General features: G+C 40.1%; 3 protein-coding genes across 4 annotated transcripts; all 3 read left to right on the plus strand.

Annotated features, from left to right (window-relative positions):
* Positions 1-1,012: 1,012 nt before the first annotated feature.
* Positions 1,013-35,274, plus strand: LOC146364316 (collagen alpha-1(XX) chain-like). 2 transcript variants are annotated; one of them, XM_084916644.1, is made up of 42 exons: positions 1,013-1,168; positions 5,700-5,808; positions 7,329-7,433; positions 10,365-10,508; positions 13,123-13,302; positions 14,584-14,769; positions 15,194-15,361; positions 17,232-17,351; positions 17,425-17,589; positions 17,733-17,891; positions 18,004-18,176; positions 19,116-19,245; positions 19,788-19,933; positions 20,211-20,340; positions 20,587-20,726; positions 21,370-21,496; positions 22,071-22,210; positions 22,304-22,436; positions 23,145-23,290; positions 23,436-23,565; positions 23,964-24,080; positions 24,758-24,904; positions 25,042-25,098; positions 25,986-26,024; positions 26,132-26,270; positions 26,541-26,683; positions 26,899-27,008; positions 27,262-27,420; positions 27,553-27,630; positions 27,802-27,888; positions 27,971-28,024; positions 28,663-28,758; positions 29,243-29,296; positions 29,384-29,437; positions 29,522-29,575; positions 30,763-30,834; positions 30,925-30,960; positions 31,112-31,178; positions 31,300-31,488; positions 31,586-31,663; positions 32,803-32,964; positions 33,484-35,274. In XM_084916644.1, the coding sequence occupies exons 1-42, from the start codon at positions 1,109-1,111 to the stop codon at positions 33,510-33,512; spliced, it is 4,812 nt and encodes a 1,603-aa protein (XP_084772770.1). In that variant the 5' UTR covers positions 1,013-1,108; the 3' UTR covers positions 33,513-35,274. The 2 variants fall into 2 exon arrangements, with proteins under 2 accessions (XP_084772770.1, XP_084772771.1); XM_084916645.1 differs by having other exon boundaries at positions 33,487-35,274.
* Positions 35,275-42,559: 7,285 nt separating this feature from the next.
* On the plus strand, positions 42,560-51,570 carry dpm1 (dolichyl-phosphate mannosyltransferase subunit 1, catalytic). Its single transcript, XM_084917867.1, has 9 exons — positions 42,560-42,744; positions 42,963-43,062; positions 43,251-43,284; positions 43,372-43,448; positions 45,739-45,764; positions 46,905-47,000; positions 47,116-47,184; positions 47,336-47,450; positions 50,375-51,570. Exons 1-9 carry the CDS (start codon positions 42,614-42,616, stop codon positions 50,477-50,479), a joined length of 753 nt encoding a protein of 250 aa, XP_084773993.1. The 5' UTR covers positions 42,560-42,613; the 3' UTR covers positions 50,480-51,570.
* Positions 51,571-52,904: 1,334 nt separating this feature from the next.
* adnpb (activity-dependent neuroprotector homeobox b) lies at positions 52,905-62,074 on the plus strand. The gene is made up of 4 exons (XM_084917567.1): positions 52,905-53,368; positions 56,455-56,571; positions 57,826-57,918; positions 58,098-62,074. Exons 2-4 carry the CDS (start codon positions 56,464-56,466, stop codon positions 61,071-61,073), a joined length of 3,177 nt encoding a protein of 1,058 aa, XP_084773693.1. The 5' UTR covers positions 52,905-53,368; positions 56,455-56,463; the 3' UTR covers positions 61,074-62,074.
* Positions 62,075-64,862: the final 2,788 nt, after the last annotated feature.

Here is a 64,862-nt window from a genome sequence, read left to right on the forward strand (position 1 = left end):
CCTAAATCCAAGGAGATGGGACAAAATTAGTGAATTGGTGCTATTTCAGAGGCAGTTAGTGCACAATCACAAACTCTATGTCAGTACTTACTATGGACCTAATTGTACACTCACAAGTTACGAGTCTATGTTCATTGCAGTGCATCTGAATCTACACTTCACTGGTTCTGGAGTGTTGGTCGAATCTGAAAGTTAAAAAAACCACTGAAATCTAATATTTTTTCCTCTGTACTGCAAATGTATCATTTTGTGTGTGTGGGGGGGGGGCTCAGTTTTGGAGATCTTCTGTTGAATATAATGGAACCAGATTCCACTTGTGCTGCTCAAAGCCATAAGAATACATTTGAAAACTCCAGCAGTGATGTCTCTTCCCAGAAATCATAAACCACTTTCTGTTTCTGTATGCTATCTACCTTTGCTAAGCAAAACAAGTGTGCAGCTATCATTTATCACAGGTCATTTATATAAAGGTCGTTTATATACAGTTTATATTGTATGTCAGCTGAGGTCACAAGTGTTGCCATTACATTCAAGTTCAAGATGTTTATTGTTGATTCTTATTGAAAATCCATTTTTATAATTATTGAAATGATACAGTGTTACTATAGATTTCGAAATCTAAATTGTGTCCGTTGCGCTGCGCTGTAGTGAAACGACACAAGTAAACTCTTTGACTTCCAACCTGGGCGCTGGATACCGGACTAGACTCAAGAATAAAGTCGTGTTCCAACACATCTGTTGGAAATTATTAATGCACTAATTATTCATTGCACTAAGGGATGGGGATATAAGAGTGTACTCGCCGTTGATTAAGCGCACTGTGTGTTTAACTTTGCAATATGGCAGTCACAGTAGAGCACATGGTATTATATAGCAGAACTGTATGCGGCTCAAGCGGGGTAATATTTCACTGTACGTTACATAGGATAGCTCAAACGTATGGTTGTAGAAGTGTCTCCCACTGTGTGGAGGATTTTATAGCATTCTTCTGAGTGCCACGCCCATGCCGGAGCAGCAGGAGGGCCTTGCTTCTCAGATTTCACCCTGAAACGTTCAGATACGACCTGTTGAGAGGAAGCAGGCTTCAGAGTGGAGCAGAAACCTGCGCATGTTGACATCCCGCCTCTGGAATGCAGTGCGGAATAAACTGGACTCACCGAACCGCCAGGTAAGAGCTCACCTGGCCGCTCTGAGAGCGACCGTGTTAGAAAACGGCCAAGTGCGTTTGTGTCGGTGTTCTTTTTATTCATTCCGAGGTGTTAGATGAATGACCTACTGTAGCCTGTACTTACGATGCAGTGCATTGTTTCAAGCTGCTGTGAAAAAAACAAACACCTGGACCTGCGAGACACCTACCACACAAAAAGCAAACTTGTGCTACTTTTGTGGTGCTTGACACCAGTTAACGTGTTGCACTGTGCGAGTTATGTGTACATTAAAAACAAGTATCAGTATTTAATTATCAGTCATTTAAACACGAAATACACCTTTATTTTAGATATATCTACGCAGTTATTGGCGTGCTATATTGCGTCAAAACAGCTTCCTCCAGCAGCTAATTTCTTAACAACTTTAAAGAATTCACTTATTTAACATTTTTGTAAAACGTGTGTACATTAAAATAGTTGTCAGTATTTAATTCGATGTAAGTTAAATATATATTAAGCGTTTATTTTAATTATATTCAACAAGCTACAGTTTTATATCCGGTGGTTATTAGCGTGTTCTACTAAGTGCGTCAAAAGCATGTTCCATAATTTAAATTGCTGACTTGTTGTTTCCAGGTGTATTTACCTCATAGCTCTTACCAGCTGTCTTAAAACCTTCTACCTAAGAGGAACCATGACACTGAAATTTGATATCCAGGGTCAAGTGTTGCCACCTGGGTACCTAACAGTTAGCCGGAGTTCAAGCTATTTCGTGATGGTGTCATTTTTTCCTGGTGAGGTCACTCCAAGGGCAATAAAGGCATCCAGAAATGAGTGACTGTATACCCTGTATAAATCCAGTCTTTTAGATTGGATATTTCCTTTTATGTCTTTAACACCAGTGCAATGATTTCTTGTCTTATTATTAAGTAAAAATAATTTGTAGAATAAGCCTGTGGCTTTGGATTCATTCAAGAAAAATGAGTTCAAAGCAAAACTAAAGGACTTCCACAGGAACTGCATAACATTACTACTCCTTTGCTCTCTGTCTGACAGGCACATCAATAAGTGCACAATGTGCCACTCAAGCACTGACTTTGCAACATTCAGGCAAGCAGGCACATGTGAAACATGAGAAAACTATACAAAAACCCCCAATGTAGTTCCATCACATACTTCACACGATTACATCGGGTAGGCATGTTGGAAATGTCTTTTAACCCTCATCGTACTGTCAGGGGCCCGTGCAGACCCCAGAGGTAAAATTTTTTTTTCATATATCAAATGTATTTTCTTTCTTTGTCAGCCAATTAGTTCTTAGTAAAGTGGCATGGACATAGTCATGCCACACATTAAAAGCAGAGCTCATACCGCTGCATGACAATCCCCAGTCTGAGTGGCAACTAAATTAACTTTAGTTATCTCTAGTCATTTGTGCTTCCTGTACAATCATAGTAATTTGTTTCTTTGCACCGCCTGCAGAAAGTCAGGCCGAGCAGACAGGACTGCCCTTTATCACTGATTCATTTCATAATATTTATGCACAGATTTTCTAGGCACAGCCAAGGTAAGGGGGGCGTGGAGGGTTCAGTGGTCTCAGGATATCATCTCGGTTTTCTACGGCTTGGTGCACTGCTACTGGTACACTGGTCTTTATAGTTCAATCTACGTCCCAACCATCACCTGTGGTCGCGAGCTCTGGATAGTGACGGAAAAATGAAATAAAAGCAGAAATGGGTTCCCTCTGAGTCATGTCTAGGCTCTCCCTCAGAGGCAGGATGACGAGCTGAGTCATTAGGGAGGTACAGCCGCTATGCCTCCACATCCAAAGAAGGCCGTTGACGTGAGTTCAGGGATCCTAACCACCTCTTAGGTGAGGACTTTTCTAGAAGGCAGACCCAGGGCTGACCCAGGACATGGTAGAGATTGTTTCTCTGGGTTGGCTGGTTGTGTGTTTATCTGAAGCCTGATTGGTTTCATCATATAAATACAACAGAAATAATGTTTATTTAAAATGATTGAAAACTAAGTGATTCCACACTCAAAAGATCATAAATAAGCTTTTAAGTAACATGAATTACATTTTGGATAAAAGATGCAAGTTGTTTTAAAGAAAAGTACAGATTCTTGTTTTATATAAAATATGCATATTCATTTTTAATTAATTTGAATTAATAATTCTTTTAGATGACAATAACTATATAACTAATCCATGCATGTTAAATATGTCGGTAGGATGAGGGTTAAACTCTCTTCTAATGGTTGCCTGTTGTGCTTGAGACAGGCAAGAAAGTTCAGACAGGAATCCATTAAAATAAGTCTAAAATGCTAACAATGAGTGTTCAGCGCTGTGAAGAAGTATTTGCCACCAGCTTTCCATCCCATGCATCAGATGTAAAACTAACATAACATTTCATAAAAGGTACATTACACCAGCAGTCAAACATGGTGGTGGTAGTTTGATGATCTGGGGTTTAAAGTATGAAAAATGCAACAACAAAAAAAAGGAATCAGGGGGTGGGCAAATACTTTTTCACAGTATTGTATGTCAAATTATTGTTAATATAAATTATTACGGTGAAATCAGTATCTTTGGGTCTCTGTATGTGTGTTGATATTTCTCCTTATCTCTACTTGTGTTTCCATGTCACACTTTAGCCGTGGATAAGCCGAGCTGGAAGGTCTGTGAACTCCAGCTGTGTTAACTGTGTCTTTGTTCAGCCTGTGTTTGTTGAACAGTGTTCTTATTCACAAAGAACAAATGACATTCCTTTCGTCCTTGTTTTCTAAAGATCATCTTCCTACAGTTTTACAGGGTTTTTCAAAATTACAAATTCTAGTAAGATTTTTGGGGAACAAAAAAAGCAGACGCTGAAATTCCTAAAGTCTTTGCAGTTTGATCCTGAGCAATATTCTTAAACCTCCCCTTTACATATAAAAGACTCCCTGAGAGGGCTTTTTAGAGCAAATCATGCATGTGACATGCTGCTGGTTGCCTAGCTGGTTGTAAATGTTCTCTCAGTTTTAGTTTAGTTGTTTTGTTTTCTGTTGCCACCCCACCACATTTTTTAAATGTGCTGCTGGCACCAAATTGAAATGAGGACAGATTTTTTAAAAATCAAAAAAACTGAAAAGTACCAATTTAACATTTTTAATCAAAACTAATTTGGCTATTTTTGATTAAAGGCTTTAAACTTTTTAAATTCTTTGTGATTTACATGGTGTCTGAACTTTTCTTTTTTTATGGAAGTGGGATTTAAAAAAATGAGTTTGGTCTTTTAGCTTTGAGCAATAAATTATTGTTCTTAGAAGATTCCAAGACTCCAAATAATGTTCCTTCTTTGGAGTGTAAAAAACACAACATTTGATATATATAAAATAAGTTCAGTCCTGGGATCTAGAATTAGTTGAAGGTGTTTAATGGATGTTGTGTAAAGTGTTAATGGGTCTCAGACAGAAGCATGGTAGGTTTACGGCCTCTTCAAGGGCTGCACGTTTGTTAATATTATAGCCTGGTGTATCATTAGCTGTGTTGAGGTCTGTAATTGGACAAAATCAGGCACATCTGTAGTCTGAGTCAGACATAAAAATTTCCATGGGAAAACTACCTGTTTTTTAATAGCTTTTTTTCCCCATTATGTTGATATGAAAGGTATTCCAAAGTAGAAATATATATTTTAAATGAGCAATACAAATGTAGAATAAGATTTATGACTGGTTCATTTGTTTGATTTATAAATTCTAATCTGATCCACAAATCTTATATTGTGAAATAGAAAATTAAAAAACAAAATCTGAAAAGCTGAAATAATTGAACTCAAAAACACACCATCATGAAAAATTCATTGTTTGTTTATTTTTTTTACATGTTCAGAAGGTCGAGCAGGTCATCTAATAATCAGGAGTTTGGTGGTTTGGTCCCTGGCTGTTCCAGACTGCATACAGACTGTCCCTTGGGCAAGATACTGAACAAGCTGCTGTCTGATGTGTTTATCGGTGTATGAATGTGTGTGACTGTGGGAATGAAGGAAGTTGCATAAAGTGCTTTGAGTGCTCAAAGAGCATAGAAGAGCTCTATATAAGAACAGTCCATTTATCATAGATTATCTAGTGCTGTGTGAATTCCTCTTACCTGTTCTTAGCTGAAGCAGAAACTGTGTGTGGTCTTCTGCTGCTGTAGAACATCTGCTTCAAGGTTCGATATGTACATTTAGGGATGCTCTTCTGCATGCCCTTGTTGTAAAAATCGACTTTATGAGTTACTGTTGCCTTTTTTACCCAAAGAACTGCTGCTCACTGGTTATTTTCTCTTTTCAAACCATTCTCTGTAAACCCAACAACTGTGCCATGGTTAAAGTCACTTAAATCACCTTTCTTTATCATTCTGATGCCTGGTTTGCTGCCAGCTTATTGGGCAGGTTAGATATTTCCGTCAAAAGTCAGTCGAACATGTGTACCTAATGACATGTGTGTGTTTGTGTGTGTGTATGTAAAAATAAGAGCATACATAAATGAAATAATACTGACAGCGTTATTTTTTTATATTTCTAGACTCCACTCATGTCTCCTCACCTCCTTGCTACATCATTGTCATCTTCCTGGTTAATGCCATTTTTCCTGCTCAGTGTCCTGCTGCTGTCTTCTGCTGTCCATGGCCAAGGTATACACAAATATCTAATAATCATTTGACTCTTACCAAGCAAGCTAATAGTGAAGTCGCATTAATATCTTGATGATCTGCTGTGTAGCTTTTGCACATAAATGTCTTGTACCCACAAACTTTGGCATAATGTATCTACTTTGTGTTCTGTAGCATTTACCCACATTTATACAAACAGTTATTCCGACGTTCTATGCATTTGATGTCAGTGCTTTTGAGGCTTTCTGTGTGTCACTGTCATTGTGTATCCACACAGTGACAAGAAAAATCAGGTTGGCACGGATGGCAGAACCTTTTTTAATTGGTACTGTCAGCATACAAATTATCGGGTCAATGATTTTATTTGAATTCAAGCATCAAAACATATTTGCTATGAAGAGAATGATAGCTAGGTCTTTTTCTCTGGAAAAGCAGTCACTCCCAAAACCAAATGAACTGAACTAATGTAACCATATTAGTCATAATCATCCAAAGACTGTGTTTCTCTATAGCACAGTTTTTATTATGCTGAATGTATGTATTTAGTTTGATAATGAACAACTCACCATGTCAAAATGAACATATAAGGACAAACCAATTACTTTGAGGTATTTTTGAGACTTTGCTAGTTTCCGTATTTACTTCATCGTTACTTAATACTACATCCCATAAAAGAAACAATCTGCAAGTCTCAAGGAACTTATTATATTTTGAGTGTTGAACTGGAAATGGTGGGCAAATCCAGCTGTTCTTAGCCCACAAATCTTAGAGCACAATACAGATACTGTATTTGGCTGCATAACTGCCTGTCTGTCTGGAAAAGTTGTTGTTCTTAGTGGATCTGTTAGACCGTGACCCTGTCTCTCTAAATTCCCGTCAGTCCCTATGTGATTCCCTGCCAGACACACATGTAGATGAAGACCCCCCAGTGGCCCCTGGGCCCAGTACACAGTCGCAGACAGAGGCCTTTACATGGATGCTTGCTAGTCAGGAAAGGATCTGTTGAGTGCTGAGGGTCATGTGTTCACACAAGTTATAAAGTTCTGTAATTCATGCTGTTCACGTCTTCTTTACTTCCGTTTTGCATCCCCTCCCCTCCTTCCCCATCTTCCTCTCCATCTATAACCCCACTGCGTAGTAAATACAAAACCCTGTCACAGTGTAACTTTGTGACGTTCCTCTGACACGACCTTTGAACCTGCAGTCTCCAACTGGCGTCCTGTTCCTGTTTCTATGCTAGATGGGAGGACAGGGCATGCTTTGATGGATGCATGATGGAAACATGAAAGACACTGCTTGTTGGGGAAAACTCTGCTGGAAATTATGTAGATGAAGTCAGAACAAGAGATGAATTTGATGTGTTGAGAAGGAAGTGAGAGAATGGGAAGAATGAAGAAAGTTTCACTGCTTGTGTCTTTGATCTTTGAAAAGTCTGCAAATGTCATGTCAACTTTTTCCCTTGACCCAAGTCTTTAACCAGAAAAATGCGCTAAACATTTTAAAGCCAGATATTTTTTATTCTTCTCTTTGTCTCTGTGAAGGTCGTCTTAAGCTGACGGTCCTGTCTGAAGACAGACTGCAGATGAAGTGGAAGGAGGCTGATGGGCCTGTTCAGGGTTACAAGGTCAGAGTGAGACCGATTTCAGGTGAGAGTTCTCCAGCTGTGAAGAAAGTCCTCTGACAGCAGAGTTAGGAGCTCCTCCAATTTGATATACCTACAAAGTCTATCTAAAAGCCTTGCAATGAAATTGAAAGTATGAATCAGGTCTTAGGCTGAAATCACATGTTGTCATCAGAGTAGGAAAAATAAGAAAAACAACAACCTTGGTAGCGTTCACAGGTGGTACCCACTGGTCATCAAGGTTTGGGAGGATTAAGAATCCTCCCAAACCTTGATAGGATTTTCTAAAAGAAGAGAACAAACACCAAAATAGCACTTTTAAGACCAATACCAATATTTGGTGATTTAAAATTATATTGTGAGATTTTTTTTTTTCAGCCACACAAAACGTAAACAGATTTCCCTAACTCATGTAAGTACTCACTAAGATAACAGTACAGTTACAAATACGGTTCTTTTACTCCTACAACTCGTGGATTGTTCATTTACGTTTTGGTTGTGTTGGCAACGCGTGTTGCCAACAGGAAGTTGCAGAGTATCCTCTGGTAGACAAACGGTACAACATCAAAACTCGTAACATGGCTGAATGGTGTTTCTTCTGTCCTTTCTTTGATTTTTATTTATCAGCCACTGTAAATGGTGATTCATCATATTGGCCGATATGTTGGTTGGGCTCTACTGTCAACGAACAGGCACTGCCACTTGATTGATTTAACCCTTTAAAGCCGGTCGGAGCGGGCACGCTCCGTTTTGCATAACTATTTTTAAATCCAGGTAGCACTGCAACCACGTAAGCTAGCGCAATAATTTTTTTTGCATATGAAACCGGAGGAGTTGTACTTACATCTTATGCCATCAGCTTGTCCTAGGTCACAGTTTCCTTCCACATATAGCTTTGCAAAAATTGCATAAAAAGCACTTGCAGCAACAAAAACATAATATTCCAGAAACACGCTTTGCCGTTCCGATCAGCTGTTCATAACACTTCCTACTCCATCAGCGCGAACTATTGCATGTCCGCCATGACCTGCCCGAAACCGGAAGTGACGTCATTTGGCGGAAATGTAGTTTTTTTTACCATCAGGGCCTTATGAGCCTATACTGGTGTTTTTAAAAGTTATGTTTGACTTTATGACTTTCTGTGTCGTTTCTGGGATGCTTAGGACTCAAATTGCACTGCTGGAAATAGTTTATTTTGATGCATATGCTGTTTTTTTTGCAAATTTGCATTATAATATTTATTTTCATTTTTCCTGCAGTATATATAAATTGGTGTATTTCAAAAATAAAACTATGAAGACACTCAAAATAAATTTCCTGTGGTGGGAAACTATTTTGTGCAACTTGTTTGTATTTACAGTTTTCAGGTATAAGCCTCTTAAATTTCTCTAACTAGAAATATATGTTAAAAAAAACAAAAACAATTTTCAATTTTTTGGTAGTTTATTGCACTTTTTTGCAATTTATTTAATTACTATGCACTTAATACATACATATTATTAAAATTTGGGCTGTAATGGTTGTATTGATGTATATCAACTTGAAATGCTCCCAAAAATGGCACTACAACATGTAAAAATATAATATAAGCTTTGGCGGACTTGGTTCTATGATAGGTCTTAGAGGGTTAATAAGAGATTTGTCCTGTATTATTGTGCAGAGGTATTTTAGTATAATGATGCACATCTGGTGTGTGAAGTTTTTGCTTCTCTGATAAATGTTCCAACACCGTTTTGCACATCAAGTAAGGTTGTGTTTGGGAAGCAACAGGAACACACTCAATCCTGAAAATGCTATGTAACATTTTCCTATGGTTTCCAGCAGTACACTCGCTCCCAAGTGTCTCAAATGTATAATAATTATAAGTTTTTAATGACATAATAAACATCATGAAGTTTATTCATAAGCTTTTATTATACCACACATCCCGTCTAGTTTGAAACTGCTTAAAAATGGGTTTGTAAAGTATTCTTTTGCCATCCAGACTGCCAGCTCTCTTGCTTTGCAGGTCATAATTTGGATAAAAATACAGCCCATTCTCCTCCCCTCTATCTCCACATCTGTGATTTTTCCTAACCATTGTTTTCTCTTTGTTGGCATTTTAGCTCCCATTCCACACAGCGCAGCTAAGTCTAGGCAGGTCTAAGAGAGAGACAGAGATGAACTTAAAAGAAGAAGTTAATGCAGCACTTTTGTAGTGTGTTTAAAGTTGTAGGATGCCAGTAAGAGAATGAAAAGGTGGTGCTGACAGGATTAAAGAGGTAAGGCTGTCCAATTCTGGCAAAGTCATTACAAAGAAGTGCCCAGACGTTCAACAGGTATCTGGAATTTGAAGGATCAGATGAAAATGCACCGTGTGTAAAAGTTAGTTTTTTAGATCAGATGAAGAAAAAGTAGGAACTGTTGGTTGTTCAAAAGACCCTTGAAGATTTAGTCCTGGTCTTTTTTGGTTTTTGTTCCAGAAAAATATGGCAGTGGTATGAAGTTTTGTTCACTGATTTATTGCTTACTTAATAACTTCAGCAATAACAATATACTGCCTAGTTTTGCATGATCCAGTAAATTATATTATATAAAATATAATATAGAAGTAAAAATGTTGACCTCGTATGTGAGAAGAAGTCAAAGTTTTGACTTACGAAGGCAAACAAAGGAGTAATGTCAAAATTGCAGAGCTGGTAAGTTTTTGAGCTCACATGTTTCTAAAATTTGAAATCAGTAATTTGTATATGAACTTTCTAAGTTAATACATCACAATTTTAATTCATTAATGACTATTTATCTCCAGAAACATGCTTCACAAATAGTTGCCGGTTTCTATTATGTTTCCTGTTGAATTCAAGCATAATTCAAGTTATGCAAACTCTGTCTTCAATGTCACACAGTGATGTGTTTTTATATAATTCGCTTTGCATATATAGAAAGATTAGTCACCCCAAATGCTTGTTTTTTCCAGAGGTGCCACAGCCAGAGCTCATGTTGACTACCACCCGGGGCCGGGCAACAGTGGCAGGTCTGGACTCCAGTCAGGAATATTACCTCCAGGTCCTTGTGCTCAATGGGACGACAGAGAAACTTCTTGCAAAGAGACGATTCACAAGTAAGAAAGACAGCAGGGTTGATCGGAGAAATGGAGACAATTTAAAATCGTCTGTCTGTTGTGAGACTACATATTTATATACTCGTTTTATATATAAACTAAGTTTCCTACTTACAGTGTAAGTAAGAAGCTTTTTGTATGTTGAACAGAGATAGTAGTAGGAGATAATAAATATATTTGAGTTGTTGAGAGTAATCAAGAGGTTCATGTAGATTGTATACATGTATATATGTTTAAATGAGTGACAACTGTCATCTTATATAATATTCTGAAGATCTTTTTTTTTTACACATGCAAGCCCATAACCTCACACTCACACTGGCTGAGTACTAATATTACCAGTTGGATTACATGCTTGGATTGAGTGTTTCTCCAGGATTGTAAATTCGCCTTCTGACACAAACTTACTGGTAACGTTACAGTCGATGATGGCTTTCTGGGCCAAAGAGCCTCACACAGTCACCCACACTGCGTGACTGTGTTTAAGCAGGAGCAGCTTGCAGGGAGGAGAGCAGATTTAATTTAGTTTAATTCCTAATGACAGAAATAGCAGGATTCATTTTAATGAAGGGTCACTTGTGTTTGGAGGCTTAGACTCGGGCATTGTAGCCCGTTGGGTTGTTTTCCTCCCCAGTTTGTGAGTCCCTTTCACAGTCGACATATTGTAAAGTTGTAAATGATTCTCTCATGTGATTGTGTTATATTTTCATGTAGCCTCTGGCTGCTTGCAAAGGATGAAAGAAGTATTAGATTACTGTGTCGAGGTAAGCGTGTCCAGGCAGGCCAGAAAATGCCTCAACTTGGAAATTCGGAACGCCGGCTGCCATGTTGGAATGATGGCAGTCTGGGAATTCTTTCCTGATGTGTCTTCATCTTATTTTAACTCCCTCAGGGTCCCTTACTTATTTAATACTGTTACTGTGTCAAGGCAATTCTTACTTTTCATCCTCATTTGCAGCTCTTAATAACCCATTTTGTATTCACAATATAACATAGAAAACATAATAAATGTTTAACTGAGAATTTTTGTCCCTTAATTCCAGACAAAGATATGCTAAAAAGACTTTTGGAGATCTTACAGTTTTTTCTCCTTTTGTGTTTGCATATGAATTAAAGCAACTTTTAGCACAGTGAATAACCTGAGACACAAGTGACTACAGTGGGCTCATAAAGGTTCTTTGACCTTTAACCATGAGTCTAGTCTAGAGTAGTTTGAGTTGTAGTCACATGTGTAATCCATTGTACCACTAACTGCATGTGCTGCAAAATCCACACAAGATCTATTGGTGATTCCTGAATGGTGTGTGCTAAAGTTTACTCAACTTTCAAGGATGTGTTATTGACCAGTGCTGTGTATGCTCTTCAGTGATAGACGTCATAAAGGTTAAGAACTGTGTCGGGGTGGTTACTCAAAAAACTTGTCTATTACACATTACTTGTTACTTTTCTTAAAAATAATGCAGTACCTTACTTGATTACTTGCCTGAAAAAAGTAATTTGTTCCACTACTTATTAATTAGTTTAAAAATGACCTAAAACACTGTCACATAGTTACCATTAACAATAGAAACCTTAAAGTCCCAAACACCAACACAAATCCCTATCCTAATGAAGACACACATACAATCTGACTTTCATGTGTGAACACAAAGCTGACAGCACAAAACAAAGCTGAAAACCAGCTGACACTTCAAAGTGATTGTCATGGTGATTCTACTTTAGAAGCATGAACAGGCAGAAGTGCAGGCTGCAGGTTGACTGCTCATCAGTCTGTTGAAGTTTGGGGTCTGGCTGCTGGGCTGGGATCAGCATACACTAACCTTTATCTTCACTCTGGATTCTTGGCTATCTTTGTGTTAGCATGTTTTCTGTGCAGATGCTGCCAAAAAGCTGATGTTGTGTTTGCAGCATGACGTGGTTGTTTCTGTCCTGGACGTTGTTACTGCTTTACTATCATGTTCCTGTGAATTTATGCAATAATATTCAAATTAATTTTCATATTGACAATAAAAACATGTAAACTCCTTTGTGACTTGCTCGTGCTGGAAACTAACAGCAAATAATGAGATTGGGCATGTTTTGGCAAAGTGACTGTTGTTCTTTTAGAGATATTTGTAAAGGTTTTTAGAGCTAACTAGGAGTTGAACCTAGAATCTCCTCATCTGTAGTCAGGCACATTATCCAGTGCACTTCTAGGTCCATGCGTTATAAAAGCCACTTAAGATCTTTTGGGATTTTCTGATGTATGTCAAAATGTTATGACTAACACACTAGTTATGTTATTTGCACTAGGGTTGTTAGGGCCACCATGCCGAATACTAACATTTATATAATCATAGAAACTTGTTTTCCTCAGCAGGCTGTTGTTTTGATGTTTGAGCTTTAAATATTAAACTTGTCACATTATCTGTAAGACTATTGTGGATTTACTCTTTTTTGTGTTCTGTGTACATCAATTTTTAAAAGCCATTTCTGCCAGTAGAAATATAACTGACCTTCATATAAACTGACAAATTAGTTCAATTAAATTATATATATATATATATATATATATATATATATATATATATATATATATATATCTATACAGATGATCAACATTTCTCTCTTCTAGTGCAGACTCTGCGGGAGGAGGAGATGATCCGCAGTGGCACCAGAGAGCACAGGAAGAAGTTGTTGCCAGGTGGGTCAGGATTAGGAGAACTGGAAGATGCAACAGAGGCTCTGCTGGATGTACCAACAGTTCTGTATCCAGAACCTACGACCACCACTCCTGCCTCTGCCAGTACTACAGGTAGTTTATGGTGTTAGATAGCATTAAATATGAAATACAATATTATTGTTGACAATTTTAGACTCTCATGTTTTCCCTTGATGCTAACCTTTTAAGCAGCAACATATTATAAAATGGGTTGCTATGGTCACAAGGGATAGTAGTGACCACTATATCACAGCCACTAGTTTATTGAATATTGTGCTTGCTCCAGTGTAATCCTTTATTAGTTTCCTAAATAATGGCGTGTGAAGCAACTTAGGTTCCATGGATATTTATCTAGCTCTGTACACCATGTACAGAGAGGGCGCCAACTATGAAAAGAGGCCCCTGCTCCAAAACTGACACCTTGAGCATTGACTGAGATTTGTAGCTTCCCATATGGACAACTCAAATGCCCTCTAGAAAAAGGTTTTACTGTCAAAAACTTTGAAAAAATCTCGAAAATCCCAAATAAATTCTAACTTGTGCACTCAGTAATTAAAGTAATGAATTCATTCATTAGTTAATTCATTTAATTGATTAATTATTATTTTAGTAATTGAGGATGGGAAGAAAAATTAACCCCAAATTGACATTCATGCCCATGATGAGTGTATATAAGCTTGTGACCATAACTCTATATTAAAAAAATAGTGAGTCCTGTATTTAAACGTTTTTTGGGGGGTTAAGGTGTTTTCTGACAGCTCTTAGTGACAAAGCCACACAAAACAAAAACATAGAGCACACAACATGTTCTTGCCACGATTGGTTAGTTTGAGACATGTTATTATTCATCAGAATAATAGATCTCTGAATACTACGTGCTTTGCTGATGATATTAGTGTTTTGGGTAAAAGTTACCACAAAACAACACAAAGCAGAATAAGGACACAGCCAGTGGCGTGATCAGATAGGACACATACATTTTGTCTCTTTCATGGATAATGCTTACAAAGCTGACTTGAGTTAGCAACAAGCTCACATAATCTGAGCCATAGTCATACATATTTTCTTTTGCACTACATTGGCTGCTGGCAACTATTCACTCCCACACAGTTTCATAAACAAGTCAAAATACTTACTGGGGAAAACTGTGGACTTTTTTCTGACTTTATCAAATGTTTATCATGAAATGAAAATGTTTATTTGTTAACAGCTAAAGAAGGTTTTCTCTCACTTTCCCTTTGATGCTTACGAGCTCAGACTAATCTAAAGTCATCAGATTTCTTGTCATGCACAGCCTCATCTGGTCCCCTAAACAATTTTGGCTTATCTTACTGTAACCCCACCCAAGTGGTTACTATTACCTCTCTTCTCCAGAGCCTCCAGCTACAGATACCCCCTCTGAACTCCCAGATAAGACCCCTGAGAAAAGTGGCAAAGAGAAGAGGAAGAAGAAGAAAGAGCGGGATCGTTCCAAGATGGAGAACAAGGAGGAGCAGGGAACAACACAGGGTAAACCAGCTCAGGAGAAACCCCGAAAGAGCCCATTTCCCACCCAGCCAGGTACCGATAAACAGTGCTCTCCAGTGTTACATAAACCTGACAGAATCTCCAATCACAATAGCAGTGATCACCCATTTTAAACTAAAGTAATGTCTGGCCTCCACCAGCTTCCTTTTCTTGTAACTTAACAGTAAGTGTTTGAAATGTGATGACAGTGTTTACAGGGGGGAGGGACAGCTAAGCGATAATGACAGACCATTCTGTTTGGCTACAGGACATTTGTTTCGCCTCTCTCCTTTATAATCGAAGGAAAGAAACAGACGTTCACATGCATGAAAGCTCACTCCTGCATCTGTGCACCATGTCGACACATGTACACAATAGTTAGACGCCTTCACGTTAAAAACAGTTTTGGTGCCATCTGTTTCCTCATTTAAAGTACGTGTGATCTTTACATCCTTTGCTTCTTGTGTTATTTATTAAGGCATGTCTTCAAGGAAACCATTTGAATGTGCGAGCGATGCAGCTGCAGACATCGTGTTGTTGGTGGACGGCTCCTGGAGCATCGGACGCATTAACTTCAGACGTGTCCGAGACTTCTTGGAGGGCCTAGTGACACCTTTCCACATTGGACCGAATCACGTTCAGATCGGTGAGAAACAGAGCGTGGAGTATGGTGATGAAAACATTTCTTATCACTAACATTGTGAAAGTCATAGTAGATTTCAAATAGAAGTATTGCCACACTGTAGATGTCCTGACATCATCATTCACACTTTTGCAGGAGTATTGACATGACTCTGTTTCTCTTTTTGCTTTGCTCATTACATTTCTGGCCTTCTGGTTGTTATTGTAGGTTATTGCAATACTCACAGATTTACTACTGTCACTGTTGCTCACAGATAATTTACTACTACATAATTTTATAATTCATGTTTATACTTTGTAAAAAATATAAATTATACACAGTCAAATGTAATCTATTGCAGTTAAGAGAGATAAAAATTGTAATCTGTTGTCATCAGCACACATAACATTTTATATACTTTATGATGTATTTTCCAGCTACTTTTGTTATTTGATTGGTTTCATTACTGATCCCTGATCCTGAACCTGTTCACAGTCTCAGGGCAACAAATACACACAAATGTTTGTATTCTTTAGCGTGGGCCTACAGCTTTCTCATTTAATCCAAAGCGCCTGTTTTCCTAAATGAATTAGATTTGGTACGTATACTTAACCAAACAGCTCGCAAAAGTTAACAAGTCAAAGAACGATTCATAGACTAGGTTCATAGTGTTTCCTTTAACATAGTTATTTTAAGCATATATTACAATGTGAGCCATGAATAATAAATAGCTGTTACAGTAACTGCTATTGAGCCATCATGTGACATTTATTGCTGCACTGCACAGTCTTTATTAAAGTTTTATAGTTATATGTTGAAATGTTACTGTAGCCATCCAGGTATTGTTTACATTGTTTACAAATCAGCTATTAACCATTTTATAAAGGTTATTAGTCAGTATTTCATAGATTATTAATAGTAATAAACTATTAACTAACAGTGACTTGAATACGAATTAACTGTTTATTATTAATGGTCTATATAAAGTTTCCATCCTACATTTCTCAAAGTCCGTTTGCGATATTTTATATCTGACCATCATGTGGGAAGAGGCTGACCAGGAGAACGGGGTTATATAATGTGCCCACATGGCAGCCAAGGCTCGCTGCTCCTCCCTGTTAGTGGTTAGTGTATGGGCTGCTATGTGTCATGTTACTAGTTTATTTTCATCCTTTGTGAACATTTATGAATTCAATTTTTTGGTCCAGAAATCACCCAACTAATGTTACATGTGTTTATTTGTTTAGATAAAATAAGTTCTACCATGTTTCATACAAACGAAATATCCATCTATCCATTCATCTTCTTCACCTGCTAATAGTCAAGGTCACAGATATAATACAGATACTTTCTTTTAGTCGTGTGAAGGGAACCCGCAAAGTAAGAATTTCATTGCTCTGCATAACCATTTGTGTTTTGCGGTGTACATGACAATAAACATCTTGAATAAGTCCTGCTGTGATAGGATGAGAGACTGGGGACACTGTGAACAGGCTGCTAGGCTATCACAGGGCTCAAACAGAGACAAGTCAAATCAATATTTGGCTTGTTCCCATTTGTGCATTAAGTTATTAAAATATCGACTTTTACTTACCATGCCAAGGTTTCATGTCATCATCCCCTGATGTTTGCAACACTTTATCATATTGAGCTGCCTTCATATAAGGTGCAACAACACTGTTTACACCCATTATTTCCATAAAAAATGCTGTAAAACCAGCATCATAAACAACCTTTTGTTGTTTATGAGGTGACAACAAAAGGTAAGGACAATTAAAGCACAGACATATTGAAATGGATCACTCAGAGAAGAACTTAACGGTCTTTTTGATTCTGTCTGTTATGAACTAACATAGATGATAAAATCATGTATAATTTAGAATCTTTGTCTTAGGACTGACACAGTACAGTGGAGACCCACGCACAGAATGGCACCTTAACAACTTCACCTCTAAAGAGCAGCTGTTGGAGGCAGTGAGGAACTTCAGATATAAGGGAGGAAACACATTTACAGGTACACACTCAGCTGATGCTGTTTGATACTGCATGTGTACCGTGCATTTGTCAGTGTCTAACCATGTCTCCAGGTCAGGCACTACTCCACGTCATGGAGGAGAACATGAGGTCCAATGCGGGTGCAAGATCTGACACTCCGTTTTTTCTGGTGTTGTTGACTGATGGGAAATCTCAGGATGATGCCATTGCTGCAGCCAACCGGCTGAAAAATGCAGGCATTGAAATCATCGCTGTCGGTAAGATGGGCAAGTAGAGCAGGTCAAGTGATTTCCTTTTTTCAATTTAGCCTTTAGACTAGATTCAGAGGGGGTTCCACTACTTATTTTAACATGTTATGTCCTTAGCTGGTTAAACTATCGCACAACTTGGTGTTATTCAGGTGTAAAGAACGCTGATGAAGCGGAGTTGAGACAAGTGGCCTCGGAGCCAGTGGATCTGAATGTCTACAATGTTAATGACTTCCCTCTGCTCAGCAAGCTGGTGGCACGCCTGGTCCACATATTGTGCGGGAGGATAGAGGAGCGCGGCATCACAAAGCGTATGCCACCCATCTTTGTAGCTATCTGTGTTTTCCTGCCTGAAACTGAGTTGTTTTTAATGGCATCAGATGTTTCCTGGAGATTTAATGCTCTGTGTTTCTGTGTGTCCAGGAATGGAGCCTGGTTCCACAGCAGATCCGGCCCTCTCCTACCCCAGTCCTACTGATCTCCGGTTTTCAGAACTTGGTTCCAGAGAGGTGAAGCTTCACTGGACCAATCCTGTGAAGCCGGTCCAACAGTACAGAGTTGTGTACCACAGTGCTGAGAGTCAGAGTCCACAGGAGGTTAGCATCTTGCCTCTTTTCACATGCTGTAAATAAAAATGGGTTTAGGCACCACTCTACATCAAGTTTAGCATTTTCGCTTTTGGTATCTTTGTGATTGTTTTAATATGGATGTGATCGTATCTGGATGAGAAGGTTGAGCTGAGGCATAAATGTTAATGCTGGTAGGGGCTAGCTAAATGTTGAACATAGCAAAAGAGCAACCACCTGTCTTTAAAAGTATCCTATTAACTCCTTATTAAAAAGCATTGCTTACTGTCTGATACATAAAACATTTCAGCCTCTGGCTTATTTCCTGTTATGAATGTGAATTTTTACCGCACTGATTTAAATTGTAATGTGGTTTAAAGTTCTACATTACTTGACTGAGAGAGAAAAGGCGGTTTTAACCTGTAACTGTTTGCTAGGCCTCTCCTGAGCTGTGGATGATATCATGGTCTGTTCATTTTTGATATACAAGGTTTTTTCCCCTGTTTTGAAGCCTGTCTCATGTTGCTATTTGGACTTCAGTTCTGGGGTTGGAGCATTCACTTTCACTTTCTAGCCACAGAGGCTGCCGCTTGGTTCACAGGCGCTGTTGCCATATGGGTTTAAAGCACAAGGATGGTTATGTAAACAAATCTCAACTGTCAATGTGAAGATTTTACAATTTCCAGGTCCAGAAATGAACTTCACTGCTATTACAAAAATTCCTAGATGTATAGATGTATATTCCTAGATGATTCATAAGGTATAAAAAACCCCAGAATGTGTAGAACATGTAACATGTGCTATGTCTGTCCAGCAACAATAAGATCCTTGTTTAGAGGAACAGCAAATACTATCCAGTGCTGCTACATATTCTTTGGGTTCAGTTGTCGGATCGATCATGATATGTATGTTACGTTTTATGTATGATATGTTTTCAGAATATTAGTCTAAGCAGTGCTTTGTTTCCAGGTGGTGTTACCCGGCTCAGAATCTGTTGTGCTGCTGGAAGGCCTCTCCTCTCAAACTCTGTACCACGTCTCTATCTTTCCCGTGTATGAGGACAACGTAGGCTTAGCGCTCAGAGGGACTGTCACAACATGTAAGACTAGCATCACTGTTAAAGGTGTTCAAGATTGATAGGTATAGAAAGTTAGCACAAATGTAGAGTAATTCCAGCTCCATCCTTTATGAAATGTGGTAATTTTGTCATAGGTTCTACAGTATCAGTAAGTATGAAGTTGCTGTAGTCAGCTGAATTCCCTTAAATTATATTCTGCTGATAACAAGGAACAGTCAAATGTTATTTTCATTATATCACTTATATAGTGAGTTGGCAAAAACAGCTTTTGAGTGTTATAAAAAGAATTGGTACCCTGGTACCCTGGGCAGTTTATATAGTAAGTTTCATCCAGATTGAATAACACATCTAGGGAAAAAACATACATATGCTACAAGCATCATAGTGAGGTTATAATAGTACAGTTACACATGTGATTCATTATTTAAAGGAGTTAAAGTTAAAGCTACACCCATGGAAGTTTGGTTGCTGTCACTGTTACTTTACACACCATGTGTACTCAGCAAACAAAGTACTCAAAAGTGTGTATACTACAAAGACATGTCTGTTTTCCTCTTACTTAGTGCCACTGGCCATGCCTGCCAACTTGAAAGTGACTCCTTCATCTTACAGCACGTTGCAAGTGAGTTGGGGTGCTGCACCCGGCGCAACACAGTACTTGATCCTGTACTCAGCACTCAGCCACGGAGAGCCTGATGATGCCAAGGAGGTGATGACAGAATGTGTTGACTATATTTTGCTGCTGGTTAATGATACAGAAAAAAGTAATACCTTGTAATTGCAGCTTATTGTTCCTAAACACTCATCTTCAATTACTCACCGTCATTTTAGACTACTGACTGCTAGTGGCCTATTACCACATCACAACATCAGTGTTCAGCCTTACACTAATGTTGGCAGATACAATCCCAACACAGCACAGTCCCAGTACAAAGCACTGCACTCAGTAATGAGATGGATGAATGATGTTGTTTCTGTATTTGCAGGAGAAATTCGGTGCAGAACAAACTGTGGTGGAGCTGGAAGGATTACTGCCAGCCACAGACTACTCTGTCACTCTTTATGCGCTTTATGAGGAGGAACCCAGCGACCCTGTCACTGCTGTTACCACCACATGTGAGACATTATCTAAACAGTCTAAGACTGGATTTTTCACTTTCACTTACACTGTGTCTTTATGATTTCCTATTTTAACGTTTCTCCTTCTCCACCGTTCTGCACTCTACCATTGTTTCCTCTGCTAAAATGGTCAAAGATCAGCCTTCTGTAATATAGACATTGGTAACTGTACCTTTCCAAAGTTACTTCAGTACACTTGAGTGCACTTTCAAAGTTCTTCTGCTCTCGTTTCTTACTTTGCAGTCCCCCTCCCAACACCACTGAGTGTTCAGTTCCCGATGGTCACCCACAGTATGATGAAGGTGAGCTGGGTGCCTGGGGCTGGGGATGTCCCCGGCCATAGAATCACCTACAGCACCAACCACGGCAGTGATGTCAAGCAGGTACCTTCCCAAACAAGCCAGTCTTAAAGGATAGGTAACTTAACCTTGTAACTCTTCAGGAGACTACACAATTTCAATTTCATTAGCACCTAATAAAATGGCATGTTGTATCTTGGTTCAAGTTTTTTAACCAGTTCTAAAAGCTCACTTTTACTACCATCGGTAACTCATCAGTAAAAGTGTGCTCTTCCTGCCATATGGAGTCTAACTAGTGATGCTCAGTGGAGTCATTTGTTTAACCTGGTTGTACTCTATGGTGTGGTTGTGCCTCAAGTGATGAAAGATGTTTCCACCTTTAGTGGGGACAGTTTTCTTGAATATTGTGCAAAGAATTGTGCTTTATTGGAGGTCTGACATCTTGTTGCCAAGTACTAAATTACCACTTGTAATTTACCACCGCCACAGTGTTGTGCTCCAAATAGGCTGATATGACAAGTGAGTTATGTTTGTTTGTTTAGTTTCTCTCTGATAGTTAATGGTTTAGTAAAGTTAATAAAGTAAAGTGTAGCTTCTGTACTTTACACTAATGTACATAAGCTTCTGTACTCTGTCCCATTTACTGCATTAACAGTTCAAAATGTTTGATAAATGAAATGCTGCCTCAGCCATGTCAGTCATTGATATATATTAAATATCCTTCCAGGTGGAAGTGACAGGAGTGAACTCAGTGCTGGTGCAGAACCTTTCCTCTCTTTCCAGATACCTCGTTTCTGTTCAGTCTCACTACGCACAAGGCCTGTCTGCAGCACTCACCAGTAACGTCACCACACGTGAGACAAAATATTTGTTTTTGGCATGAAGGCATCACCTTAGGCTACATTTGTTATATCAAACTGACTTCATGTTGTCTTTTTTATTAATAGTTTTTTGGGTATAAACTTGTTGATGCAACAATACTAATTTATAAGTTGGTGCTATCTTTGCTCTTTTCCCATAGATTGAACTGAGGATATGGGAATAAATGGTGTGTTTTTGTTGCAGGCTGCTAGTAACAAAGTGCTTAAAGATTTAAAATTGGTTCTTTCCCAAGTGTTCTGTTATGTGCAGACACAGTATTGGTTCATCAATTGCGTTAGATGCTTTTAAATTCTTGAATGATTGGTAGGTCAGTGCTGAGTGGTTCCACAAACAAAACAAAACAAAGCATTCCTCAGAAAATGGTCAGGTACAAAAACTGGACTAAAAAGGAGTGAAAATACAGATAATGTCCAAGGAAATACTTCAGCATGTGGCTCAAGGCTTTTGCACAGTACTGTAAATGTTATTGATTAATAAGGAGAAATGTCATAATGTAGCTGTCTCTCTCTTTTTTTTATTTCCATACACATTATTCTTTTCTTCTAGTGAAGGTGCCTCCTCCTTCAGACCTTAGGGTAACTAATTTCTCAGACAGTGACATCACGGTGCGCTGGGAAGCTGCAGCTGATGATGTTGTTTCTTACCTCATTAAGTGGATCTCCCTAAGTGGAGGCGACCTGAGACAGGTGGGGAAAATTATTGGATTGCTGGAGTACATATTATGAATTAAAAAATACGATATAAACTGTTGTCCTGTGTGTCCCTGCTGTGTATTTCAGCTGCGTGTGAGTGGTGACAGTGAAGGAGCAGTTCTTGGAGGGGTGGAGGATGATAAGGAGTATCAGATTTCACTGTCTGCACTCTATGGCGATGGAGCTCAGAGTGAAGCTGTGGCCATACGCTACAGCACCTGTGAGTCACACATTTTCTGATCCTGAGCATTTCTCAAACTCAGGAAGGGCGAGCCTGATGAAACCATTTACCTAAGTCACATTAGCAGCAGTGTTCAACCTAAAAAATAGACAAGTTAAAAGTCATGCATTTGAGTCATGCATCCATATTATTTGTTTATTTATTACATTATTTTTGAGACACTGTTAGTTGTTAGAAGCCAATGTTTTAATGATAGGATATATATGACAGTAATGAGACAACCTAAGATATCCAGGATTACCACAAAAACACAGAAATAAAAATCATAGAATCACAGAAAGCTTGTTTTTCTCCCGTTAGTCTTTAGGCCCAGTTACCTTTTACTTTTCTGTGGTCAGTAGCCCTTCGTGTCATATTCTGTACAATATAGCATTACTACTACAATAACCTGTAAGTAAATGAACTTCATTCTGTAATTGATGACAGTTCTCAAAGTACTAGTCACTTAAAGGTTAATTTTCACATCTAAATTCTCATCTTTGAGTAACTAGAACTCTGAGCTATGAAATAAATGTAGTGAGGTTAAAGTATCAAATCAAAGTATCAAATTCTCTGTTATACTTGACTTTTATTGTCTAAAAAAACACTTTGCTTTGCTGCCAAAATAATTTCCTCCTATAAAGGAACAAAGTGAGGGTTAAGTGTCGTTAGCTGTGGTACTTTATCTCTTCTATGATGTTGCTGCAGTGTCTGGTGGAGGCCCAACCAGCCTCACGGTTTCTGATGAGACTGCCGTCAGCATGGTGATCAGCTGGGTACCTCCCAATGCTCATGTCCTCCAGTATCGCGTGTCCTACACAGCATTGACTGGAGCTGATAGCCAGGATCACACTGTGAGTGGGGCGTAGTCTTTACATCTTCACCTCTTCTGGCCTTCAGACAGCTGTCATGTGTCAGAATTCCAGAAATTCCATAAGTCCCAAAACTTTAAATCAGTTCTGACTGTGTTGAGATGATAGTGTGGTTTGTTGTCTGCAGGTGCTGGTCCCTGGTGGAGAGAAGCAGGTGATGCTGGAGTCACTGCAGCCAGATACACGCTACAGCATCTTGGTCACCGCTGAGTACCACAACAGAGAAGGAGGCAGCGGTTCAGCTCAGGGCAAAACTGGTGAGTCAAACAAGGGAAAGATGCCAAGACAGCTCAAGTGCAACTTCCAGTGAAGAGTGACAGGTTTACATGCAAAAAGTGTAAATGTCCCATTACTTTACCCTTACAGGAGGATATGCATATGTTTTTGGGCAGTATTGTTTCTACAGCACTACACGTACAGTCATTTTGGTCCAGAGACACAGATTCCTTTCTCTGCATAATGATAGGCTCTCTGAACGATGAGACAGCAGCCAGTACAGTACAATACCAGTACTGCTCTTGATACTTGGTTGTAAGTTCAAAAATTACTGGGTGCACTGTGTCTGCGTTTATTGTCCATGCTAGTGTGCAGATGACATTCTTTGGCTTTGTTTTTTGTTTTTTGCTTGTTTTCTGCCTTTTTTCTGTCTGTCTAGCCACTTTGCGGGTAAGCAGTGCGAGTGTGGTCAGGTCAGACCACTCCAGTATCTGTGTGTCATGGAGACCAGTATCTGCCGTTGATGGATATCGTATTGTAATCCAGGATGTAAAAGGTATTCATGTCTACAGTGATGTGAAAAGGTGTTTGCCCCCTTCCTGATTTCCTAGTGTTTTGCATCATCAAACAAATTTTAATATTAGAAGAAAGATAAGACAAGTAAATACAAAAGGCAGTTTTTAAATGATGATTTCATAGATTAGGGAAACCTCCCTGGTCCTGTGAAAAAAAAAAAGATTGCCCCTCTTGTTAAATCATGAATTAACTGTAACTAACTACATTTTTTGGAAAGCTGAGTTGAGTTTCACTAAACACACTCAGGCCTGATTAATTGCAGACTTGTGATGCAGACAGAATGATTTCCTGTGTCGTTCAGTGGTGCTTTTTGATATGGCATGGTGGTGGTAATGTATTATCTGGAGCTGTTTTTCTGCTTCAGGACCTAGAAAACTTGCTGGGGTAAATAGAACCATGAATTGCTGCTGTCTACCTGCTTTGGAGGGTTTTTCCCTTAATTATTAACCCCTTCATTTAGCTGCATTTTGTGTTTACTTGTGTTATCTTTGTCTAATTTAAAATTGTTTCATCATCTGAAATATTTAAGTGTGACAAACATCCAAAAAATATGAAATTATTTTCACACCACTATATATTCATTATATGTGAGTTATTAGTTGTAACAGAACCTACAGTGATTGCTGGCAATTTACTCTGTCGTGCATGTGTGCATAGACAAGCAATCAAAGCAAGAAGTTGTGAGTAAGTCCAGCAGAAGCCACTGTTTCACTGATCTGGAACCTGAGACTCTGTATCGCATCAGTGTGCACTCTCTTCTCGGCTCAGCAGAGGGCCCGGCAGTCTCCATCCTCCATCCCACAGGTCTGACATGTTCTCAGAAACACAGATGATCATTGGCCAGCAAACACAAAAACTAATTTAATTCACAGTTTATGTATGAACAGTAATATATTTATAAATTATTCTATATAAATAATTTCAATGCAATTTTGTTACAGCTGCAGCTCCAGCCCGAATTGCCATCCATCCCCGGATGTACCCTATCCACAATGAAGGTAAATCTTTAGATCCACGTATACTTTATCTTCAACTTCTTCTGAGTAGCCTATGAAATATTTTGGGCTGAATTTAACACACGAGTTCAGCAGATTCCCCAGTCAGAGAGAGAGAGAGAGAGAGTGTGTGTGTGTGTGTTTCTGTCTTTGCATGAATCAAAATCCAGCTGAAAGGCAATAGCCCACCAATAATATGTTCCAGTCCTGTGCAGCAATCAGTTTTCACCAACACTATCATTTACCTGTATGCGCACAAAAATCAGAGGGGTGCCGTCAAAGTTAACACTGGATTCACGGACCATGTGCACTAGACACTGTTATTGTTACTACTGCATGTTAGTGACTGAATCACTGTAAATAGACATGTGCACACCAGCTATTCGCAGCTAGCGTGTTTCCATATTTTTAGATATAAATGCGGTATTGAGGTAGATTGTGGTGAAATTACAAAAACACAAAGAAAAAAATTGAATAATAATAATAATATTAGACAATAATAATAATAATAAACATTTAACCTAGAATATGTTTAAAGGTGAGATTAAAGGTGAAGAATGACAAACCAGAATAAAAGAAGGAAGGAGGCGCCCATTTGATAATCGGGCAGTTGTGGAATAAACAAAAACTTCAAGATTAATATAAAAAGAAATTAAGTGAAAGTGTTGACCTCTGGTAAGAATGGGCATCGTTTTTTAATGACTGTGGTGCTGATATGCAAAGCCTTTTAATACGATGGAGATCACTTTTGTTTTTAAATTGTAAACAATAAGTGGAATATTATTTCTAAGAAATATTTCTAAGAAATTTGGTGTGTGTACACACTGTTTTTGAATAAAACCCGAGCATACAGCAGTACTTTTGCCTACTTTTACACTCTTGTGTTGCAGTGTGCCCTGAAGTCACCATCAGAAACAGCATTGTTAAAGGTGAGACACGCTGTCCTCCCTTTAAACTGAAACTTAAAAAAACAACAACAACAACAACTATGAAGGAAGCACCACACTGTGTTTCTGTTACGTTTGTGCTGGTTTAGGGTTCAACATGATGGAAGCCTTTGGTCTGACTCAGAGAGCTCACTCATCAGTGGAGGGAGTGGCAGCCGAGCCTTTTGTCTTCAACACGCTCCCCACCTACACTCTGTACAGAGACGTCCAACTGACACAGAGCACCAAGTGAGAATTTCTTTCAGTCCTCCACCTTTTCTTTTTCATTGTATTTTAATTTGAGTAAACACCAGTTCACTGACATAGACACTAATGCAATGCTTTTCAAACTTTTTGTAGCATGTCTCATAAGCCAACCCTAACATCACATGGTCCTTTTTTGTGCTGTGCTTGTGAGACTCAGGCATGGAAAGGAAAATTATGTAAACTTTCACAGAAATGTGTTTAGTCAGTGATAGAAAAAAGTGAATCTTGCGGTCTGTCATGCCATCCTTCCAGGTTTATCCACCCCGCAGGTTTCTCCCCAGAGCACACCATCAGCATTGCCTTCCGAATGCTGCAGGATACACCCAGGGAGCCTTTTGCTCTCTGGCAGCTCACAGACAATGACTTCCAGCCAAAGATGGGAGTGGTGATTGACCGTGAGTAACACTACCTGCACCTCCCCGCCTCCTGCACTGGAAGCATGTCTTTGGACTTGTTGCAGTCCCTTAATCATCTACATTGTTCTTTAACAACAACAGAGAACAGAAGTGAACACATTTCTGTAAACTCGCCTCCCTAAGCTCAATATTGTGGCTTTTACGGGAAATAACAAATAATGACCTTATTATCCTGTGTGTTTGTGTTTTTGCAGCAACCACCAAGCACCTGTTATACTTCAGTCTGGACTACAGAGGTGAAGTGCAGGAGCTGACCTTTGACCAGCCACAGGTCCACAGGCTGTTCTATGGCAGTTTTCACAAGGTGAATGTAAAACTAGGAACATAGGCTACCCTACGCTGAGAAGCGCCCTATGGTCGCTGGGAGAGAGATAACGGTCCACTCTCACATTTTTTCAATGATGGGCAGTTTAGGATCATCATTTAACTTAACCCCACTGCATTTCATTGAACTGTGAGAGGAAGACTCTCCCAAAGTGTGAGGTAGGGTTAGTGTTAGTAGATATGATGACTTAGACCTCAGACGCCTAAACGGCACATTTTCTTCCATTTGGCAGGTTCACCTTTCTGTTAGCCAGGTGAGTGTATCCTTGTCTGTGGACTGTCAGCACGTGGGTGAGAGGCCAGCCCGTCCTCTAGGCAACCTGCCCACCGATGGATTTGAGATGCTGGGAAAACTGGTGAAGACCCGAGGACCTAACAGTGGCTCAGCCCCGGTATTTAACGTTCTTTGATATTAATTCTAGCTCGGCCTATTAATGCACTCTAAACATACCTTTAAAAACTGTGGACGATCACTTCCTCTGTCCTGTATTCAATGTCTGTTCTGTGCTCTTCATCACTTCCAGTTTCAGCTGCAGTCTTTTGAAATCGTCTGTAACACCACGTGGGCTTCAGAGGATACCTGCTGTGACCTGCCTGGAGTGGTCAGTGTGCTAATATTTACATTCACCTTTCTTCAACCCTTATTATTTCACAAAAAAATCATATAGCTGTCATGATTTTTTTTACCAAGTGGTGGTGCAACATTGAGAGAATCTTTCTAAGAACAGTGTAAATTTGCTCACTTAATATCTTTATTATTGTGTCTGTGTAAGAGAGATGAGGAGAGCTGCCCTGCCCCTGCGTACACCTGTACCTGTTCCTCTGACGTCCCTGGAGCTCCTGGTCCCCCTGGACCACCTGTATGTCACCTCAAACACACCCAGAGTACTTGTTGCATGATTCCTCACTGTTAAACACTCAGCTCTTTGTCTTCTTTCCCAGGGGAAGCCAGGCCCTCGTGGCGAAAAAGGTGAAAAAGGAGAACATGGCCAAAAGGTGAGCTGAAAGCTTTATTCAGACCTTTCAGATGCAGTCATGGCTTTATTTAGAAGTTTGTGTATAACAGTCAGGTTTTTCTCATTTTGCCTGAGAAGTTGAACAGCTTAAACCCTGCTGCTCCTGCCACAAGAGGAGACTTAGCAAACAGGCATTACTTTTTTTTAACGATTAAATATTCCCTGAAGAAAATATGCAAAGAATCAGCTAAAACAATACCAATGCAGCTGTTGAACAGCTGTTTCCATGTAGTTTCAGTCACAGTGTAGGTAGGGATAGCTCAGTAGGTAGAGTGTTTGGCCCATGATCGAAAGGTTGGAACGGCTACCCTGAGGTACCCCTGAGCAAGGTACCGTCCCCACACAATGCTCCCCGGGCGCTGCATTGGTGGCTGCCCACTGCTTCACTGGGTGAAAGAGTTAAATGCAGAGGAGTAATTTCCCTACGGGGACTAACGCATACACAATACACAATAAATGAGTGTTACATCAATGTGCAACTGACAGTGGAAGGGAACTTAATCAGACTCATGAACATGAGAACATAACATAGAATAATATCTCAGAAACCAGAACCATCTACCTGTAAGTCTCACTTTTCTTTGAATTAGTCTCTTATTTATTTATTTCTTTTTTCAGGGAGAAGTAGGTCCTCCAGGAAATCCTGGACTTGAGGGAGGCCTTGGACCTGTGGGCAGCATCGGGCCACGAGGCATTACAATGCAGGGCAAAAAGGTAGATTTAACCCTCTGGGGTCCAGGGTATAATTGGCTGTGTTTGACTACTTTGGATTTTACCTTTATATTTCACCTTAGAAACAGTTTACTTTGCCTTGTTTTGTAACATTTCTTTTCAGCACAGCCTCATGTGTTCGGCTACACAGGTTTTTGTTGTCGTTTTTTTTTTGCCTGCAAGGGAAGCGCTGTCCTTACAAAGTCCTGTGTTTACTGTTTCTTCCTGCACTAAACATGACAACAGTACTCAGGAAAAAGTATGCTGAAAATTATTTATCATAACCCGAATTTAGATGGGATTAGCCGGTATATAGTTTGAAGTCTGCACTTCAAACCATGTCATTTGGACTCGCCCATCTGTCGAACCCAGAGGGTTAAATGTGTACCAATACAGTAACTATGGTGAAAGCTTTGCTAAACGAATGTATGTGCATCCATGTGGATAGTTTATTGTGCAAAAAACGTACTCGTATTAATTTCTTTAGGGTCCACCAGGAGCAAGGGGAGAGAAGGGAGATCCTGGGCGACCGGGAGTGCAGGTAAGTTTAAAGTGAAGTAATGGAGTCACCAGAACCTAACCATCTGCTTCTAACAGCTCTCTGTCTCAACCTACTCTGTCTCTCTAGGGGGTACCAGGACCTCCAGGTCAAAAAGGGGAGGAGGGAATCGCAGGTGCCAAGGTGAGCTGCTTGATCTCAGTCAGCACAGAATGTATCAAGCTGAGCTCTGTTTCTGTCCTCATCTCTCTGCTACATGTCTCACAGGGCATCAGAGGTGTGGAAGGGAACATGGGCGCACCCGGCGTCACTGGACCCAGGGTAAAGCGTAAATACATCTTCATCTGTTTGTATGCATTTTTGCCTTTGCTGCCAATTTTAAGTTTGGGCAGTGACACTGAGTTTGAGAAAGTGCATCTTATCATCAGGGAACAGTTTAGACTGTGAATGAACCTTTTCCATTTTAGACACTACACGAGCTGTCCTCTAGCACCACTCTCAGGACAAAGTATCTTTGTTCAAGGTTCAAGGTTCTTTATTTGTCACATGCATAGTTATACAGGTATAACACACAGTGAAATGTAACCTGACACGCTCCTCGACTTGTGCAAAAAAGGGGGGGAGGAAGAACATTATATATAATATATACATTAGGTGAATGTGCAGTAGTAGCATGTAAGCAGCAAGCAGGTGAATTCTGTATATTAAGTGAATTAAATAAGAATAGACAATCTGACTATTTTACAGAATAGACAATATGAACATATTTAAAATTAAAGGAATTTAAAATGTCCATTGTGCCGGTGGGTTTGTTTAATCAAACTTTGAAATGAAATACGGTCACTGTAGTTCAACACAGAAAACAACATTCAGCTCAACTGCTGTTCATTTGGTTCTTTTATTTTTTATACAGTGAGGTTGAAGTTGTTACCGATTTAGCAATTCCTATTCAATTATCGGTATCACTTTAATTAAATTCCTTATCAATTCTCTTATTGATACTCATTGGATTCTCATTGGCTCCACTTTGAGAGTCACCACCATTGCTAAGCAACATATCAAAGACATTACGTGCACGTTACGTTATATGTTGCAAATGATTTGCATGCTGTGTGGTCAAATGTTTGTGCATGTTGGAGGTATTTCCCCTCTCTGTTGTGATCAGTGTTTGGTCATTACTCAGAAAAAGTAGTTATTACACATATTACACAGTACACTTTTTTAAAAACTAATGCAGTATGTTATTTAATTATGCAAGTGAAAGTGGACTTGAGAAGTGGGATTGATAGACAAGCAGACTAACAATTCCAAGGGGAACCACTGGGAACCGGTTCTTCACCTCCTTAGTGAGGTGTAATGAGCTGTTCTTTTATGTGTCCTGAACTTATTAAGTAAAGTCATACAAACATGTGGTGTGTGTATAATAAAACTGTTTGCTATCAGGACTTTGTGTCTGACTCACTGTAGGTTTATGCATCTAGCATATTCTGTCTATCATGTATAAACAGGGTTTCCAAGGAATGCCAGGATACCCAGGGCCTATAGGAGAAAGGGGCCCCCCAGGTCCTGTGGGACCTACGGTAAGACCTAGGAAATAAATATCACATAAAAGTCTGACCTGTCCTTACAGCTGGTTATTTATCTTTACACTCTTTTATATTTCACTACAGGGCTTGCCAGGTAATAAAGGGGAAAGAGGAGAAAAGGTGTGTTATATCATCATTATCTTCTTTTTTATATATATATCAGCTGTAATGGCATCTGATCTTCTTTTTAAATACCTTCTAAAATGTTTCAGTTTCTTTTCAATTGACTTTATCTGGAGAAACAGTTTGTAACTCTGATTGTTTTTTACAGGGAGAACCTCAGTCCATGGCTATGATCTACCAACTGGTCACACAGGCCTGTGAACAACTAGTACATAGTAAGCTCTCTAAAAGCAAGCATGTCAGAAATGCATACTGTCTGCAGTGCTGTTTGCCCTCCTCACTGTGAGGAAGAGTCCAATAAGAGTGCCAAAACATTTTTATTCTTTGCTTTTTCAGAGGAGGTGTTAAAACTCGACATGTTCATTAACGAGATCGGTCGTAAGCCAGTTCCAATTGAAGAGCCAGTGGGGCCTCCAGGGGAACCAGGAATACCAGGGCCCAAGGGCCCACCGGGTGAGAGGGGCTCACAGGGTCGTGTAGGCCCAAGGGGAACACCTGGCAGGCCTGGATATCCAGGAGAGCAAGGTAAGCTTAGTCGATAGTTTGTCGGAAGCAAAACATCACTTACAGTTTGATGTTTAACAAAAGATATCACGTTGATTTGTCTCTTCCCTCTCTGCAGGAAGGAAAGGTGTGCCTGGGGAGAAAGGTGATGCAGGGTCCAATGTCCAGGGTCACCCAGGGGTCAAGGGATTAGCAGGTACCTCTGTATAAGTCACATAATAAAAGCGCACACATTCAAAGTTACCAAACTTGAAATGATGTAAGTGGTCAATGGTAACTTTATTGTCCCCAGTGGGAAATTGATTTGCAGTCTGTCCATACACAGAAAAACAAAAACAAACAAAGACAACACACACACAAAAAAAATAAATAAATATATGTTTTTTAAAAAGCCCAGAGAGAACAGCCCAAATTTTGTCATCAACAAAGTGCAATGTGTAATGGCAACAACCCTTATGTTTAGTGTTATTATCCATGACAATAGCAACAGGTACAAAAGACACTCTGTCTCTTGGTCTTCACTCCAAGCACTTTATATTGACGACCTGAGGGAAGCAGCTGAAAACCATTAAAGAGAGGATGGTCTGAACACAACATGACAGAGGTTGTCTTCCTCAGCACCTGCCTGTTATAAAAGTCCACAAGCTGGACCTGAGACCTCCCTGAAATCTGACCAGCCACTTTACCCAGATTACTAAGTCTGGTCTTATTGTTCAAACACACATTACCATACCAAGCAATGATACAGACAATTAAAACAGATTCAATAAAACCTTTATAAAAAAGTACACTCGTTGTTGATCCTTTTTCACTGTAGCAGCAAGACGTGACTCAAAGGACAGAACCTTATAACGAACAACCCCCAAATACTTGTAACTGTCCACCAGTTCAATGGCTGCACCATTTACTACTGTCAGTGCAGAATGGGGGGAATGGTTCCTGAAGTCAATTACCATGTCCTTAGTTTTCAAAGTGTTGATCTTTAAGAATGACTGATCACACCAAGAAGCAAACTCATCCACAACAGGCCAATGGGAATCCTCTTCACCATGAAGAAGGCTTACAATGACTGTCTCAACTGCATATTTAATGAAATGCCTGTTAGCCTGTGTACTGCAACAGTCATTAGTGTACAAAAATATAGTAGAGGAGAGAGACAACAACCCTGTGGTGAAACAGTAGAAGAATTCAGCTGTTTGGAAAAGCAGCCGTTGCTATATGTGCTAATAATGAATAATGATAAACTCCTTGTTTTTGACTGTCTCGTAGCACGAGTGTTTTGATAAGCACCTAAAATAAAATGTAGTATTACTGTTTTAAAATGTGTATCCACAGGACCTCCTGGTGAGTCTAAGCTGGGAATCCCAGGTCCCAAAGGAGAAAATGGTAAGCTGGGGCCATCTGGGATCCCTGGAACACCAGGTCAGCTGGGCGAGATTGGACCACCGGGTGTTTGTGACAACAGCGGAGGCTGCCACATGCTTCCTCAGCAAACAGGTTAGCAGCTAGAGAAAGGCGTACTAATCATGCAACCCTGGGAATGTAATGAGTATGAGGATCCAGGCCTGTTTTTTGTTTCGTTTTAACTAATGAAGTACATGTGTAAGTACATGCATGTGTCTATGTTTGTCTGGTGTAAGAGGAGCGCTACAGTAGGCAGGATTTCTATTCTCACATTCTGGTGTGTGTTTTTTGTTGTTGTTGTGGTGGTGGTGTTTCTTATATGGTAATATGGCAATTTTGGCTGAGAGTGCTGAAGTCCCAATCTGCTGTCCACACCTTACGTTTATGAGGTGCAGCCAATCAGAAGACAGATGGTTTAAAGAATGGGTTGACTTAAAAGGAGATGAACTAAACCAGCTTGTTTTAGTAGCTGCACGTGACTAAATCACTGTGGACTGTGTTCAGCTGTGAGCCATGCAAAGCTGCAAAGCACTTCTCATTTGACAGAATTGGGTAACTTTGACATCATTTTCACTTATTCGGCATCCTTTTCAAGTTTCTTTCTTCACACAGAAGACTCTTATGATGACTACCAGCCTTGAATGGAGAAAACATGCAGGAGGCAGTGGTAAGGTGACTGACATCTGTAGGAAATGACTGGTTAATTTGGAAGTGAGCAAAAGACTGACACTGGAGCACAGAAGAACTTTGAAGAGGTTTGAAGAGATTTGCTGCATTGAAAAGGAAAATAGTAAGGGAAGATTGTGTCTCTCTCTTCTCTTATTAAAATCTTCACTCATGTTTCAAATCAGCTAAGAAATTATTCACTTAAGAACAATTAGGGAGCTTTTTCGTACAAAACCTACCAGTTGATGGATAGCTTCATAAGAGATCTTTTCCCAGTGGGATCAGTCAAGTCTTGCCTTAAACAATGTATTCGCACTGAAATCTTTGTTGCCATGTTTCTGTATTCGTGCACTGTATCAATGCCAAATAGTTTAGCTGCATATGTTATTTTCTGTGTATTTCATTTGGCATTCTAACCTTAACTGCCTCAAGAAGAATGAAATTGCATAATCCATGGTGGAAAAGCTTCCTTTTCTTCCATGGTATAAATGATGCTGTGAGAACATTTCTTTCCACGTGTATGATAATTGTTATATTGTTAATTATATTAACTGTATCTGGATATCCATGTTTATTTTAAACTGTATGAATTCTAATTGCTTATTCGTGTTTACATTTAATGATTTCCAAAGCTTTGGTGACAAGAATTTGTGTATAAAAGAAAGAGAAATACAGTGTCGGATAATATTTCTTTTGGTGTATCTTTTTGGTTGCTTTTTCTATGTTTTTTTAATCTTGTTAATAAAATGTATAAAAATGTGTGTAATTAATCACAATGTGTTAGTGTGTAATCACCCTGAGACATGCATGCCTGTCTGCCAGCATCAAATCTAAAGCTAGTTCTGATTTGTCCAGATTATCCCAGCTCTGTTCACTACACATCCAGTCTTCACTTATCAAATCTGTAAGATTCAAGGCTGGTCCTTAAAAGCTCCCAACAACGCAAAACTGCAGTTTTGTGTTGTGTCACTGGAACAAAAAGTCATAATGTAATGAAATTCTGTTAGGAGGGTGGAAAAAAATAACATGATAGTGTCATAATTCTTCATTGGAACCATCTTGAGGAGATCATTGTTTCCAGTGGCCTCTATTTTGCAGAGCACAGCCAACCTGTAAGTGACAAGCAAAATGTTGTCAAATTACCTGCAGTAGTAGTCTCGGGCTGGGGGGCTGCAGTAATCTTAGCGTATTTGTCAAAATAAAGGGAGATCATTTGGACCAAAGTGGGGAAATTCTTGTTCCCTTCAAATACTTTGCACAACACTGCAGAAAATAAACTCTCTGTTACTGGTCTTACTTTTAAATAGTGAAAGTGCTGAAATATATATATTTAGAAATGTTCCTTTTGACTTTGTCATGTTATTTGATCATTATTGTTATTGCATTCATGTACAAGCAGGATATTGAAGCTGTAGTTCGGTTTTATTGTGGAATATTCTGCTGAATATTTAAATATTCAGCAGACTCGGCAACAATGCAGAAGAGCTGAAGGCCACTATCAGAGCAATCTGGGCTCTCATCACACCTGAGCAGTGCCACAGACTGATTCCATGCCACGCCTTATTGCTGTAGTAATTCAGGCAACAGGAGCCCCAACTAAGTATTGAGTGCTGTACATGCTCATACTTTTCGTGTTCATACTTTTCAGTTGGCCAAGAGTTCAAAAAATCCTTTCTTTGTATTGGTCTTACGTAATATTCTAATTTTCTGAGATACTGGATTTGGCGTTTTCATTAGTTGTCAGTTATAATCATCAAAATTTAAAAAAATAAACACTTGAAATATATCAGTCTGTGTGGAATGAATGTATTCATTTTACAACTTTCACTTTTTGAATGGAATTAGTGAAAAAAAGGAACTTTTTGATGATATTCTAATTATATGACCAGCACCTGTATTTTGTTTATGGCATGCACTGTGTTCTTTTGTCAGGAGAGGTAGCCAAGCAGACGCACAACACACACAGCTCACAGTTGTGTATTTCTATATGTTGCAGGTGTGGAGATATTTCTAGATGTTCTGGAAGTGTAGTTTTTTCATTATTTGCTTTTGTGGTATAGTCCTATATTAGCTGTTAAATGGCATTTATTAATATGATTGGATTTGACTTTAAGGTTTGAATTATGGTATTTCAAAGCAGCAAAACATTGGATCCTGGTTAAGTTGTATTTGTTTGTCTGATTGTTGAATTGTTTCTGTATTATTTTGTGTATTTTTCTTATAAGATTCGCAAGGGAAATGGCAGGACCACTAGGTTGCTTCCCAGAAGAAGATAGTCATAATAATACTTGTTTTTGTTGTGGTATAAAACTGTATTGCCTGCTTACAGGGCCATCCTTTTTGTGAAGCAGACCGCTGATTCACATCAAGGTCCAGCGTGCTGTAACTTGTCATTTCAACTGCTACAGCAAATGAAGTCTTTTAAAAGTTAGCCGTTCTCCTGTACTTCCTTTAAGAGAAGAAAACGAACACAGCAAGTACAAAAACCTTAACTCACCACTAGGTAAAGATCACCCTGAGTGGCTTTAACTTGCATTATTCAATATTACAATATTGACCAAATAAATATTATGTTTTATTGCAGCTTGAAAAACTAATGGCCTTGGCTACAAACCAGTGCTGCTTTCTGGGAAGAAGAGCAAAAAAGGAGAAATCAGATGTGAAATATTAACCCCTGGCTGCAGACTTACAGCCTTTGTCAAGGAATCCCTTCAGAAGATGTGCTGATGTTATCAGTACTGTTGTGAAGGTAAGATTCAGATCCTGCATTTTTAAAGTTATGATTTTATGTTTTTGGTGTAAAAAAAAAAAAGTTTCTTATGTTTACCTGTTGGAAGACCATTTTAGTGTAAAACCAGAAATTAAATCATCAATTCTCCCATTTTCACATAAGCCATCTTTAATGTCCTCTTCTCTACCACTGTCACCAGAGTATCCAGCTTTATGCCAACCACAGAGCCAGCCTTGTTGATTAGTTTTTCCAGCCTGGATGAGTCCATCTTTGCTGTGCTGCTCCCCCAGCACACCACAGCATAGAATAGTACTCCAGCAACCGCCAACTGGTAAAACATCCTCAGGAGCTTCCTGCAGATGTTGAAAGACCTCAGTCTCCAGAGGAAGTACAGTCTGCTTTGGCCTTTTTTATGCAGGTGCTGCGTTTTGCATGACCAGTCCAGTTTGTTGTCCACCCACAGCCCGAGGTATTGTACTAGTTGACCACCTCCATCTCCTCTCCCTCTATCTGAACTGGCAGTGGACCTGGTCTGGACCTCCTAAAGTCCACAACCAGTTCCTTAGTCTTTGAGGTGTTGAGTTGCAGGTGGTTTGTGGGACTCCATCTAACAAAATTCCTCACAAGCCTCCTGTACTCCTCTACCTGAGCACCCTGTGGTGCTCCTGTGCTGCTGACCACAATGTCAGACCTGATGTCCTTCAGCCTAATGTACTGTGGTCTGTTGGTGAGATTGTTGGCGCTCCAAGCAACCTGGCAGGGGTCCACCTGCATCATATTCAGCTTTTCCTGGAGCAGACGGGGCCTGATTGTGTTAAAGGCACTCAAAGTCAAGAAACAGGATCCTGACCGTGCCTTTTCCCTTGTCCAGTCGTGAGCGGGCTGTGCTGCTTTCATCTCCTCTTTCACTTTGCTCCAGAAGGCCTCCTTCTTCATGTTGAGGACAGCTTTGACTTCCTGTGTTACCCACGGTTTGTTATTAGGATAACACCGTACCACCTTAGCAAGGGCGACCGCGTCCACACAAAAGTTGACATAATAAGTATGACAGTGTGTCGCCTCAACGAGCGTCAAGTGTGGATATATGGAAATCCAGGCAAAATCAATAAGGACAGGAAGACTGTGAATGCCAGCATTAGAAAGACTGTCGACCGCTTCGATGGAGTGATTATTGAGCATCTGCATATCAGGTTTTTCGACAACTCCATTTTTTTACGCAACGGAGTTCATTTCTCCAAGAAAGGAAATGAACTGTTTCTGACAAGCATCCGCACAGCCATCCAGAAAAGTCTTCAGTCACGTCACTGAAAACTGACTTGAGACTTTTCTTTCACAGTCCAGAAAACCATACGTTGTTCATTTTAGGCAATGTGAGCAACATATAGCTAACATGTGCTCTCTTTTTTCTTTTCCTCTGCCTCTCACCCCCCAACCAGTCACGACAGATGGCTGCCCCTTTCTTAGCCTGGTTCTGTCAAAGGTTTCTCCCTTTTTATAAGGGAGTTTTTCCTTTCCACCGTTGCCCAGCACTTGCTATTAAAGGAGATCATTCGATTGTTGGGGTTGATAGTTTAGAATCTAAACTAAACTAATAAACATAAAACATCAGGTGAGGGGTTCACATAGTAGGGAGCACTACAAAAATGTAGTGTAGTAATTGGCGGCAAATCAAAAATAAAAAAATAAAAAATTGAAAAATATCTCTTACTGCTCTGTTTATTTCCTTAAATGAACACTTGTACTTTTTGTCATAGAAGAATAAGAATATTAATATGAATATGAACACCAAGGCGTTCCCAGGCCAGCCGGGAGATATAATCTCTCCAGCCTGTCTTGGGTCTGCCCCGGGGCCAAATGCCTGGTGGCACCCTTGCCTCCATGGGCACCTTAACTCAGCACTTTTGGCGCCGAGAATGTATTTTATGAACTAATATTAGTAGGCTGAAGCCTTTTATTTCAGCTGTGATTGTTTTTGTTATTAAGATACATATTAATATGTTTTTTAAGGATCAAGATGTGGGTTTGTTTTTCCAGCTTCATTAACAGTTGTTTTTTCAGAGATCAGATGTCCTCACAGGACAACATATACAAAAATATGATTTTACAGAATATGATGCATCGGTGTGGATTAAACAGTGTAATAGTTTTGATATTTACCTTAAAGAGCAGTAACGTTAATCAATATTGCACAGATAGAGAAAATCAGCAAAGTTATTGGCTTTAGTTTTGATATTTTGCCAGTAAAACAGTTTTATGTCTCCTGAGGTCTTTTCATTGTTTTATTGTTTCTTTTGCTAAAGAAAAAAATCCCTGCCATTCCTCATTGTTAGCTAATCATGAATCCATCACTGGATCACACCCAATTGCTAGCACAATAATCATGTTTAAGGTTGTGAGCTGGTGTCTGATTTGTGTTTTCGTTAAATAAAAGACATCATCTGCACAAATGAACAACTTCATCAGAAAACAGAAAACTAAGTGTCTGATGCTAAAATACCACATATGTTCCCTCCTATAACAAAAATTAAAAACTAACGATTATTTACAGTATTATATTTTTTATCAGATATGTTCTCATTAGTTTGTATAAGAATGATTAAACTGCATAGTGACAACCAAAAAAACTGGTTCACTCACACCTTAGACCGATGTTGGACAACATGCCTCCGTCTAATGTTAAGTCAGTCTTTGCATTTTTTCCAGGTAACTCCCACAGGCATGACATGATGATTAAAGCTTGGATGTGTAATCTGTCGTGTGTATTATGTGCTCTCCAGCAAGATAAATTCATGTTTTTTATATTGTTTAACAAAACTGTTTGCAACACAGGGTACAGAGGCCTGTTGATTCAAACAGGTTTGTTTAGATGCACCTTTTTTGAGTGCATGTTTTGTATGATAAGTTTTAATCTAAATAAACACTTTAATTAGTAGCTTTAAATAACAGTCATCATACCCTGCAGAATTAGAGACGGAGCAGCCGAGCTATGTAAAAAGCGTAAGGGGGCGTGTTCGCGGTCACGTCCAGAGGGTGTGTGGGCAGAGACGCTCCAACACGAGTTACTACTGAGCAAACTCTGGCTCCAAAAGTGGAACATGGCAGCGCCCACAAGCGGGATATTTTGGCTTCATTTTCGCACAATGGGAGGAAGTGCTGTCGCATCGTTCATCTTTTTATACAGTAATTGGTTAGGACCAATCAGCCAAACAGCAATCTTCTCCTTAAGAAATTTCAAAAATATACAAAACAATATATATAAAACTTCATAAGTCGACAAAAATAAAATCCAGAAAAATCATGTCGCTTTTCAGATTCATGATTCTTTCGGTTGCATCATAAAGATGTTTCAAGTTCAAGTTTATACACTTAACCTTAAGTTGAGGTCTTTCATGTTTCTTTAACACAAAAAAATCCCTATTCAGAAATCTCTCTTCTATATGATGGTATGTGTGTGGAAATGTGTATGCGTGTCTGTGTGTGTACAACGGACCACACAGCAAGCATTTGTTTGGCCTGCTAATATGGCGCCTCGAGCAAAAATCCTGGCCACGCCCCATCCCTTAAGATCCCGCTCCAAAGTCCTGTTAACCTACGGATCTAGAAAGAAGACGCTGCACTTTTAACTCTGAGGGAGATGGAGAATGAGCCTATTTCCAAAAAAAAGTGGAGTGTGTTCCTTTAAGTACTATATTGTATATATTGTCAAAAACTAAAGTGTACACACACACACACACACACACCATCGAATGGAAGACAGATTTCTGAATGAGGATTTTGTTTTTGTTAAAGAGACATGAAAGACCCCAAGTGTACATAAACAGTTGTTGTATCTTGTTTACTGTCTGTGAAGGTTCTCAGTCATCCAGGTCATCGTAGTCAAAGGAGCTTGCAAAGAAAAGCGTCTGGACTTCTTTAAGTTACTTGTACACTGGTACAGATATGTGGACGACACCTGGGTCAAAATCAAGACACAAGAAGTGGAATCCTTCACTGCGCACATTAACGCTGTGGATAAAAACATCAAGTTCACCAGGGAAGACACAAAGGACAACTGTTTGCCTTTCCTGGACTGCGCTGTGCACATTGAAGAGAACGGCAAACTCAACATCGAAGTTTACCGGAAGCCCACACACACGGACCAGTACCTCCTCTTTGACTCCCATCACCCTTTGGAACACAAACTTGGAGTAATTAGGACCCTACACCACCGGGCAGAACCCGGTGCATTTCAGACCCAGCAACACGCTCAGACAAAAACTGGTTCACCCGAAAGACAAAACGCCAAAACACAGACTTAACAATGTGGTGTATGCTGTACAGTGCAGCGAGGAATGCCCAGACCTCTACATTGGAGAGACCAAACAGCCACTTCACAAGCGCATGGCACAACACAGAAGAGCCACCTCCACAGGACAAGACTCAGCAGTCCATCTGCATCTTAAGGATAAAGGTCACTCTTTCGAGGATGCCAATGTTCACATTTTGGACAGAGAGGACAGATGGTTTGAAAGAGGAGTGAAAGAAGCCATCTATGTCCACTGTGAGCGACCATCTTTGAACAGAGGCGGGGGTTTACGACACCAACTCTCTGCCATCTATAATCCAGTTTTGAGATCCCTTCCCAGACGCCTTAACGCCCACTCACATCCTGGGCCATCTGACCTCAGGAATTCGCATGATAAGGTGGGGCCAGGTTTCACAATGAACACACCCGAAACTCTGGCTGATTGGGACCCACACCCAGTTTCACACCTTGGCTCAGGCGATTAGAAGATCATCAGGGGGTCCTTTTGTCCCTCTGTGGGGGGATACTCCCACTAGGTTTATATCTGGGACTCTCCACCATTTGACCTTAGAACTGAAGAAGCTTCTCGGATGAGAGGTGAAACGTCTTCAAGTAACTTAAAGAAGTCCAGACGCTTTTCTTTGCAAGCTCCTTTGACTATCTTGTTTACTGTATCACTGACAGATAATTAATTTCAAAGTAAAGTTAATGCTACATTATAGTGAGATATTTTGTAATGTGAAATACTGTAAGCAAATGAATAAACAACCTCATTCTTGCTAGACCTTTGACTCAGATGTACATAAAACATTGTTACTTTTATTATTATTATTATTATTATTATTATTATTATTATTATCATCATTATTATTATTTCACTAAATATATTTTAAATAAATGATACTTTGATATACATTCTACTGTAAGGTTGTAAATGTATTTTCTTCACCCTAAAATATCTTTTGAAATGTATTTTGGTCACACTAAAGTGATGGTTCATCATAGAAAGGAAGGCCTTGTCTGAATGAGAAAAACTCAGAATCTCTGTCTTTCTTTTCTGGTTTAGAGACTTCAGGAACTTATTTTTTTCCATATATGATGATGATCATGATGAATGAATTATGATCACATGGAAAAGATACCGTTTGTATGTTTAATAACATGAAATATTATTTCACACAACTTCTTACTTGTATACGGTAAGTGTTTAAAGTCAGTGACAGGTACTCAGAGATATTGCGCTCTCTGCTGCCCTCTAGGCCCAACAGACTGTCAAAACTATTTATTTGTATCTAATTATCATGCAGTTATAAGCATAATCTATGTACTATGTAGAGTACAGATCAGAGTAACATGCAGTACTGTAAGTGAAAGGCACTCTTGAGTTAAGAACACAGTATGGTATTTATTCCTCCCTCAGCTCCTTCCTCTCAGCTTGGCACCTATTCAGACACTCTTTGCACAGGAAGCTTTCTTTGACTAGGTAAAAGCTCTCTGAAATACTGACTGGTTTCTCAGTGGGTATCTTCTCAGCAATAATTGGATTCCTGTCCATCTTGATACTCTCCAGCTATAAGTGGCAGCTGGGGAGGCAGCTGAATCTGTTATCAGAAAGGCCAATGTGGCAGAGCTCCTTAATATATCTTAAGTCTATATACTGCAGAAATATACTAACCCTAAAGCTATAAAAACTATTGTTGTATGTGAAAAAAAAATGAAGATCCTTCAATCATTTTACTCTCTGGCTTAATTAGATAAACTCCCCCCCCTCTAGCGTATGTGTATTGTATGTTCTGGCTAATGCTTGTTTGTTTGTTTGTTTCTGGTACACAATTTCTGGAAGTACGAAACCTTTAATGCAATACTGTTTAATTTTACTTTGTATTGTACTAATCTTTAAATAAAGATCTTTAAAAAAAAACCTGCAGGAGATTAACGTTGCGTTTTTTGACATTTAGGTTCACACTCCACACCAGTTGGTGGCGGTAATGCACCATTTTGCTGTTTGCTAACCACCTATAAATAATATAAGGAAGAAGGAGCAGAAGCTCAACGTCGCCATGGCAAGCAGAAAAACTTCCCGGCCAAACCGAGACAGCGGGGACAAATACTCAGTACTATTACCCACCTACAACGAAAGAGAAAACCTGCCTTTAATAGTGTGGCTGCTTGTCAAGTATTTCGGGGAAAGGTGAGTTACTGGGAACTAGCAAAGGCTTTCCGCTTGTGCTAGCTAACGGTGGAAGTCAATGATGAGCTGTCACTAAACAAGTGTCAGCTGCTCGGCTTCAATGGATCAGTGTAGGATTTCAAGAATATAAGAGCTGTAAGGGTAATGTTAAGCTTACTTATTGCTGCCGTATTCTTATATTTCATTTGCCTTTTGTTTTTTGTTTTTGTTTTTTGCAGTGGTTTTAACTACGAGATAATTGTTATTGACGACGGAAGCCCAGATGGGACACTGGAGGTGGCAGAGCAGCTTCAGAAAGTCTATGGGGAGGACAAGATCGTAAGTACTAAAGCCGTAAAGATAGACATGTTACTTTAAGAAGTACCAACAGTACATCACGAAAGTTAGATACATTTATGAAATAAGAGCGCATTTTATATGTCATAACGTTGTTTTGCTTGGGAACTATTTGCCATAGTATTTACTGTCCATGCCAAAGGATTTACTTAAACTATTTTGTGTTTCAGCTGCTACGACCAAGAGCAAAAAAATTAGGCCTAGGTAAGTATTAAACTATGTCAAAATGAGTGTGTAAGCTTTAGTACATTTTGTTATCTGCTCATAAGAATGTTTGTCTTGCTTTCAAAGGCACTGCCTACATCCACGGCATGAAGCATGCTTCTGGGAACTTCATCATCATAATGGATGCAGATCTTTCCCATCATGTGAGTGGAGCATGTTTCAGTCATACTGTCTGTGTTTGTCTTTTAATTGCTTGACAACAGTAAGTGGTAAAATTCTACATGTCTAACTTACAGTCTCAATATCAACCCCTAAGGTTATCTTTCTGATTAAGAGGTTAATTGTATATCAGCAGTTACTTCTTTTAGATCGGCTGACAATTCGTTACTATTCCCTAAAGCAGGGGTCTCAAACTCGCAGCCCGGGAGCCACTTGCGTCCAGAGATGGGCAGTAACGCGTTACTTGAAACGCGTTACAGTAATCCGATTACTTTTTTCAAGTAGCGAGTAAAGTAAGGGATTACTATTGCAAAAACGGTCATTAGATTACCGTTACTTTCCCGTAGGAACGCTGCGTTACTGCGTTACTAAAACCGTGACAGTGACGTAAGCGAGTGCGACGTTCGTGACAACAGCTGTGTGCAGATCAACAATGGATAACATATCGAGTGCGGGAGAGAGTATGAGCATGCAGCGTTTAAAGCGTGGAAGTACTGACCTTACTTTAAGTTTGATTCCATAAAAAGTGACAAAAACATTAGCGTCCGCTGTGCGTGGGAAGAAAACTTTTTTACAGTGAAAAAAACCCCTAAACTTCCAAGCAAGCACCAAGTGCGCTACCACGTAATGGGAAACTCACAGAGAAACTCGCGGATTCTTCCACTGACCGCTGCGGCACACCTGCACCAGGGCAAACCTCCGCCTAACCTACTCCTGCTTTACAGGTGAAAATAGAGCAAAAGGACCGCTAGTCTTTGACTTTATTTATTTTCTGCTCTGTTTTACTTGCATCTATTTGAAAGAGTGAGTGTTAACACACACAAAAAAATTATTTTATGTGCTGGAATGTGCAGAAAATAGGTTTAAATATTAAACAAATTTCTTCCAGTCAGTAAATGTTGCATATAATTAAATTTTTGCTTGATGCATAAAGTTAAAAGATTAAAACTAATAAAACAAGTTTTAAAAAGAGACTTTTCCATTTGATTACATTTTGTATGATGGATTATGTAGAAAAAGTTGAATTGGGCTGAAAGATCTATCGCTTTATCACCTATTCAGGTTCGTGTTTTTAAAAAGTAACTAAGTAATTAATTACTTTTGAAAATAAGTAATCAGTAAAGTAACGGGATTACTTTTTGGGGGAAGTAATCAGTAGTTAGTTACTGATTACTTTTTTCAAGTAACTTGACCAACACTGCTTGCGTCCCACGTCACCCCTACTTGCGGCCCCGTATATTGACGTGAAGAAATATAAATATATATATATATATATATATATATATATATATATATATATATATATATATATATATATATATATATATATATATATATATATATATATATATATATATATATATATATATATATATATATATATATTATATGCGCAGTTTGGCCCTTGAAGTTACTGTTTGTTGTTGAGTGTTAATATAATAAGTTTTTGAAAAAGCAAAAAACTATTGGGGCAATCGTGGCTCAAGAGTTGGGAATTTGCCTTGTAAGGTTGCCGGTTCGAGTCCCGGCTTGGACAGTCTTGGTTGTTGTGTCCTTGGGCAAGACACTTCACCCGTTGCCTACTGGTGGTGGTCAGAGGGCCCGGTGGCGCCAGTGTCTGGCAGCCTCGCCTCTGTCAGTGCGCCCCAGGGTGGCTGTGGCTACAATGTAGCTTGCCATCACCAGTGTGTGAATGTGTGTGTGAATGGGTGGATGACTGGTTGTGTAAAGCGCTTTGGGGTCCTTAGGGACTAGTAAAGCGCTATACAAATACAGGCCATTTACCATTTAATATGCAGACAACAAGAGCGAGTATAAACATGTTCAGGGATTGATTGACTGTGTTAGTTCAGTGAGAGAGTTATTTGTAAAGAAAACAATTTTCACTAGCACTGAAGAACTAATGTGTGAACTTATGTCTGCTTATTTGGTAGGTCAATGAAGGGCTAAAAAAATGTGTATTCACATTTGCAGTTTTGTCTTGTTACACAATATTTGAAATTTAAAAAACAAACAAACGAAACACTACATTTTCAGAAATATTTGTGGGTGTTTTCAGGTTTGTTTGTTATTGTACTACTTGAAGACTCATTTAAGTTTGAGACCTGCCCTGAAGCCTAAAACGTCAATTGTTCTTACCTACAACCAGCAAGATACCAGGTTACTGGTATACATTCTGCCATTTCTAATGTGCCTAAAATGTTATGTACAACATGTTCTCTGTCTGCTATTTCTTGTCAGCAATAATCTTAATGTTTTTCTTTTCCATTTCAGCCCAAGTTTATCCCAGAGTTTATTCAGTAAGTGTCTCTGAATTCCCATTTCCTATATTTTTATTTCTGTAGAGCCAGACTTACCTGGCTGGATTTTAGGGACCAATGCCAGTGGTGATTTACAGGGAATAAAGAAAGAATCTACAGTTGTGAAACAGGGGGGGAAAGGCTGGGATATGGTGGACTGAAAATCAGTGGCGACAGAACTGCAAACACTGTGATGAAATATGAGGAAACTTGGATTTTTTTTTTTTTTATTCTAATCATCATCAACATATGAGAAGTCAAGGTAGAGCTTGAGTGTCTACAGACACCAGTGAATCTGTGTGCATGGCTGCATGTTTTTTTTGTTTTTTTTTTTAGAATGCCAATGATTTTTAGGCTACATTTAAGGTGGTTACACCCAAATATTCACTTCTAAACTTCTCAGAATTGTACAAATTATGTTTTGGCACAACTCCAATAGGCACCAACAACACAAGCATGATGGAGAGGTTCAGCTGAATAACTGAAATCCATGTAGGTGTGATGTAGCAGTGAGCTGTGTGATGTAGCAGCTACAGCATTTTGAATTTCATCACAAAGCTGAAGTAACATGGGAGTCTGTGGTAACTGACTTGATCCTGAAGCCTCAGTGATTATTAGAGGAAGTGCAGTAATTTGGCACTTCTGTATTCTGCTTTAGAGTAATGTGCGCTCTGCCTTTATGTGAAGCCAATGCTCATCTACATTCTTTCTAATGGCCAGCAGGGGGCAGTTCTTTTGGATGCAAAAAGACTTGCTTTTGTACTGGATCATAGGAAACCAAGCCTCACTGTCTGCATGTTGTGTATGAAAAGAGTAAAGTGTTGGTTCAGGTAACATATGTTGATACATACAGCACAGTCACAGAATAGCAAACAAGTGTTAATGTTAGACATAACCTGAGTAAATAAAAAATAAATAAATAAATTGTTTGATGATCTGATGGATGTAGAGAAAAAAACAAAAAGAAAAACTTTGCACAGCACTGTTTGTCTGTCATAGCTCAGTATCAGCCAAATATTTCAGCTAACAAATACTAAATCAGCTCCAAGAGATTAATATTTGTTCAGTACCTCTGCCTCGGATGACAGTTTTTAGTGTCTTTCCTTTATTTCAAATACCTTTTTGTTTTTGTTATGTCAGGAAGCAGAAGGAAGGCAATTACGACCTGGTTTCTGGTACTCGATACCGAGGGAACGGAGGGGTTTACGGCTGGGACCTTCGCAGGAAACTCATCAGGTCACTACGGGTTAACACTTTGTAATCAGTTTCCACTCACCTAATAGGCAAGAGGCTGACGTTTTATATTTCTTCTTTTTTTTTTTTCTCCTCCCCTTCCTTCTCTTGTTCACAGTCGGGGGGCCAACTTTTTGGCTCAGGTGTTGTTGAGACCTGGTGCTTCAGATCTCACAGGCAGCTTCAGGTAATTGGTGTTACTGTTGTGATGCTGTGAATTAAGTGCTACTGACTCTTACATTAGAGCTGTATTTTCTTTCACTACTGCTGTGTTTATTTATTTATTTTTGTTATTGTTTATTTTTTTTTATTTTTTTTCCTCCACTGACTGACTTCAGACTATACAAGAAAAAGGTGCTGGAGAGTCTTGTTGAGCAGTGTGTGTCCAAAGGCTACGTCTTTCAGATGGAAATGATCGTCCGAGCCAGACAACTCAACTACACAATCGGAGAGGTGAGGTTCTCTCTCTCTCTCTCTCTCTCTTTTTACATTTTTTTTTTTATTAATGTGTTTAATTTTCAGGTAGTTCAGTGTGAGAGAAATCATTTGTGTCATTCGTTCTCTTGTTTTTTTTGTTTTTTTTGTTTTTTTTTGTTTGTTTTTTTAAGTTGAGGATTAAAATTTGGGGATTAAAGAAAATGTGGGTTTTTTGGTCATTCATGTCTTTTGAGTGCTTTTTTCCTCTTGATTTTATGCTAATAGAAAAATGAAAAAGCAGGCCAAGAAAACGATTTGATTCTCATATTTAATCAGTCTGAATTGTGTGAGCAGGAAGCTGCTGACTTGTTTAAAAAAAAAAAAAAAAAAAAAAAGGAGTAATAAGTATCTCTTTTTTTTTTTTTTTTTAAATGATTTACAGTTTTTGGCTTGCTATTAGGAGCTTTAAAACTGCATTCTGCTTCATTACTCACTTTTAGAAGTGCTGTAATAAATTTTAAAACCAGTTTTTAGGGCAATTTCACAGCTTTGTCTGTGTCCAGACCACATAGCTTCAAAACCAATATGCGTATATGGGTCATATACACACAGAAATAGACTTCATAGCATGTTTGAGACTTCTTTTTTTTAAATATAGGATAGAGGAGCAATTTAAAAAAATAAAATAAAATCTGCATTAAATATCCTATTAGAGCAGGTGTAGCTTAAAAGCCACTACTCTTGCTAGAAGGTATACAGTGACATTTACGGGTTAGTCAGATGACAGTCGCTCTTTTTCTCTGGCTCGATGACTGTGGTACTCATGCTGAAAACACTGTGTCCTCACTGATTTGTTTTACTTATAATATGCTTGTGATAGAAAGTCTCTCTTTATTTTATTTATTTATTTATTTTTAGTCTGTGCTTTTGTTGTTACGTACTTTTGGCTATTTATTGTTTCCCTAGGGATTTTCACAGTGGATAGAAGTGCATGAGTTCTACAGCAGAGGGGTATACTATGAAACAAGTTCAACACAGCCAGTTTTCATTGTGTTAACTAGTGTGAAAAAAAATCTAAAACTGCTTTCAGCGTGCTCACATAAAACGAGGTGTTTGACACGTCATGTGACTCTTCTGCTTACAAAGATCCCTTTGAATAACATTATTAGACAATGATGATGATAAATTGGTCATTTAAAATCTATAAAAACATAAAAGAGTGAAATGCAGCACTGTTGCAGATAATTAATGCTGTAGAAGTTATTAATCTTGGGATTTAGTGCACAGAGCAGTAAAATAAACATTTTAATTTAAGGGAATTATTTTAATGATGAGTGCGCCTTCGGTGCTGCTGTTTACTTCTGTTTTCTAGTAGCTGCAATTCCAGGAGTGTAAAATAGTTAGCAGTAGATCAGAATCAAATATAAAAACATTTAACTCCAAATTAATACATGCATTAATTCATTCCCATAACATGCACATAGGAAATGTGTTCTATATCCATAATAACTACTCTCAGCTCCTCCAATGTCACAAAGAGTCACTGCAGCTTGTAGCTCCGCAATATGTGATTCGGCAGTTTTCTTTCCTAACACAACGAGAGAGGGATTTGAGTCTTTTGTTCAACCTTTTTCCTGTTGAACAAGTGTGTTAACCGCTACACTGTGAAGCCACCCAAGCAGAGGATCTATATTGCACTTAAAACATGACGTGAATAGTAGAATCTGTGAAAATTTCCGGCAGTTTTAAACCGAAACCCTGAACACAACCCGCTCCCAAGCAGGTTGTGTGTTCAGCATAAGTTACCATGGTGATTTAGCCAGGTAAAAAGAGATCCACTTTCACCCACAGAAACCTCAGACTTTAAGCTCCAGATAGCTCGCTAAGAACTTGATTTTCCCTCGTATTACACCCCTCAAGAGTGCAGTAACTTGTACACTCCTTGAGGCTGACTTTGTGCCTCCTTCTGGTATCAAACCCATGATGTCCACACTATGGAGTCACTTCCTGTAGTTTAGGTAAAGTTAAATATTATCTCAGTGTTCATGTACCGTAAATCCCGGACTACAGAGCGCACCTGATTAAAAGCCGCATGCTCTAATTTTAGAAAGAGAATCAATTTTGTACTTGTACAGGCCGCACCGGATTTTAAGCCGTATGCGTTTCACTTGTAATATGAGATATTTACACAGAAATATTACACGTGAGGATTTTTAACGTTTAATTTAATCTGTAAGGTAACATAAACATGGTAACATACAAAAATACATACTGCAAATGCTTTTTTTTTCGAACAGCACCTGTAACACGGCTACCTTTAAGTATACGTACGTATCGGTAACACGCAAATTACGTTGCTCATGGGGTTTTTTACGGTGCACAAACAACATTACAATGTCTCTTAACAACCGGTAAAAATATATACCGTATATATACTACTTATCAATTTTATTGGTCTACTGTTACCAGGCAAAATGTTTTTGGCCGCATGAAAAAAAAAAAAAAAAATGCATTAGCTGCACGTCAGTATAAGCCGCAGTGTTCACAGTGTGGGGAAAAAAGTAGCGGCTTATGACCCGAAAACTACGGTAATTTCTTTTCTGAAAGCTTCATTTTTATTTCAGTTAAGAATTTTTTATTTTATTTTTTTAAATGCTTTTAGTTTTTAGTTCAGTTTTAGCCATCTATATTTACCATGTGCAGAGACAATTTGACACAGTTTCACATTTGTGAAGTTATTATTTTGTTATATTAAACATGTAAAACTAGGTCAAACCCACCTACAGACAGTTTTCTAGATATGAGTAAAGTCTACTTTTAAGCTAAAGGAAGTGTTCAGAGTAAATTAAACTAATGTTAACTCTTCTCTTAACTAGTGAATCCTCTGATTTTTTTTTTTTTTTTTTTTTTTTTTTTTTTTTTCTTCTTCTTCTAAAACAAATCTGTTGTTCTTCCAACAGGTGCCCATTTCCTTTGTGGACCGAGTTTATGGAGAGTCCAAACTAGGAGGGAATGAGATCGTATCGTACGCAAAGGGACTGCTCATGCTTTTTGCCACAACATGATCAGTTTGTAAAACCCACAGGCCTGTAGTCTTTCTCTCACTGTGTTTATTACAGTTCTATCAGAATTGTAATGAGGAGGGGGAAAAAAACTCCACTTGCCTGTGGTCAGACAGCAACATGACAGCAAATACCAAGGGAGACGTCTCTCCCTGTTAGGTGTAAATATAAAAGAAGTCCCTGTCAGTAGACCTTCAAGAATACAAAAGAAACATAGTGCTTTACATTCCCATCATCCTCTTTAATCAGTTTCTGGCAAAGCGTCTCATCATTCCCGCCCCAGACAGCTGACGGAACTCTGCATTAACAAGCTGTCACATGACTTAAAGTGCACACTGAAGTGCTCCACCTATGATTGATTGTATAGAATTAAACTGTTTTTTATCACTGGCCTTGAGATTTTTTTTTCCTTTTGGGATGCAGGCAGCTTCTCTTACTGATGTTCTTTATGGAGTTTAAAGCCTGAAATAAACATGATTGTTTATTAATATTTTGGACACAGAACCTCCAAGCTCTTTCAGTAAATTGGCTTTTTCCTGATAATTGTTGTAGTAGTGACTCTATACGGCCCTTATGGAAGTTTAACTCTGTCATTCTCAACAAATAAATATTTTTCTTCCCATTTCTTCATTGCATATTAGGGGGGAAAAAGTTCCATTTGTAGATTCTTTACTGGTTTTCAGATTGCTGTAAATGCATTTAATCACAACACCATTAACCTTCTGGATTCCACTGTTATCACGCGAGTCTACTGACAAGTCTGCGTGTATTAGCAGAATGCTACCATTTAAAGGACAAAATGAGCTTCAGTGTAAGAAAAAGTCAAGGACATAAGTTGTTTCATTATGGAGAATGTCGCCAGTGCCCCCTGCAGGGCCCCCGCTGAATTTCGACCAATTCCTGAACAACGGCGTTAACGGGAGGTGGAGTAACTACATCCAAACTTTTGGACCACCCTACAGTAACTCTGACCGTGTTCTCTTCAGAGGGTTAGGCTGATGAGGAGTTGATCAGTGATGGTGTTTGGCCACTGAGTAACCTTTAACCTTGTGTTATTTAAATTTCAAGTAAAGGAATAAATTTGTGTTTTATTATTTTGTGTTGGTTTCTTTGTTTTACAAACATAACACTCATCATCCGTATTTCCGTATACAGTTGGTCCTGTTAAAGAGGGACTATAAAAAACCTTTACCAATTCTCTTCGAAGGTGTAGGCTTTTTTTTTATTAGTTAAAAACTTGAGTTGGGTTTCACATGCATAAAATCAAGAACTGTGTACACTGATCACAGCTCTGTGAGTGGTTCAATACTGTTGATCGCACATGTGGCTTTATTTTGAATCCGATATATTAAGAGAAGTAATTCTGGACCTCACTGATGTTTGAACCCCAGCTCGAAAACGACTTATTTAAACTGAAAACAAGCCAGATGTTGTGTCTCACCAGAGGCTTACCCAGACAGATGGTAAGTAATAAGGTAATATGGTAAGGTTCATTGCTGGCCTTGAAACAGGAGTTTGGGGCATTCAATTATATTTCATAGTTCTCCCCACTACGCTTTTACATACTGCTCCTGAGGCTTTAATGGTCAAGCCTCTACAGCTCTGATATGCTACATGGTAGAAATATGCTTTAACTGGAAGAACACATTATTATTATTGCGTCTGCCCCTTGAAAACTAGCTCATAATGAACAACCCATTCCACAGCCTCAGCCAGTCAGGAAACTGAACATCAACACTTGACATTAAATATCACATGCAAGGCTGGCAAGCAGCTGCTGTATTGCATTGCCCTCCACAGCAAACCTGAATACAATAGAGTGGCATGAGTGTGAGTGACAGCGATGATGGGGTGAAAAGGTAGGATGGGCAAAAATCCACCCGACCTGATGGAGAACTTTTGTCTCACTTTATCCATGTGAATGCAGTGACACTCTGGACTGACTGCTGATAACAGAACTATTCTTTGGAGCAGCCCTTCTCCTGGCACTGTACAGGAAAGTAGTCCCGGCCACTTCGGTAGGCTCGGGCAGCTATAGTACAGCGCCACCTAACGTTGCCTCAGTCGTTCATGGCACTCCTGCTGAGTGCTGAGGCACTGTGTTCATCCGTCCCTCCACAAGGGAGGGGATGGGGTGGGGGGTGGGGTAACGCCAGATGTAGCCAGAATGCGCGTGCGCACTACTCCGGTGGAAACCTACTCCGGTAGGACGCCCGCTATCGGTGAGTTCCCGCAAATACTGTGTTGGGTTGTTTACCCCACTGAGTCAGACACCGACACCAAATGCCTGCCGCAGGGTCTGATAGACGACACGGGTTTTCCTTTGAACATACATTTGCTTAATTGGTTAAATTGATTGACAGACCAATCAAGAGTTTCTAATGAGCCGGCCTCGCGAGGTTCTCACAATTTATGCTAATCAAGTCGATGTCACTTCCGCCCCTTTTATTTGCGCCATTTTGGATAGGGCAGTTTCTAGGCTGGATGTGTATTGTCTGTCAGAGAAGAGAATGGGCAAAGCGTTATCGGCTAACAGGCACTCGTAGGTAGAGTTAAATGCGATTTATTTGAACGAGTAGTTGTTCCTCAAAAACAAGGCATGTGCCCACCCTCACCACTCCAGGGAATGGAGCTTTTAATTGTCTAATGAAGCTGCAAGGCTTTTCGCTGCCGTTGGCCGACCGGAGGGAAGAGGATAGCCCTTGTCGGCGAGGGACATTCGGGTTTGGAGGATAGACTCGCGTTCGGTCGACTCGTTCTTCTGGCGAAGCAAGCTGTCACCTTAAAGGATATTGGTGGAGAAATCCGAGCAAGTGAAAGTGTCTCTACATCGCCTCAGCCATCCTGAGGTGACACATTTCACTGAGACGGGAGCGCTGGATGTGAACGCAGGTAAACTTGTCTGTCTTAGTGTTCGGCGTTACCCTGAGGGAGTGAGAGTTTGCTGTTAGCCGTAGCTACCTGCGCTGATGCGGTGGGTGGCGATGAACTACAGCTAAGGTAACTTGGCTGTCGATGTTCTGTTACTCCCTGTAAGGGGCGCAAGCTCAAGTTGAATTACTTGTCCAGTGGGTTTGTTTATAGCAGCCAACAAAAACTAAATGCAGACAGGTGTTGTTTGTGGTTAAATAAGGGCACAAAAGGTGGGACTATTATTATTATTGTTATTATTTCAGCCAGTGTTGTTAGTGCGAGTTTGGCTAGCCTAGCATGCTAACTTAGCGCGGTGTGTCCCCATTCTTTGTCAGTGACAGCATCTCCCTGCCAAATCTATCGATTTGGATTTTGCCAGATGTTTATCACTGACACCAGCGTGGACCCAGCGCACGATTTATTTGTCTCCGTCGCTCATGCCGCCGGGCTTGCTGGTCTTTGATGCGAAGAAGGCTCCTGGTGTCGAAAGTGTAGCTGTATTACTGGACACAGAGTTGTCTTCAACCCGGTATAGGTTGTGCATTTTACATGTCTACAGCCGTACCCGAGATCATGCGGGTTTGCATTTGAAGCCTCAGAGATGATTAGAGCGTGATCAGAGGTCAGCCAGGTGAGAATAGGGTTGTGATGCACTAGTAACGCTGAGAGGATGGCTGTCACTTGACTGGGACAAGAGTCAGGTTATGATCAGGAAATATCAGCCTCATATACATCTGTAATAGCAAGTGCTGCAGGCAAGCATCAAGTTCAATGATACAACTGTGCATTGAAAGCTTGAAAGCATCTCAAACTTTTTCTGGTGTCAGAGTGGACATGGATGTCACCAGAAGCTTCTGCCCTCATCCCTACATTGAACGTAGAAGTGTAAACAGCAGCTGGGAGACAGGTTTTTGTGTCCTGGTGAAGGACTGAGTGAGGAATTCTGTGGTTCTGTTTTCTTCTTTTTTTTACACCACCATGATTGGGTAGGGGGGCCTTTTTCTTCTCCCTGATCTGAGAAGAGCTGAGAGCTGCCTCCTATTGCCTTTCCTTCCTTTCCTCTTCCTTCTCTCCCTCCCTTCCCTCCTACTCAGCCTCTCCTGTTTCTTTTTTCCTCTTGCTCCTTTCCTTACCCCCCTTTACTTCTATCCATCGCCCACTCTCTCACCCTCTTCCATTTTCTCTCTCCCCCTTCAGCCTCTTCCCCGCCTTTCCTCACCCTCCCCTCTGAGCCTGTCTGTCCAACCTCCCTGCCTCCCCATCCCTTCCCCCTCTCCACTTCCGTCGCTCACTCTGTCCTCTCTGCTTTCCTATCATCTCTCTCCTCACACTCCTTCTACCCTCACTCACTCCCCCACCCTGCCTCTCACTCTCCCTCCTCCTTCTCCCTGCTCCCTCACCCACCACCACCTCATCCTCTCACACTCGCCCTCCCCCTTCCCTGATTTCTCTCGCTCCTTCTGTCCCTCCCCTTCCTCCCTTCCTACCCCCCCCCCCCCCCCCCCCCCCCCACCACCACCACCACCACTCCCCTTCTCCCACTGCAGACATATTGTAGAAGCTGCTGCTGACTCAATAGGAGGCGCCATTCTGTGATGGTATTGCGAGGCAGGGAGGAGAAAAAAGGGGGCAGGCAGAATATAGGGAGGCTTACATAATGGAATTCCTCTCTAGCGCCATCTACAAGTAATGGGCGGAAGCAGGATAGAGACACATAGAGGGGAAGTGGGCAGGGGTGTGTGAGGTTTGCACTCCCTTTTGCTCAGTTCCCACTGTAAGACCAATGTGAGGCAAGTAGAACTGTGGGGCTGCTGGGCGGATTGACAGAAAGGTCTCCTCACTGGACCAACAGATGGTAGAATCCACAGCCCCACTCAACTTGCGTTTTCTAGAAGGGGAAATAAGCTGAGGTGTTCACAGGAATTGTTTGGGAATGTGCTGTTTATTGTCGCTGAGCTGCCTTCATGCCGTTGTACATCAGTGACCTTTGACCTCAGTAGTTTGGAGCTTTGATTTGAGTAGATGCATCAGACTGTTTGGTAAATACATTAACAACACTTGTGTCCTTTGGTTGACTCACTTTATTGATAAGTGATATTGATAATAACAGCTGGGAGGATCTGTGTGCTTCTGTCTTTGCATTAGCAATGACACTTCTAACTCGTTGAGCTCTGGCTCGCCTGGTGGAAGTTGTATCCTGGCATCCATGTGCATTCTTGTGCAAATGAATGAGATAAAGCAGGAACCCTGTTATGAAAAATCCCACAACTCGATGTCATAAGCTCTGCAGGGTAACATTTACATTTTGTTATTCTGGGGTCTGAAAAGGTTTTCTGGAAACATGTTTGCATCACCCTATTAACCTCTGTGAGAGAATAAAAGCTTTGCTGCTAGCTATTTCTGACAGAACTTGGTGGCATGTGTCAACGTAGAGAAAGCCCAAGTGTGTGAGTTATGAAAAAACAGCCGAATTCCATTTACCTGCTCCAGTTGTGTGGTTCTTGTATTGTTTGCCCTGGCCTACTGGGGCATTTTAATAAAGCAGAGCTATTGCTCAGAGTGTTGCTAACACCTCATGTGTTTTCTGCCCTGTCAAGATGAGTGTCCTCTGTGGAAACTGCCTTTGTAATTAAGACAGGGGTTAGTCTTAACTGAGTGACGAACATGCAGAAATTCCACAGTAAAAGTGAATCTTTTTAAGGACGCAGGTTTAGTTGGGTCATTGAATTGTAGTGTCTTGCAGATGAGTCCATACAGTCACAATATGAACATCTGCACAAAACTTTGCAGTCACAACTCGTTTCCACGTCTCAGTAAAGTGATAATAAAGTCAAAATACAAAAAAGACATTACTTTAACAGTTGAAAGTTGTGTTCTTCGTGTCTGAAAAGAAGTTTTGAACCCACAATCTTTTTTAGGATTTATGAAAGGCAGGTTACATCATGTAAACTGTGCATTTCAGCTAACTGTTTATTCCCTGACCTTTGGCTTCAGTTACCAGACACCTGTCCAAAATCTGCCCTGCACCTGTTGATAGCATGGATGTGTTTGTGTTTTCTGTTCAGGCAGGCAGAATGTTCCAGCTCCCCGTCAATAACCTGGGCAGTCTGCGGAAAGCAAGGAAAAATGTCAAAAAGGTCCTCGGAGACATTGGCTTGGAGTTCTGTAGAGATCACCTAGAGGTGAGTGTGCAGGCTTTGGTGTTTTTTACAGTTATGCATGCAGCATCTATGTAGATAATTTCTTAAAGTATTAACTGGATTCTTAAAATAGTATTTGAAATATTATGATGGTAAGATTAGATTACTCATTTTTTTTGACATGTTATTTCATTTAGGAGAAAGATGATCCTCGTCATAAAAAAAACAGTGCAGTAGTCAGAAAAACATCTCAAACTCCACATGCCTCAGTCAGTATGTTAAAGTTCATAACACTACAACTAGGAAAAGATTGAGAAAGCCATGAGAAAGTCTCTTCTCTCTTAAGCAAATGCCTCACAACAGCTGTCCAGCACGGTGGTGGAGGGTTGATGATTTTGGGTTTTTTGCAACAATAGGACGTGGGCATCTTTCAGTCCCTTAGTCAGCCTTCAACTCCTCAATATACACCAACGTATTCTAGAGTCAAATCTGAGGCCTTCTGTCCAACTGTTAAAGCTAGGCAAAAACTGTGTCATGATTCCTAGCAGAGCAGGAAATCTACAGCAGAATGACTTAAAAATAATAGAATCAAGGTTCTGCAATGGCCCACTCAAAGTCTCGAACTTAACCCAGTTTGAAATGCAGCACTGTGACTTTTAAGAGAGCTGTGCATAAATGAATACCCACTAACTTCAGTGAATTGAATCGACAGTGTAAAGAAGGGTGGGCCAAAATTCTTCTACAAATATGTAAAGGACTGAAAAAGTCACAATGAAAACAATAAATAAAAGTGTGTGCAAACGATATCAAAAGCATCACCAACTGAGTTCTTTAGACACAGTTTGCAGTTACGTCACTAACTGCTGCATGCAGCTTGTAAGTTTAGGTGTAGGAAGCATAAAAAACCTGCAAACTGTTGACCCTTGATTTTTTTGTTTACTTTGTTTGTTAGTTCCCCTCTAGCTACTGATGCAATGCTGAGCAAGCTTTGTTCAGTCTGTACTGGACTAATATTGGGTCCAAATATCTGATTGGTAGATGATGATGAGAAACCTTAAAGTAAGTGTTTTTCAGATAACTGTAAAAAGGTGCAGTCACAGGTGTGAGTTACTTAAAATAAAATGGAAAACTCAAATCCTTCATCTAGTTAGTGTCTGATTGACATGCAAGAAGGCAAAAATAACTTCTCCATATATACGTATCTGTTTCATTCTTTGTCTTGTGACAGTTTCAAGTATTGTTCTGCTGAGTGATTGAATCTTTTCACTTATTTATGTTAAATTCTTTGTTTGCTAGGACTATAAAGACTTCACTCCTCCTGAGGTGTATATAAAGCACACTAGCTGGGAGGATGTCTGTATGTGGGAACCATCGCATACCAAAGCCCAGGTGTGTGTGACATGTAATCGCAACTTCTTTTGCACATATTGTAATATATTACTCCGGTTTTTTTTTTCATTTTAAACACGTGTATAATATATAATTATAATGATTTGTTTAAATCACAAAAACAACCTTTTTTTTGTTGTTGTTGTTGTTTTTTTGTCTCCTACCATCTTTCTCTCCAGGACTACCGCTCAAAACCTTTCTGCTGTTCTGGCTGCCTCTTCTCATCCAAGTACTTCTCTGCGTACAAAAGCCATTTCCGCAATGTACACAGCGAGGACTTTGAAAACAACATTCTGCTCAACTGCCCCTACTGCACTTACAATGGCAACAAAAAGACTCTGGAAACACACATTAAACTTTTCCACATGCCCAATAACACTGTGCGGCAGGGCCCCGGTGGTATGGCGGGAGCTGGTGGGATCATGATGAAGGACGGGCTGCTGAAGAGAAGCGGGGACAGTGTGGAACAGGCGGTGTACTACTGCAAAAAGTGCACCTACAGGGACCCTTTGTACAATGTAGTGCGAAAGCACATCTATCGGGAACACTTTCAGCAGGTGGCCCAGCCCTACATTGTGAAACCAGGAGACAAGGCTAATGCTCACAACGGTGGCACAGACGGTACTAACACGAACAACGTGAGCAGCAACCAGATTCACTGCAAGAAGTGTCTGTTTGTTCCACGGACCTATGAGGCACTAGTCCAACATGTCATTGAGGACCACGAGAGGATTGGTTACCAGGTCACTGCAATGATTGGACACACCAGCGTGATCGTCCCCCGTCCCAAACCCATCATCATGATGCCCCCAAAAACCCAAGGAGACAAAACCATCATTGGGATGGGCCCTAAAGGTGCAGTAATGGCTTCTACCAGGTCTCCTAGCTCACAGCAGCTGGGTCGACTTGTCATGGCATCAAAGACTGGTTTCAACTCTCAGAGTCTTCTGTCGGGATTGAAACACGATGCTATAGGATTAAAGGCTGGTACCACGCAGCCGTTCTCTATTGGCAGCCAGCAAGTTCGAGTTACTTTGCCCGGTAACGCCCAGGTTTCTGTGCCACAGCAGTCACACGCAGCAAAGCAGCTTATTTCTGGTGGCAGCCTACGGAGCCCAGTTATGCTCGGTGCTTCTTCCTCACTCAAATCAAACCCTCTTGGTTCACGTGTTCAAGCAGCAGCTACTACTGTAGCCTCTGTTACGGCTAAGAAAGGTGGCTCATCTGTCCTTGGCACATCCTATACCCAGAAGTGGAAAATCTGCACCATCTGCAATGAGCTCTTCCCGGAGAATGTGTACAGTTCTCATTTTGAGAAGGAGCACAAAGCAGAGAAGGTGCCTGCTGTGGCCAACTACATCATGAAAATTCACAATTTCACCAGCAAGTGTCTCTACTGTAACCGCTATCTCCCCAGTGACACATTGTTAAACCACATGTTGATCCACGGTCTGTCTTGTCCACACTGCCGTGCAACCTTCAATGACGTTGAGAAGATGGTGGCCCACATGCGGCTTTCACACCCAGATGAGAGAGTTGGCCCACGCACAGACTCTCCTCTGACTTTTGACCTCACTTTGCAGCAGGGTAATCCCAAAAACGTTCAGTTGATTGTTACTACATACAACATGAGAGATGCCCCTGAGGAGTCAGTGGCATTTCATGCTCAAAATAGCTCCTCTGTATCATCAGCCTTGTCTGCCTCGCTAATATCAGGTAAGAGATTAATGCCTCAGCACCCACCCAAAACACCTTCAGGGGCTGCTGACAGTGTACCAGCAAAGATTGCCCCACAGGCATCTGTACCATACAAGAGGGATGTGGGCAAGACTTTATGTCCTCTTTGCTTCTCTATCCTTAAGGGCCCAATCTCAGACTCACTGGCCCACCATCTGAGAGAGAGGCATCAGGTCATACAAACAGTTCACCCAGTAGAAAAGAAACTGACTTACAAGTGTATTCACTGCTTGGGAGTTTATACAAGTAACATGACTGCCTCCACTATCACACTACATTTGGTGCACTGTCGAGGTGTAGGGAAGTCCCAGAATGGGCAAGATAGCCGGGCAGCCCATTCTTCTCGGGTCAGTCCGGCTCAGAGCAGTGCCCTCAAACGGGCCAGCTTTGATAGCTCTGAGGCTAGTGCACCAAAACGAAGGAGGCCAGGACCGCCTGGGGAAAGGGCCCACCCCAGGGATATCAATGGTCCGTCTGGATTTGTAGAAAACCCAGATGAACCTGTAGTCCTGGCACTTGACCCCAAAGGATACGAAAACCTGTCATACGAATCCAAGAAGGCATTTCTAACGCAGTATTTCAGTCGAACACCATATCCTACGCAAAGGGAGGTGGAGAAGCTGGCAGCCAGCCTGTGGCTGTGGAAGTCTGACATCGCCAGCCACTTTGTCAACACAAGGAGGAAGTGCGTACAGGAATGTGAAACCCAGGGCGCCAGCGTGTTGCTTGGGTTCAGTATGCATGAGCTCAGCAAAGTTAGCCACGAGCTGGCGTTCGGTCAGGATGGCGTGTGCGAGGGCAGACGTGGCAAACGGCGGACATCTAGGATGCATATGGGACTATCGGAGCAGGCTCTGCAGAGACACAGGGAGCTTATAGCTGCTAATGGTGGCATAGCTCCACTACCAAAAAGAAAGCCAGCTGCGAATGTGGAAGATACTAAAGCAAAGCCATCTGCCCCAAATCCCAACAGTGCCAGCAAAGACCAACCCAAGACAATCAACAGCACCTTACCACAGAAAATGCCTCTAGACCTCTCCGAACCTATAGCTATCGACTCTGACAGTGATGAGGAAGAGCAGCAGGAGGATAACAAGGAAGCAGAGGGAGAGGTACATCTCCATGGTAACCAGCAGCTTACTGGAGCTAAGGAAAGAATGGAGCCAAGGACAAGGGCCAAGATTGTTTCAGATCTAGATGATCTCTCAGACGACGACGATGATGATGACGATGACGATGAGGATGACGACGATGAAGATGAAGGGGCGCACGTCGAGAATGGTTTTGGACCCACAGAGGGCTCAGGAAGACAGAGTGCTAAAGCAAGAGACACTCTACCCATCATCATTCCCAAGTTTGTCCCATCATCAGCAAGAAGCAGGAGAGACGCAGCCCAGCTGGGCAAGCAGCAGGTGTGACTGATAAAAAATCAAAAGACTCGCACACTCAAGAGAGGCAGTTAAGATTTGATCGCCTCGCCTGAACTGAAGGACACTGCACAGCAACGCTAGGCATCTGTGAAGGAGGGAGCGACGAGGGAACTCAAACACAAGCCATCCAATGACTTCTAAGGGCAGCAGCTAGGACTCATGTAAAGATTTGTGAACAAAGTTTAAATGTTGTTTTTTTTGTTTTGTTTTGTTTTTCCCCCAGAGCAGGGGAGGGAAGGTGTAAAGATACTGACGTTACACCAAACAAAGTTTTTTGCCTTCTATATACTTTAGTACATTGGGGTGGAGTCCTAACGGTGATGTAGCCATTGAGCTTGGCTTAAAATACTGAGATGTTTTGAGGTCAGGCTTTGAAGCTGACCAACTAATCCATCATTTTTCATGTAGTTCTCCTCAGATAGGTAGTGTAAATTTGTACAGTCTTTTAGACATGTTTGGACACATGATGCTGTACATGTACTCTTAAATATTTGCTATTACCTGTGTGTAAGGTAGCCTCATATGTTCTACATTGGTATGCTTAACATACAATAGGTGTTGCTTTGGTGGCTGGTATTTTCTGGTATGTTTATTTTTTAACCAAAACTAGTTTCTTTGCAAAATAATATATCTATAAATAAACGAACAGTTTTTTTTGTTTGGATTTTAGATATTATTTTAATTTTTAATGAATTCTTTTGTGGAATGATAGTGGAAAGCAGCATTTCAGCCACTTTTTGCAGCCTCTTGCTCCTTATCCCTGACTGTACTGTACTTGCCTTCTATTTTCACAATTTTCACTCGATGTTTTGCTCCCCCTTCAAGACTGGACAGTAATCAGCAAACTGACATCCACAATAGTGAAAGCATTTTTTTTTCCAAAAAAGATATTGTGTTTTATATGTGTTCTTTGAATTGTGTGTATTTGTTTTCATTTTCCACTTTAGCATTTATGAACAATAAAGTGCTGTAATTGTGCTTCTCAGACAGTCAAAGCGACACTGGTTTCTTTTTTCACATACTCGAGACTTTGAAGCTTTGAATGCATTTCTTCTTAAAAGGGATTTATTAAGCTTTATTTTCTGCCATATAATCTGACTGATGTAGAATTTTTAAGACCGATACCAGTATTTGTTACCAGTGGATATATCATTTTTCTTTAAGACAAATAATGTATCAAGTCTTACTGCATTGCGTTTGTGTTATTTAGGAGTCCTTACCAAGGTACAAAATAATCTTGTGGCAAGAAGGATTGATTGTGTTCCAAATATGTGTTACCAATGGAGAATTTGCAGAATGCCCTCTGCTGGACAAATTATGCAGTCACTAATAACATGGGTGAAGGGTGTTTCTCCCATCTTTATTTTTTTTCTTTTTTATTTCTTATTTATTGGTCGATTTAAAATTTCCAATAATGACACACTGGCACATGGCTAATATCAGCACGGCTGATGTATCAGTCAGGCTCTAAAATATACTGTTACAGTGGTGGAGCCTCATTTAACATCGTTAAATTTTGAAATAATAGAGTCAGTGAGGCACAAGTGATCCCGGTGTTTCAGTATTTTTTTCTGCTCTTGGCTTAGTATGATGTCAGAGGGGATCTACCTGCGGTTCAAAGCTTTTGTTTTACAGGGGGCTTAAAGGGAGGAGATCCTAAGAGCTTGCATCAGTGCCTGCTATAACATAAGTAAGGCTTGTTTGAAACGGAAACTACTCCATGAATGAAAATATGACGCTTCACTTCCTGTCTGATTTCTTAAAACTGACACAGGTGCTTCTTCCCGTGTGCTGTACTCTGCAATGTTTGGTGAGTTAGGGAGAAGAACTGGAGACACATCTTATTTTACACAAGTGTCTGAACTTCCTTTGACAAATAGTTGGTATTGAACTCATGTAGCGGTCAAATCTTTGATTTAAAAAGGTGCTGTAGATGGACCATTCTCAATACTAGTTAGAGGTCGGATGGTTAATGATGGATAAAATGCTGTTAATGGTGCATTGATGGCTGTTTAGAAAAGCTGCTATGGTTTTCCAGGTGGGAGCAGAACCCAGCAGGTTCAGCTGAGATCAATCTGAATGGCCACCGGATCATTAGAGATATAGAAAATTGTTCATTTTGTTTTCTTTTACCATTTCAGCCTGTCCATAAATGCAGTTTGGAAAAAAAATCGCTGCCAGTTCCCGCAGTAAAACTGTAAGCTGGCATAAGTATCACTCTATTCACTTGTACAGGCCACAAGCCACATATTACCCACTACTGAAATATATTGACCACACTGGACCAGGATTTAGGTCTCATTAAGAAATGTGAACTTGTGGTACATTTATAACGCACCAACATTTATGTACATTGCTCTATTGCTCTTTGGGTCACTGTAACTTAATCAGATTTTCAATTGATTTGATTATGTTGTTATAATTCAGTGTTCTTCAAGGAAACTCCGGGTCATGACCACCTACTTAAACATGGTTGCAGACAAAGCATACCTACTCAGCAGGGCACTGTGCCCCAAAATGGTTCGGAGCCAGAGGCTCTGTGTCTATGCCTCAGTGGGCCAGAGCAGCTTTGGTGTGAACATGCTCAATAAATATACCAGTTTCCGGATGATTTTGGAGAAGCACACGTACATATCACCTATGGTTTTGAGTTTCCTGATAAAGTAAGGTAACAGCAGACAATATATTCAGGCTAGCAGCTAAAGAAAAAAATCCTTATTACACTAGCACAAAATATGACTGCCATGTTTTTATCCATTTCTAAATTTGTGGGTTACTGTCATGTGCTGACATCCTCTACATTAAGTTATCTAAAATAAATAAAGTGTGCAAGCTCCAGTGATGACAGTGAGACATCTGTCCACATAATCTGGATCTTATTTCAAAACATTTATCCAGTAAATATTTCTTCAGATCTTAAATATCTTAGTATATCCATTATCTTAATGAGGTTTGCATTCTGCTGTAATTTGAGAAAACAGTGGGGGAATGTCATCCTAAAATAAAATCTTGTGGAAGAAACAGATTTATCCTCTGCTTAGCATAAAGGGTGAGCACCTTGAAGTTAAGACAGGCTTTTTTTCTGGTGTGTTGCCAGAAATAGTTCCAGGAATATCCAGCATTGCTTGGTAACCATAAAATAATAATACAAGAAAAAAAAAAATCACCAATTTTTCCTGACAGAACCAGAGCTTTTTCTCTGGTGTCGTAGGTGCAGTCAAACAATGATGTCATCAGTATGTTGTTGATTATAAAAACAAAACTGGAGCAGTTAGTGGTGTCATATCAAAGGATTTAACTGTGTTTTGATGGTAGGGTGACCCGGGGTGATGCCTCGTCACACAACTTAAGGGTTTTGAATGTTCACCACTGGAAGAAAAAGATGAAACACAGCTCTCCATGTGAGGTGTTTGACAGCTACAATATACCTGTGTGCTCAGGCCGTACCAAGTAGTTCCAGTCTGCATGTTACCATTAACTTGTTGTGGAAAAGCACTGGGAGCATTGCATTATTAACCCTCTGCACATTGGATGAGAGTTCTTCTGCCAAAGTAGGGATCAATCAGATGGGACTTAGTTAAATGTAGTGGGTCACAGTGCTCTACCAGTGCAGGCGAACTGAGGGAGATCAGATACATATATTCCCCCTCCCAAGTATTTCATTAAAATCCTATCCTTGCTGCCCTGGGATGAGGAATCTAAAATGGAGGGAAATTACCCCAGTGCAAGAGGGAGAGAGAGACAAGACTCTCCTTGGCTGGCTAGTCAGTGTTGCTA

Source organism: Perissodus microlepis, chromosome 20, assembly GCF_051167445.1.
Source record: "Perissodus microlepis isolate ML-2025 ecotype Zambia chromosome 20, ASM5116744v1, whole genome shotgun sequence".
Classification (NCBI taxonomy): Eukaryota; Metazoa; Chordata; class Actinopteri; order Cichliformes; family Cichlidae; genus Perissodus; species Perissodus microlepis.

Coding starts and splice junctions, on each gene's coding strand:
- dpm1 (XM_084917867.1), top strand. CDS start 42,614: ATGGCAAGCAGAAAAACTTCCCGGCCAAACCGAGACAGCGGGGACAAA. Junction 43,063..43,250: donor TCTATGGGGAGGACAAGATC/GTAAGTACTAAA, acceptor TTTGTGTTTCAG/CTGCTACGACCAAGAGCAAA. Junction 47,001..47,115: donor CTTCGCAGGAAACTCATCAG/GTCACTACGGGT, acceptor TCTTGTTCACAG/TCGGGGGGCCAACTTTTTGG.
- LOC146364316 (XM_084916644.1), top strand. CDS start 1,109: ATGTTGACATCCCGCCTCTGGAATGCAGTGCGGAATAAACTGGACTCA. Junction 26,271..26,540: donor CAACTGACACAGAGCACCAA/GTGAGAATTTCT, acceptor CCATCCTTCCAG/GTTTATCCACCCCGCAGGTT. Junction 27,631..27,801: donor GCTGTGACCTGCCTGGAGTG/GTCAGTGTGCTA, acceptor TGTCTGTGTAAG/AGAGATGAGGAGAGCTGCCC.
- adnpb (XM_084917567.1), top strand. CDS start 56,464: ATGTTCCAGCTCCCCGTCAATAACCTGGGCAGTCTGCGGAAAGCAAGG. Junction 56,572..57,825: donor TCTGTAGAGATCACCTAGAG/GTGAGTGTGCAG, acceptor TTTGTTTGCTAG/GACTATAAAGACTTCACTCC. Junction 57,919..58,097: donor CATCGCATACCAAAGCCCAG/GTGTGTGTGACA, acceptor CTTTCTCTCCAG/GACTACCGCTCAAAACCTTT.